The 72,089-nt window shown below is 46.1% G+C and overlaps 2 protein-coding genes across 2 annotated transcripts; both read right to left on the reverse strand.

Moving 5' to 3' along the window:
• Positions 1 to 15,330: 15,330 nt before the first annotated feature.
• Positions 15,331 to 16,029, reverse strand: LOC147979234 (uncharacterized). Its single transcript, XM_087515094.1, has one exon. It carries the CDS (start codon positions 16,027 to 16,029, stop codon positions 15,331 to 15,333), a length of 699 nt encoding a protein of 232 aa, XP_087371220.1.
• Positions 16,030 to 19,329: 3,300 nt separating this feature from the next.
• LOC147979235 (uncharacterized) lies at positions 19,330 to 44,860 on the reverse strand. The gene is made up of 4 exons (XM_087515095.1): positions 44,502 to 44,860; positions 43,988 to 44,352; positions 34,729 to 34,866; positions 19,330 to 19,391 (listed from the first exon to the last, which is right to left on the reverse strand). The coding sequence occupies exons 1-4, from the start codon at positions 44,858 to 44,860 to the stop codon at positions 19,330 to 19,332; spliced, it is 924 nt and encodes a 307-aa protein (XP_087371221.1).
• Positions 44,861 to 72,089: the final 27,229 nt, after the last annotated feature.

The following is a 72,089-nucleotide window of genomic DNA, read 5'->3' on the forward strand; positions in this document are numbered from 1 at the left end:
TTTCAACAAGGTTCTTGCAGGCCAAGCCCGTAACACTGAGCGCATTTACATCATCTTTGGTTTCCACCATGGTGATCTTGTAGTCGGTGCTGTTGACAAACCTATTGAAACGGTCGCAAGGCTCTGTGGCCATGCAGTAGTGGTAGATGAGGACATGATAGCGCACGCACAACTGGGCGACGACAACCTTCAGATCTATGCTGGGACGACTGGCGGTGTACTGGATGTCGATGCCGACCACCTTGTACTTGTCTCTAGCAAGCAACTTCTCAACATTGTTGATGTAATCGTCCACCACGGCCAAGTCGATGGTGTACGCCACCGAGAGATCTGTCTCCCTCGCGTGGGTCTCCACTCTATGCTCGTCGAACTCCATTGGAGCGCCGCTGGACATCCCCTCTCTATGTGTCATCGTGGGTCTGCTTGTTGTGTTGTGGGGCGTGATCGAAAGGTTGAAGAGACTAAGGTTATAATGGCCGCGGGAATTAAAGGGGAAGCCGGACGGCCAGGAATATCGGTAGGCCCTGATGGCAGTTCTAATTTGCAGCGCGTAACTCCATCGTGTCGCACGTAACTACATTGTGTGGCAGCGCGCGCGGCACAACCGCATGCATATGGGGCCCCCGACGTGATCGTGTGCATGCCCAACCGTTGGCAGAGCGCGCGCTGAGGGACGCAAGCAGAGCGCTCCGCGGTCGCCTCAACGACAATCAACCATATATATATATATATGCATATGCAGTTGAACGCATAAGGAAAAGCTGTCCACAAGCCGAGCGCGCCAACGGACGCGACAGAGTGTGCCATGGTGCCTAATGGCGGGAAGACCTTGTCGAGGGACGCGAGCAGAGGACGAAACAGTGATACGTGGCAAATAAGACGAACTGTGCGAGCGATGTCGGAGACATCAAGCACGAATCAGATTAGAGTTGCGTGTGCGATACGTGGCATACAGTTGATCCATCCAAGCTGTTTGTGATGGAATAAGCCATGTGTGCTGCGGGCAAATGCTTTCTGGTATACAACCTTAAATTTAACCAAAATAGTGTTAATGCATGTTACAAAAATTGTATAGCTGGAAACTATGTTCAAATACGACTCCAACGATATAATCTTTGGCGACATGCATTCATATTTTATTAGTTAAATACTACTTATAAACCAGGACGGGGGTATAGTAGGTAATTAAATCGCAAATGTTTTTTTATTAAACATGTCCTCTCGCACGTCTTGTCACCCCGCTACCGCAGACAGCTTACAACGCAATCTTGTGCAGCATGCGGGGGCGTTCTTTTGGCAAAACGGTGGCGCCAATGAATCGTCCGTGAGCCCATTCCCGCACAACCTCGTAGGTTCTCGAGCAAGCTTCCCGCCTAACTCGGTGAAATCCCCCAAAATCGCAATGCTTACCGGCCTGCTATAAAAACCCTCACGGCTGGCGAGTCCTGCGTCGCATTTTCCCCTTCCTGTGTAGCTTATCTCGTCTGCTTCTCCCACAATCGCCAATGGCACCAGTCCATCATCGTCGCTCAGCCACTCCGCCGTCATCAGAGGAAAGCTCCAGCTGGGAGGCTACACCATGGCGGCGGTGCAGTCCCCGGCGTAGTGTAGTGCGCGTGGCGTCCCTATTGGGTGTGCGCAGAACACCCACCACACGCTCCACCACTGCTGCCCATCGGCATCTGTTGCCGGCCACCGTTGCCGCCACACCACCGTCGAAAGACACGGCCATCTCCTGCTCCGCCGCCGTGGCCCGAAGGCGGGAGGTGGCCCTCGTGGCTGCCACCCCCATGCCGGCCATCGTGGCCATCACCCCCTCCGCCACCGCGGCCCAAAGGCGGGAGGTGGTGGTCGTGGCCGCCACCCCATCATCAGGCGCCGTGGCCGCCAGCCCACCGTCGATCGCTGGGATTATCACCTGCTCCGCCGTCGCGGCCCGAAGCCGGGAGGCGGAAGTGGAGGCCCGCACGTGCATCAGTGACCTTGCGCACTACATCGAGTTCTTGCGGGAGGAAGAGGAGCGCCTCATCGAGCATGCAAAGAGCCTTACCACAGCCGTGGCCGCAGCACACGCCGACGCAGAGGCGAGGAATCAAGAAATCTACAAGCAGTCTGGCCGCTTCGAGAGGGATTGTCTGGAGCGGCAGTGGGCGTTCGAGTTGGCGAGCGTCGATGAACGTGCAACAGCGGCAGGCACCGTATTGCATTTGTCCAATTCGTCGATAGGCTCCTCCTCCTCCTCTGCCTCTTACTGAGGGGGTGAGCGCGCTCGGCAGAGGAGTGGCTGCCGGAAGTAGCACAAAGCCCCTCCGTGGTAGTAGTAGTATTTAGGGGGTATTTTGTTCAGTTCATCTGACTATAGATGTGTGGTCGAACTGTACAATGTACTTAAAATTAGCTAGTATATATAGTTGAACTAGCTATTTCAGTACGTGGTTGGCAACAATTGGGGAGAAGTTTGCTCGGTTCAGCTATCGAGTTGAACTGTTTGTATAAATTAAGTATGTTTGCTTAATCTATGAATGAAATCTATGCTTAATTACTGAATTTTAGTTGCAAAAATTAGATAGTCCTAATGATTTCTAGCTGCATATTTTGAAAAATCGCAGTGTTACAAGGATTGACAAATGGCAATGTTACTAGATCAACCAATGTAAATCTTTCCAGTTTGACAAATTGCAACATACCCAGTAATTGTTTGTACGCGGTTGCACACGGGTCATCCAAAACAACCGTTTGCGTTGAAGGGATGCACAAATCCTGCGCTGCTCTCACTTTGCATACGGGTGTTCTATCTAAAATGTTAGCGATCAAGAGCTGCACAAATCCTGCTCGGCACATTTCCCTTGGCTTCCTGGGGAAGCTGTCGGTTTGCTTACGGGTGTTCTAACTAAAATGTTCGCGACGAGTGTTTTATATTTAAAAACCAAATTAAACTGGGGAAACCGAATTAAACCTAGGGAAGCTGACAAATTTTTTACCACGGCATGTTAATGCCGCTCCATGATAGCATGCCAAGTTTGATGAATTTCACACGAGTTTTGGATTTACTAGAATTTAAAAACCAGGTATCTCAATGTTTGCGGCCGAGTGACGGTGGCAGGGTGTTTAAAATTCATTCCCATTTCTTGCATGGGACCTAAGCATGCACCCAAGGACACATATATGATTTTCAATCAGTTTATATGCACTGGAGAATGTGCATGTAGTTCAAATTTGAATTATGCACATAAAATGCCTGGAAAACCCAGTTAATGTATAAAAATGTCGAAAAGAACCCCGAAAAATTCCAAAATTGAACACAACACTCTTGTTGTTCTATGTTGACACTCGAATTTTTTTGAAAGCAATAAGAGGCAACGGATATCGTTTCGTCCCCAAAGGTGGCACGTTCCCTACCGAAACCACCATGCTTGTTGTGAGAAGCTCTGGTTTGTGAGAAGCTTATACCCAAACCTGCCCCAAATGGGACAAAAATTTTACCACGGCATGTTGATGCCGCTCCGTGATAGCATGCCAAGTTTCATGAATTCCAGACGAGTTTTGGATTTACTAGAATTTAAAAACCAGGTATCTCAATGTTTGCGGCCGAATGACGGTGGCAGGGTGTTTGACATTCATTCCCATTTCTTGCATGGGACCTAACCATGCACCCAAGGACACATATTTGATTTTTCAACCAGTTTATATGCACTGGAGAATGTGCATGTAGTTCTAATTTGAATTATGCACATAAAATGCCTGGAAAACCCAGTTAATGTATAAAAATGTCCAAACGAACCCCGAAAAATTCCAAAATTGAACACAGCACTCTTGTTGTTCTATGTTGACACTCGAAATTTTTTTGAAAGCAATAAGAGGCAACGTATATCATTTCATCCCAAAGGTGGCACGCTCCCTACTGAAACCATCATGCTTGTTGTGAGAAGCTTATACCCAAACCTGCCCCAGATGGGACAAAAATTTCACCATGGCATGTTGATGCCGCTCCAGGATAGCATGCCAAGTTTCATGAATTTCAGACGAGTTTTGGATTGACTAGAATTTAAAAATGAGGCATCTCAATGTTTTGCCGGCAATCAACGATGCCCTGGTGTTTGAAATTCATTCCCATTTCTTGCATGGGACCTAAGCATGCACCCAAGGACACATATTTGATTTTTCAACCAATTTATATGCACTGGAGCATGTGCATGTAGTTCAAATTTGAATTATGCAGATAAATGCATTGAAAACTCACTTAACGCATAAAAATGTCCAAACGAACCCCTAAAAATCACCAAAAAAAACACAACACTCATGTTGTTCTATGTTGACACGAGAAATTTTTTGAAAGCAATAATAGGCAATGTATATCGTTTCGTCCCCAAAGGTGAGGCGTTCCCTACCGAAACCATCATTCTTGTTGTGAGAAGCTCTAGTTTGTGAGAAACATATACCCAAACCTGCCCCAAATAGGACAAAAAAATTACCACGGCATGTTGATGCCTCTCCATCATAGCATGCCAAGTTTCATGAATTTCATACGAGTTTTGGATTTACTAGAATTTAAAAACCAGGCATCTCAATGTTTAGCCGGCAATCAACGGTGCCCTGGTGTTTGAAATCCATTCCCATTTCTTGCATGGGACCTAAGCATGCACCCAAGGCCACCTATTTGATTTTTCAACCAATTTATATGCACTAGAGCATGTGCATGTAGTTAAAATTTGAATTATGCACATAAATGCATTGAAAACTCACTTAATGCATAAAAATGTCCAAATGAACCCTGAATAATTCCAATTCTTTTATGATCACTGCAGATAAAAGGTCTAGCAATTCAAACACCGTCCATGGCTGTTGTGACCCCATTATGTAATTCAAATCAATACAAAAAATCAAGTAGATCCCACATAGTTTATTATAACCAACTATGTGAGATGCAGCACAAAATATCTTCGGACCGTGTCTGAATAAGGGACTGTGTCTGATGACACTTTGTGCACCAGTTTTTTGGCGGAAGTGATTCCAAATTTTTGGATTCCATGGAAATATCTACCCCCCCCTCCCCCATACCAAAAGCCACATTTCCCCTGTTTCCGCCTTCCTTTCCAAGTTAAAACCTTCACTCCTTGCTTGCAGCGTCGCCGCCTCCTCGCTGGCGACCCTCCTTCACGCTGCTCGGCCTCGCCTATCCAGGAAAGTAATCCACACCCGACCCCCATCCTCCTCCTCCTTCCACATCCCACATGCCCCGACCGTCGGCGCGAGCGCGACACCTTCCACCCAAATCACCGACCCCTCCACCAAATAAGCGCCAGTCTAAGCCATGTTGCACGCAGTATAGCCAGGACCTCAAGGAGCATTTGGTAGCATAGAAGCAAATCACGGCCGCATGCGCGATGAGGTCACGATGGCTGCCATTCGTGCCGACCCCCAGATCTTGAAGGAGCACCTTGCCATTTGCTAGCTACGCCGGTTAAGCATGCTCGGTTTACCATTTACGTGTGTTGCTCCTGCCTTTCCTGCACAAATTCTAGTGAATTATGCTATCTAATTTACCATGCAATCTGTTGCTCTAGTGTATATGTTCTATATGTCATATAGTGTGGTGCTCACTTATTAACTATTTTTTTAATTAGTTGTCATCTTCAGTTAACTGTTTGGTTCAATTCTGCAAATGTGATGCTCAATTCTTCAGGCTACAATTTTGTATTGTCTTCCATGTGAGAAATAAATCGAATTTATCTTTACAAAATACATGAGAAACAAATATAATTGCTATATTTCCAAGTTTTCAAGCATGCTTGGTTTGGTTATACATTGTGCAATGTGGTGCTCAGTTAACTTTTGGTTCATTTGTGTTGTGGTGTTTAGTTAACTGTTTGGTTCAATTCTGCAATGCGATTGTCAATAGTTGTGGGTCCATTCTGTTATTGTATACCATGTGCGGAATAAATTGAATTTGGCTATAGTAAATACATGAGAAACGAATACAGTTGCTACAATTGGCTGTAGTTAACTGTTTGGTTAACTGTCTGATCTTCTATTAGGAGTATGTTAAATTGTGCAATGTGGTGCTCAATTAATGTTGGTTCATTTGTTGTGGTGTTTAGTTAATTGCTTGGTTCAATTCTGCAATGCAATGTCCAATTGTCGTGGGTAGAATTTTGTATTGTTGTGCATGTGAGGAATAAATCAAATTTGGATGCACTTAATACATGAGAAACATATACAAGTGCTATATTTCCTAGTTCTTAATCATGCTTGGTTTGGATAAATGTGTTTTCCGTGTGGCTTGAATTAATCTGATGAATCTGCAATGTGTTTATTTTTCTTCAAGATATTTTACTGATAGCATGCGAACCCTTACTTAACCTGATGACTAACTACCTTATATGTGTTGCAGGGAAACAATGGGAAGCACTGAGGTTTACAATCGAGGTTAGCACTTGCATGGTCCGTTGTCTAATAGCACATTATTGTGCAATTGCAGGAACCATTCTAATATTTAGGTTTTTAACAATTTGGTCTTGCACATGTAGGTCCTGCTGTCAGAGGTTTTGACCCACTGTTCGACCCTTTCTGCATATGGGGAAATGAATTGTCCATGAATATCAGTCAAGTCAAGAAACTCAGAAAGAAATTAGCGACAAAAAACAACAAGATCTTTGTCTGCATAATGAAGAAGACATCAGTTCACTACAGGATGGTACTAACTATTATACCTTGCCTTTTTTATTCCTTTGCCCCATTTCCAATATAGAGAAGATATTTATGCACATCCTTGTTTTCAAGCCTTTCCAAAGCAGTTCACTAATGATTACCTCTCAAACCACTTTTATGGTCAGGAGGCGAGGAAGGTATTCATACAACACCCACGGTTCAATATTGAAGTGTTCTTGAAGAGGACGGAGGATGGACGGTCAATCATCCACAGGCACTGGCCTAAAGTTACAAAGACCTTCAACATCAATGAAGGATCAATATTCGCCTTCTGCTTCAGCAGTTTTCCAGATGAGATACATCTGTCTATGTACCGTCTATGATGCTAATTTTGAAAGGTTATAGATGTTGCATGTGAAACTTGGTCCTGGTGTAATTGTGTAATGGGGTAGCTGAGTGCTAAAGCTATATGATGTTGTACTCTGATGTATTTCAATTATGAAAATGAAATATATTGTGTGCTTAATATGAAATGTCAATTAGATTAATAAATGGATTATGAATAATCGGATAATTAGCCTGCTAATGGCGAATTAGCCTGCTAATTGGGTTTTTCTATTGCAAACGGTTGTTGAAAAAATACTATGGGCGATGACCTCAGGCAACGCACACAGTTTCTAGGAATAAACCGTGTTGGATCAATGAACAATCACACAAGACTTTGTCTTGAAAACTGTTTGCGTTAGGCCACCTTGCACAAACATTTACCACATAAAAACTATGTGTGATAGACAGCCTTTGCTACATAGTTTCTTCTACGGACCGTGTGTGATACATTCAATAACGCAAACGATTTAACGGGAAAATTTGTGAGCGATCTACCTGTGAACGAAAACGTTTTCCTTGGAGCGATTGTGTGGGATGTACATATGAAAGGAAACGTTTGGCGGCGACTGACTGTGTGCGATGTACTTGCGACCGGAAACAATTTCGCCGTATAATTGTATTTTTTTAGCTCTACTGTACGTATTTCCATATTTGAACTCTCACCGATCGCACATGACCTCATTTTGCCGAGCGTGTGTGCCAGGAGGGCATATCCCCGATGGCTTCTGGGTCGTGTGGGAAGGACCCCCCTATCGCCCACACTCACTTGGCGATGGTTCCAAATGTCGTCGCGGAAAGGGGTTAAAAACCGTTTGTTTAGCAGCTCGCTATACTAGTGTTCACTAAAAGAACTGTTCTCCTCCATCTTGCAGCTATAGAACTTGTTGGAGACTTCATATCTCTCAACTCAGGTATTTGCTTGAAATATTAACTTCAACTCCTGGAACATCTCATATGCTCCATGGCGTTCAAAACGTATTTGAAGTCCCGATTCTAAGCCATAAAGCATGGCACACTGAACTTTTGAGTAGTCATCAGATCAAGCTTGGCACACGTTAAGAACTCAACATCTACTCCTGCAGCAGGCCTTTCACCTAGTAGTGCATCAAGGACATAATTCTTCTATGCAGCAACAAGGAGAATCCTCAAGTTACGGACCCAGTCCGTGTAGTTGCTACCATCATCTTTCAACTTCGCTTTCTCTAGGAACGCATTAAAATTCAGGGGAACGGTAGCACGTGCCATTGATCTAGAACAGAGATATGCTAATAATATCATACCTAAGTTGAATTAATCTAATTACTTAAGAACTCCCACTTAGATAGACATCCCTCAAGTCATCTAAATGACACGTGATCCAAATCAACTAAACCATGTCCGATCATCACGTGAGATGGAGTAGTCATCAATGGTGAACATCTCTATGTTGGTCATATCTACTAGATGATTCATGTTTGACCTTTCGGTCTCTAGTGTTCCGAGGCCATGTATGTATATGTTAGGCTCGTCAAGTTTAACCCGAGTATTCCGCATGTGCAAAACTGTCTTGCACCCGTTGTATGTGAACATAGAGTCTATCACACCCAATCATCACGTGGTTTCTCAACACGACGAACTGTCACAACGGTGCATACTCAGGGAGAACACTTATACCTTGAAATTTAGTTAAGGGATCATCTTATAATGCTACTGCCGTACTAAGCAAAATAAGATGCATGAAAGATAAACATCACATGCAATCAAAATATGTGACATGATATGGCCATCATCATCTTGTGCTTTTGATCTCCATCTCCAAAGCATCGTCATGATCTCCATCGTCACTGGCTCGACACCTTGATCTCCATCGTAGCGTCCTGGTCGTCTCGCCAACTATTGCTTCTACAACTATCGCTAACGCATACTGATAAAGTAAAGCAATTACATGGCGTGTGCATTTCATACAATAAATAGACAACCATAAGGCTCCCGTCGGTTGTCAGATATCTTACAAAACATGATCATCTCATACAACTAACATTTATCACATCATGTCTTGACCATATCACATCATAACATGCCCTGCAAAAACAAGTTAGATGTCCTCTACTTTGTTGTTGCAAGTTTTACGTGGCTGCTACAGGATTCTAGCAAGAACCGTTCTTACCTACGCATCCAAACCACAATGGTGTTTTGTCAAGTTTGTTGTTTTAAACTTCTTCAAGGACCGGCCGCAGTCAAATTTGATTCAACTAAAGTAGGAGAAACAGACACCCGCCAGCCACCTTTATGCAAAACAAGTTGCATGTCTGTCGGTGGAACCGGTCTCATGTGCGTGGACATGTAAGGTTAGTCCGGGCCGCTTCATCCCACAATACCGCTGAATCAAAGTAAGACGTTGGTGGTAAGAAGTATGACTATCACCGCCCACAACTCTTTGTGTTCTACTCATGCATATCATCTACGCATAGACCTGGCTCGGATGCCACAGTTGGGAAACATTGCATGGAAAAACAAAAAAATTGCTACGCACATGGAATGATCTATCCATGGAGATGCATAGCAATGAGGAGGAGAGTGTGTCTATTTACCCTCGTAGACCAAAAGCGGGAGCGTTTGACAACGCGGTTGATGTAGTCAAACATCTTCTAGCTCCGACCGATCAAGCACCGAACGTACAGCACCTCCGAGTTCTGCACACATTCAGCTTGGTGACGTCCCTCGTCTTCTTGATCCAGCAAGACTTCGAGAAAGTAGATGAGTTCTGTCAGCACGATGGCCTGGTGATGGTGATGGTGAAGTGATCCGCGCAGGGCTTCGCCTAAGCACCGCGAGAATATGACCGAGGGTGTAAACTGTGGAGGGGGCGTCGCACACGGCTAACAATTGATGTTGTGTGTTCTAGGTGAAAAAAATATGCCCTAGAGGCAATAATAAAGTTGTTATTTATATTTCCTTATATCATGATAAATGTTTATTATTCATGATATAATTGTATTAACCGGAAACTTAGTACAGGTATGAATACATAGACAAACAGAATGTCACTAGTATGCCTCTACTTGACTAGCTCGTTCAATCAATGATGGATATGTTTCCTAACAATAGACATGAGTTGTCATTTTATTAACGAGATCACATCATTAGAGAATGATGTGATTGACTTGACCCATCTGTTAGCTTAGCCCGATGATCGTTTAGTTTGTTGTTATTGCTTTCTCCATAACTTATACATGTTCCTATGACTATGAGATCGTGCAACTCCCGAATACCGGAGGAACACTTTGTGTGCTACCAAACGTCACAGCGTAACTGGGTGATTATAAAGGTGCTCTACAGGTGTCTCTGACGGTGTTTGTTGAGTTGGCATAGATCGAGATTAGGATTTGTCACTCCGATTGTCAGAGAGGTATCTCTGGGCCCTCTCGATAATGCACATCAATATAAGCCTTGCAAGCAATGTAACTAATGAGTTAATTACGGGATGATACATTACGGAATGAGTAAAGAGACTTGCCCGTAACGAGATTGAACTAGGTATTGAGATACCGACGATCGAATCTCGGGCAAGTAACATACTGATGACAAAGGGAACAATGTATATCGTTATATGGTTTGACCGATAAAGATCTTGGTAGAATATGTGGGAGCCAATATGAACATCCAGGTTCCGCTATTGGTTATTGATCGGAGACGTGTCTCGGTCATGTCTACATAGTTCTCGAACCCGTAGGGTCCACACGCTTAACGTTCGGTGATGATCGGTATTATGAGTTTATGTGTTTTGATGTACCAAAGGTAGTTCAGAGTCCCAGATATGATCACGGACATGACGAGGAGTCTCAAAATGGTCAAGACATAAAGATCGATATATTGGATGACTATGTTTGGACATCAGAAAGGTTGTGAGAGAGTTCGGGCATATACCGGAGTACCGGGGGGTTACCGAAACCCCCCGGGGAGTATATGGGCCCTAATGGGCTTTAGTGGAGAGAGAGAGGCAGCCAGGGCAGGCTGCACGCCCCCTCCCCCTATGGTCCTAATTGGACTAGGAAGGGGGGCAGTGCTCCCCTTTACTTCCTCCCTCTCTCCCCCTTCCTTCTCTCCTAGTACAACTAGGGAAAGGGAGGGGAATCCTACTCCCGGTGGGAGTAGGACTCCTCGAGGGCGCGCCATAGAGGGTCATCCCTCCCCCCTCCTCCACTCCTTTATATACGGGGGAGGGGGCACCCCATAGACACACAAGTTGATCATTGATCTCTTATCCATGTGCGGTGCCCCCCTCCACCATAATCCACCTCGGTCATATCGTCGTAGTGCTTAGGCGAAGCTCTGCGCTGGTAGCTTCATCATCACCGTCATCACGTCGTCGTGCTGACGAAGCTCTTCCCCGACACTCAACTGGATCGAAAGTTCGTGGGACGTCACCGAGCCGAACGTGTGCATATCGTGGAGGTGTCGTACTTTCGGTACTAGGATCGGTCGGATCGTGAAGACGTACAACTACATCAACCGCGTTGTCATAACGCTTCCTCTTACGGTCTACGAGGGTACGTGGACAACACTCTTCCCCTCTCGTTGATATGCATCACCATGATAGATCTTGCGTGTGTGTAGGAATTTTTTTTGAAATTACTATGTTTCCCAACACTAGGCGCTCCCCTCCCCACATATATATAGGTGGGAAGGGAGGAGAGGCATCCAGGGGGCACCCCAAGTAGGATTTGAATCCTACTTGGGGTTTCCCCAACTAGCGCCCTATTTCCTTTTTCCACCGGAGAAGAAAGGAAGGGGGAAGAAGAGAAGGAAGGGGGGTCGAACCCCCTCTTCTCCTTCTCCTATTCGGCCACCAGCCATAGGGGGGTGCCACCCCTTGTGGGCTGGTGTGCTCCCCTCTCATGGCCCATATGGCCCATATATTCCCTCGGGGGGTTCCAGTAACAACCCCCCGGTACTACGATAAATACCAGATACATTCCAGAACACTTCCGGTGTCCGGATACTATCGTCCGATATATCAATCTTGACCTCTCGGCCATTTTGAGAGTCCTCGTCATGTCCATGATCTCATCGGGGACTCCGAACAACATTCGGTCACCAAATCACATAACTCATATAATACAATATCGTCATCGAATGTTAAGCGTGGGGACCGTACGGGTTCGAGAACTACGTAGGCATGACCGAGACACCTCTCCGTTCAATAACTAATAGCGGAACCCAGATGCTCATATTGGCTCCTACATATTCTACGAAGGTCTTTATTGGTCGAACCGTTATGACAACATACGTTATTCCCATTGTCTATCGGTATGTTACTTGCCCGAGATTCGATCGTCAGTATCTGCATACCTAGTTCAATCTCGTTATCGGCAAGTCTCTTTACTCGTTCCGTAATACATCACCTCGTGACCAACTCCTTAGTCGTTTGCTTGCAAGCTTATGATGTGTATTACCAAGAGGGCCCAGAGATACCTCTCTGATATTCGGAGTGACAAATCCTAATCTCGATCTATGCCAACTCAACAAACACATTCGCAGATACCTGTAGAGCATCTTTATGATCACCTAGTTACGTTGTGACGTTTGATAGCACACAAGGCATTCCTTCGGTATTCGGGAGTTGCATAATCTCATAGTCGAAGGAATATGTATTTGACATGAAGAAAGCAATAGCAATAAAACTGAACGATCATTATGCTAAGCTAACAGATGGGTCTTGTCCATCACATCATTCTGCTAATGATGTGATCTCGTTATAAAATGACATCTCATGTCCATGGTTAGGAAACCTTAACCATCTTTGATCAACGAGCTAGTCAAGTTGAGGCTCACTAGGGGCATAGTGTTTGTCTATGTATTCGCGCATGTATTAAGGTTTCCGATCAGTACAATTGTAGCATGAATAACAATCATTTATCATGAATAAGGAAATATAAAATAACAACTTTATTCTTGCCTCTAGGGCATATTTCCTTCAGTATCATGTGCATGATACTAGAGTATGATACGGGACTACCTTTATGCTGCATGGCTGGTCTATGTCGCGTCCGAGATAGTTAGGCAATTGGCTCTTTGGCAGAAGGCTCGCGCGAGGGCCGTGAGGGTGGCGGAGGACACTCGTGCCAAAGCCTTGAGTGCAGTCGAGCCCAAGCGCCTCATCTACGCTTGGCTGTACATGGACCGGGTGCACGCTTCCAGTGAGGAGGAGTACCTGTTGGCGCCAGATCACCACACCGGTGAGATCGCGCTCACCCGCCGGCAAGCCGCCAATCAACACCTCGTGAGTTGCGAGGCTGAGGAAGAGGAGTTGTGTCGGCGCGCTGGGAAACAACCACGCACCAGGGCCCTCGTGGCGCGTCGTAAGCGCTCCTGCAAGTGCTGTGGCTTTTATTAGGAATAATTTAGTTTCGTAAGGCGATCTCGCAAATGATAAATTCTGAACATTCGGGAATTATTAGCGTCCTTAATTAATTATGTAAAAGGAAAAGTTTGGAAACCTTGTGTATCCATACGCATTTTGTAAGTACGTGCATATAGCACAAACTTAACTATATATCACACTACACGTCTCTCTCTATATGCTTGCAGATTGTGCTACTACTATTACTTATGTATGTGCAAATGCACGTTTTAACATTACGATGCGTTTTTGTGAAAATAGAAAAACAACACTAGTCAAGCTTGTGAAACGATTCAATGCAAAAGAAATGCAAAAATGCTCGTTTGATTGTTTACTTTTAGCTTCCCTCTCTGTGGTTATTTCTCTATCGTACTTTGTACGGAGTATCTCACTAGTCGAGAAGGCATGCAAATTCCCAAACCGCTTCGTACACCCTATATCAATTTTTTTGGCCTAACAAGTTGTGTTGTGCAATTGGAATTCCAACTTGAGTACTACTACTAGGAGTACAAGGGGCCAGTTCTTTTAGGCTTCTAGATTAGTAATCCCATAACTACTACCTCCGTCCTGGTTTATTGGTCCCCATTGTAATATGTTTCAAATGTTGACCATAAATTTAACTAATGAAATGTTTATGCATGTCACCAAAAATTATATAACTTTTGTTGACATGCACTAATATTTTATCAGTTAAATCTTTGGTCAAAATTTAGCACAAATTACAATGGTGACTAATAAACCAGGACAGAGGTAGTAGTTTAGAAGCCCAAATGAATGAGTGAGGCGCCTTATGTTACTCTCCACTATGACTAGTCTTATGGGAAAAGCTGGGGAAGAGACGACTTATTTTTTTAAGACGCCAAAAGAACTGGCCATAGGAGTAGTAGCTAGGGATCGAGTGTGCGAGATGAACTGGACAAATTAAATGCAGAGAGATGAAATGCAAAAAAGATAGAGGTGTGTGATGGTTTATTGTCCGTTTATTTTACTAGGCCACTTATTACTGGGAGTGGTGGGGTTTTGTGATATGACGGCTTTACTGCCGCACCACGAGCGGGACGGGAATCCCGTGCAGCGCCTCCTTCTACACTAGTACTACCTCTGTCGTGGCTTTTTAGCCCCCCATGTAATTTGACTGAAGATTTAACTAACAAAATGTTAGTCCATGTCAACAAAAACTATATCGTTGGATTCATATTTGAACACGGTTTTCAATGATATAATTTTTTGTGACATGCATGAGCATTTATCATACTATATATAATGTTAGTTAAATTTATGGTCGTACTATATATAGTAAGGTGCCCGTGCGTTGCACCGAACAGTGAAATGCATTGATCGAGGAGTTGTTTATTTTGACAAAGTATGTGGGGGTCATCTCATGTGTAACGAGTATCGATAGGTTTCTTCGGATATTATTTCTTCTCTAAAGCTCACAAACATCTGGGTGAATAGTAAATATAGGCTAAATAGATAAAAAAAGTTTCTTTTGCAAACAAAAGCATTCAACTGTTCAACCTGCATCCAAAACTTGTGAAGAAATAACACTTATTGTGCTTTGCAAGAAATGATCTTTAAGAATTATTTTTTGAGTATTGATTTTGTTTATTTTTTCTAGACCACCATGAATGTAAATCAGGATGACTTGGAAGGGGCAGAGGAGATGTAAGAAATGGTTCATCTTAAGTCTTTCGCCGTTCCTATAGTAAAAATTCACAACTAATCTCTTAAATGGCAAGCGAGAACTCTAATGGAGCAAAAGCATACATGGAAGATTCTAGACTAAACCATAAATGGATACACTTTTATTCAAGCATGATACTATAATAGAGCAAGATCATGCATGGAAGTTTCTATACTATATAAATAAGAAGTCTCCACATGCTTAGGCAGCGGCTTACATTGAGCGAAGACTAATGATGAACAGTTGACTTGGTAATGCATATGACTAGGTGAACCTCCTTGGAGTCCCCGTGCATCATCTTGGGGTGAAAATCATACCAGGCGTCTTCCATGTCCACATTGCCAGGAACGGAGCAGCTCGACACAGTCCCAGTCAGTGTGATGGAGGTGGCGTTGGCGCCCTCGTACTTCGAAGGGGTAGTAACAGTGAGCACGCACCCGTATAGCGGCCTTGTGTCAGCGTCAGCGGCATTGCCCCTGACGCACACTACAAAGACAGGGCGGCGGCCTACATGGGCCTTGCTAGTGCCCACGGCCAAGAGGAATACGTTGTCGTCCTCCTCCGTGACTAGCAGGCGGCGGTGATCGTCCAGTGACTCCGGCACAGCAAACGGGTAGCACATCTCGTACTTGATGTTCACCGCCGTGGGCCAGTAGTGATTGACGAACGGTGTTGTGAGGTGATCCACGAGGCTGGCCGACGATCCCTCAAATGGCGGAGTGCACTCATAGCAGTAGTAGGGCGCGTGCACGCATCTGGAACTATGCTCAGCCAGCGAGTGCTGGTCGATGTACCTCTCGCAGCCGAAACTCTTATAGACGCAGGGCACCTTGCAAGCATCGACCAGGCTGTCCATGAAATGGGAGTGGTTGTATGGGACGTTGTGCCTACCGAATGGAGCGCAGGAGGGAGTGGATGTAGGGGACATTGCACCCGCCGAATGGAGCGCAGGAGTAGCACACGAAGTAGTAGATGGTGCCCTTACTAGCACTCCCTCTGTTTCTCTACTCTCTACTTTCTCTACTTCTCTACCTTCTTTCTCTCTACTTCTCTACTCTTATAAAAAACAGAGTTGGTGATGATGGTGTGCCTGCCATCCTGCAATATAGGTCGTCCGATATATATCTGACGGATAGGAAGGAAACTGTGGCAATTTTGCAAAAAGATACCCACACCCTCTCCACATTTGCAAATAAGGCATTGCCTTGTTCATCCTTATCTCCCACAACCTCATTGTTGAGAAATTAAAAAGGAAGTCTCTGGAACAATCTAGCATGGTGGCCGCTGACGGCGTCGTCCATCCCCATGCCTCCACCCAGTCCGACCACCAGTCACCACCACGCCCCACTCGTCCTCACCTCATCTCTCATCTTTCTCGAGATATCATGTTTTTGATGAAATTCTCGAGATACCATTTTCCGATGAAATTCTTGATATATCATTAGTTTTTACACATGGGATTACTCCTGCATGGGTCAATCACAACAGGTGTTTTGTAAAAAAAATGCAACTTGATGTTCCGTGCAATGCACGGGCATCTTGCTAGTTTGCATATAATTCCAAACACCATGTTGACAAGTTCTTTTCCCATTTTACAACTATGTTAGTATCATTGTTACTGGTCAGCCAACGCAAGTTATAGCCCCGGGTGTTTTAACCTTTTTTAGTAATGATATATGGTGATTGTTCGCCACGAGCCCAATCCTGGTGAATCTCACATAACCGTCAGATTTCCATCCGATGGTGGCCTGTTTTCAAGCCATAGTATTTGACAAAACAGCCACCCTTACACACGTACTATAACTGCGCCACGGGTGTTTGCAACTGCCATGTCTCCCAGTGAACGTTTGCTGGGGATTGGAGTGAGCACCGATGGTGGTTCGTAGTCCTTCCACGGTCGGGCATTGAAGTTTGTAACTATTTTGGGATATACTACTCCGGTGCTAGTAGTAGAGCAGAGTCCTACTCCACTATATGCAAACTAGGGCATAGTAGTAGGTACTGTAGTTTATTGTACTAGTATTGTGATCACTCAAGCAAGTTGTCTGGCATCGATAGGACCCTACGCTGCTAGGATGTGTCTCGTAAGTCAAGCGGCGTGTTGTTGTAATCATGACTTGTCCACTTCCCTCAGCACATATTCGCTTCTCCATCCTCGTCCGCACATAATCGTCCAATCTTCCATCCCCACTAGGCGCCTACCCCCTCTTCCGAAACCCAAGCACTGACAATGGCAGAACCGAACAGCGTCCTCGAAAGAGTGGCTGGAATTCGCTCCTCACAGAGGTAATCAAGCTCATTGTTTCATGTGTGGACAATCTCAGTACCATGCCGCTCGCCGCGTGCTCATCGGGGTTGTATCGTTTACTCAAAGCCCTCAGGCCAGAGCTTTTTAAGCCAACTCCATGCATGCTGATGCCGCCTGATCTTCAGAAACGGCGTGTCACGCAACATAACAATCGTAGGGTGACAAGCATCAACCCCCTCGACTGTGATCCGATCCCCGTCACCCTCAACTACAATAATGGTTTGTACTGGGCCGGCATGAACACGTCTTGGATGGTGCTCGTCGATGGTCGCGGCAGTTGGATGCTCGTGGACGTCTACACCCGGTGATTGATCCCCCTTCTTTCGATTAACACTACACTGCTTTGGCACCGCAGCCCAGAATACTCGGAATCTTACAGTAGCCAACATGATACCAAGTTTGATTTTCTCAAGGTTGTAATCTGCCAAGTGCCCACAAGATCTGTGAATTATAAAGACATCAGGCTAATTGCGTTCTTGAACAGTTCTCTGGCCTATCTGACAGGTCACTGTGGTAAGTGGATAAATCTGCACATCCATCACAGGATCATACATCCTCCATGGTTCTCTGATGCCATTGAACACAAGGGCCCGCCATGGACTCCTTCTATGGCTGGACGTATTGCTGGCCTACTCCAGTCATCGCTACAAACGGCTGTTACAGCAGTATGTTACTTTCCTATGATATCATGATGGCTTGCTTATATTACTGTCAACATTTACTGAAAAATATTCATGCTCATAACATGCCATTCTTAAGATTGACTACAGTTAGAGCCCTTTTTATTTGACTCCAACTTGATATGTTGTTGTAGGCCGCCTGGTGTCCCTACCCTTCCTAATCCCAGAACCTTTCAAAGAAAAGCGGCATGGCAGTTGCAGGTGGTTCCTTTCTCGATCAGATGACGGCGAATGATTGATGATCGTTCACATGTACCGGACGTGTTGTTTCGTAGAATACAATCACAGTCACTACAAGGTCTTTGAGTAGGAACCCAGCTTCTCTCGGCCTTCAGGAATTTTTGAGTGGAGGTTGGTAAGTAGCCTTGGTACACACTCTCTGTTTTTCGGACTAAATTATTTGATTAACCAGGAGATAACCGACGGCAAGGATCATGATGGTAGCGCGATTTCGTTCATCAGGCAAAACTGTGTGTACACAATGTACCATGCATCTCTCCATGCACCATACCCAGATATGTGCCACCATGCTTTGGGTCCAAAGTAGGAGAGAGGGTCACAAGTATCAGACTTTGACCAGCTGGCTGGAGTTTCCCCCATCAGGCACCCATCTGCTTCAAGCCGTCAGCCAATCTCCACAGCTTAATAAATAGTAACGTCTAACTGAGCCAGTTAGTTAGATGCATACACTTGGTGTAGTAGGATCTTTATTTAGTTTGATGCATACAATTGTTATTTTCTGGTAGCCCTTTTGTAATGATGGCTGATGTTTGGTTTGAAAGAGAGAGTTGCGTCTTTACTCTTCTGGCCTGCTTACTGCTTCTGTTGCACCCCCAACCCTGGTTGTTACTGCTGCTATTTTCAATGTACAATCAATAGTATATTTCGTCTGTTGCTTAAACAAATGTGTTGTTAGAACGAGAAAGACAATGTTTTGGAAGACGTTCCATGGTCCGATCCTTTAGTGCCCCATACGTAGCGCATACTATTTTTGGTAAGAAACACACTTTCCACTTGTGGATAACATGCGGCCCACTGATGAAGGCCCAATAAAGGAACCCATAATTAACTGGAAGGGAGGCTCTCACATGAATCCAGCCCAGGTACATCCTCATGGTCCCCTAAACATAAATAAGTAAATAAATAAATCTAAAAGCTCATGCACCAGTTCTTTAAATTTACGATTTAAAAGTCAAAATTTAACAGGAGGATATTATTTCCTATGAGGGTGTCGTTACATTCAGTCGATATTATTCTTAGGCAAAGATAGCGACCAGTCTTTTTTCTCCCACCATTTTCTTCCTGCAATGAGTGGACCCATGCAAATCATAGTAAACGTCGTAAATAGTTCTGGTCCATTATTATTTTTTGATAAGAATTCCTAACCCAGCCCAACACATTGGCGACACCACATTATCCCAGGGCTTCTGAATGTTCTCGGCTTCACACCTCAAGAAAAAAATTGTCTAAAAAAACCTCAAGAAGAAAAAGGTGCTCCGCAACATTTTACAATAAGTTCTAGCCATATAAAATTAATCCTTATAATCCAACATAATGAGTTTTTGTGTCAGACCAGTCCAGCCACCAAAACCAAACCTGCGCTGGTGGGAGCGCCTGTTCCCGCCTTCAATGGCTGCTTGCACTGCCGTGCACGCATCGCCGCCCTATCGTTCCCTGAAATGCTGGCCAAGCCATCCCTTTACTCCCCCCCGACATTTGATACGTCTCCAGCGTATCTATAATTTTTGATTGTTCCATGTTTTTACATTATCAATCTTGGATGTTTTATAATCATTTTATATCATTTTTTGGTACTAACCTATTGACATAGTGCCAAGTGTTGTTTTTTCATGTTTTTACATCACAGAAAATCAATACCAAATGGATTCCAAATGCCGCGAAACTTTACGGAGATTTTTTATGGACCAGAAGACACATAATGGGCACTGGCTGCGCCTGGGGGTGCTCCAAGGAGAGCACAACCCACCAGGGCGAGCCAGGAGGCCCAGGCGCGCCCTGGTGGGTTGTGCCCACCTCGGGTGCCCCCCGAACCGCCTCTTTGATCCATAAATACCCTAATATTCCCAAAACCCTAGGGGAGTCGACGAAATATTGATCCAACCGCCGTAGAGTCCAGAATCACTAGACACAACCTAGACACCATCTCGGATGGGGTTCACCACCTCCATTGGTGCCTCTCCGATGATGCGTGAGTAGTTCTTTGTAGACCTTCGGGTTCGTAGTTAGTAGCTAGATGGCTTACTCTCTCTCGCTGAATTCTCAATACAATGGTCTCTTGGAGATCCATATGATGTAACTCTTTTGCAGTGTGTTTGTCGAGATCTGATGAACTTTGAGTTTATGATCAGTTATATCTTTTTATATCCATGAAAGTATTTGAGTTTCTTTGATCTCTTATATGCATGATCTCTTATAGCCTCGTATTTTTTCTTTGATATTTGGGTTTTGTTTGGCCAACTTGATCTATTTATCTTGCAATGGGAAGAGGTGCTTTGTAGTGGGTTCAATCTTACGGTGCTTGATCCCAGTGATAGAAGGGGAAATGACACGTATGTATCGTTGCTACTAAGGATAAAACGATGAGGTCTATCTCTTCATAGATAGATCTTGTCTACATCATGTCATCATTCTTATTGCATTACTCCATTTCTCCATGAACTTAATACACTAGATGCATGCTGGATAGCGGTCGATGTGTGGAGTAATAGTAGTAGATGCGGGAAGGAGTCGGTCTACTAATCTTGGACGTGATGCCTATGTAATGATCATTGCCTGGATATCGTCATGATTATTTGAAGTACTATAAATTTCCCAACAGTAATTTGGTCACCCACCGTTTGCTATTTTTCTCGAGAGAAGCCACTAGTGAAACCTTCGGCCCCTGGGTCTCTTTCTCATATATTTGCCTTTGCGGTCTACTTTTCCTTTGCATTTATTTTCAGATCTACTAAACCAAAATACCTTGCTGCAATTTATTCTTATTTATTTTATTTGGCATTCGATCTATCAATCTACTACAATTTATCTCACGTCCGTTTGCCAATTTTTGGCACCGCTACCCGAAAGGGATTGACAACCCCTTTTACACGTCGTGTTGCGAGTAGTTGTTATTTGTGTGCAGGTGTTGTTTACGTCATGTTGCTTGGTTCTCCTACTGGTTCAATAACCTTGGTTTCACATCTGAGCGAAATACCTACCGCCGCTATGCTGCATCATCCCTTCCTCTTTGGGGAAATACCGACATAGCTTCAAGCAACATCAAAAGGAATTTCTCGCGCCGTTGCCGAGGAGGATCTTCAACATATACCAGGTTCCTAATCACAAATCTCATCTCCTCACAATTTACATTATTTGCCATTTGCCTCTCATTTTCCTCTCCCCCACTTCACAAAAATTTGTCGTTTTATCCACCCCTCTTTTCCGTTTGCCGTTCTTGCCAGATCTATCCTTTGCTTGCAATCATGAGTGATTTCGGTATGGCACCAATAGATGATGGCCTAACTCCTAATATTGGACGTACGGGCAATCTGGATGTTAAAACTTTTATCTTGGGGCAAGGGAACGTTATGGGAAAAGGACGTATCCAAGAATTTTTTCAATTGTGTTGGGAATCTAAGTCTTGATGATGCTCCTATACTCAAAACTACTATATCTTATGCGGATGTTATTTCAGCACTAGTTCTAAAACTTGAAAGTAAATTATTCGTACCCATCCTACTTTGCAAAGATTGTTTTTTTAGCTTCCCGTTATAAAGAATCCTAGGGCTAAAAAGATGGCCACCCTTGTCCTTATGAAGGAATTTGATTACATAATATGGGAAGCTAGGGAAATTTTTGATATTTATGGTATTAATCATGAAAAACCTGTGATAGATGAAATTCTTTACAATACTGACTATGCTTTAAAACATTTTCTTGGGGATAATAAAATCTTTGATGAGAATCTTTAAAAGGAAGTCCCCGTTTTAGATATAATCCAACAAGTTTTCAATAATGTTAATCAACATTACTCTTGGATTGTTGCGGGGAATCAAAAAGGTTATGATGAACACCAAATTAGGAATGCTAAGGTTTCTATGGACAATATGTTTTATGTTGTGTTTACAAAACCACATGATGAAAACACCTCTAAGAAAGTTAATAAGAAGGATGACAAAACTTAGATCCTTGCTTTATGCCTAGCTAAGGGCGTAAAACTATAGCGCTTGTTGGGAGGCAAACCAATGAATAAAATTTATTTTTGCTTTTTTGCTTCCTGTTTTTGAGTGTTAGCACAATTATGATACTGTGATGATTGTGTTTTTTACATTTTAATTAGTGTTTGTGCCAAGTAAATCCTTTAGGATCTTCTTCGGTGATAGTTGTTTGATCTTGCTGAAAAAACAGAAACTTTTGTGCTCGCGAAAATAACTCTAATTTTTAAGAAGAGGGCGATAAAATACCCATTCCTTCTGCAGTAGATCAATATACAAATTGTACACGTCGTCCTAATTTTTCATAATTTTTGGAGTTATAGAAGTACTCGAAATAGTCAGATTGCTACATACTGTTCTGTTTTGACAGATTCTGTTTTCTTTGCGTTGTGTACTTGTTTTGATGGCTCTATGGTTTTCTTTGATGAGTTTTTTCCATAGAAAAAATGGACTACAATAGATACAATGCAAAAACAAAATATGAGTTGGTTTGATACATCACTTATAGTAGTGATTTATTTTCTTATACTAACGGATCTCACGAAGGTTTTGTTGAGTTTTGTGTGATTGAAGTTTTCAAGTTTTGGTTTATCTTACGATGGATGAAGGAATGAGTAAGAAGAGCCTAAGCTTGGGGATGCCCCGGCATCCCCGCTATTATCGAAAAGGGAGCAAGCAACTAAGCTTGGGGATGCCCCCGAGTGGCATCCCCTCTTTCTTCTAACGACCATCGGTATTTTACTCGAAGCTATATTTTTATTCGTCACATACTATGTGTTTTGCTTGGAGCACCTTGTATGATATGAGTCTTTGCTTGTTTTATTTTGTGTTCTGAGTCTTGATTCCTTACTGGATACACCTATTTGAGAGAGCCAAAATTATGTCATGACTTGTTAGAATTGCTCTCTATGCTTCACTTAAATCTTTTATGAGCTATGGACTTGCTCTAGTGTTTCACTTATATCTTTTTTGAGCACGTTGTGCTTTAGTATTTTTGAAGAAATGCTCTCTTGCTTCACTTATATTTATTTGGGAGTTAGAAAAAAATTCAAGAAATTCTCTCTTGCTTCACTTAAATTAATTTGAGATAAAGAACTTTTATGCTCATGATCTTCACTTATATTTGTTTGAGCTTGTCAAAAGCAACATATGAAAATTAGTTCCAAAGTTATAGATATCCAAGAAGGGTGTAATAAAAACTTTCATGAAGATCACTGGACAAAATAAACTTGATTCTTAGTAATATTTTTGAGATATGATAATGTGATATGTGAGTTATGTTGATGCGTAATTATGCTTTAGTAAGAATATTCGTGTTAAGGTTTGTGATTCCCTATGCAAGCACGAAAGTCAATAATTATGCAATGAAATTATATCCTACTTGTGGTGCATTATTCGGTGTTAATTATGCTTAATGCCTTCTTATGAGATTATTCGTTTCTTGTTTGATCGCTTCTCATTCTTTTCCTAGCCTTCACTTTGCAGTAAGTATGATCTCTACCTGTGCATCCAAAAACCTTTAAACCAGTTTTGCCACATGAGTCCACTATATCGGTATTCTTTTGTAGTTCTAAGCAAATTTGTATGTGCCATCTCTAATTTTCAAAATAAACTTCTCTTTTGTGTGTTCGTTTCGCTCGTAGAGTGGTGAGGGGTGGCTAATATTTTCCATGCTAGATGTGTTATTCTCACGATGAGTGTTCATTCAATTGTCATTGCACGAGAGTAAGACAAAGGTATTAGGGATGCCCAGTCTCGAAATGAAAAATGAATTTACTTTATGTAGTCAAATAATAAATTCCTTGGAAAGTGTTGGTATGCAAGGCACCCATGGATATGGTTAGCCATGGAAAGTGAAAGTATGGTGGAGAAAGGAATAAACTTTATTTTCTGTTTGGGAACCGCCTATGATATATCTAGCATGGAAAGTGTTGGGAACTCTAAGTCGTTTTCGTTGGTGGGATGGATACACCTCCCAAAATATTTTTATCTCTAAGTTTTTCGCTTTGAGCTCTAGCACCTCTACAAATCCCTACTTCCCTCTGCAAAAGGCCTTTCTTTTACTTTATGCAATTTTTATTTTTGAATTTGAGTCTCCATTTTCTCTTATAAAAGCACCAACTAGGAGGCAGCATGATCATACTTGAGTATTGGCTGTAGTTAATATGCGAGTGTGTTTCATGAATGTATCAATGGTTGAGCATGATGGGTTAGGGATAGCTTATTTTAGCATTGATATTTTGAAAGACATGGTTGCTTGTTGATATGCTTGAGTATTTAAGTTATCATGTCAACAATAGACTATTGCTTTGAAAAATATAATAGTCCAAATGTCCATGCTATAAAGAAAAGAAATATGATATGACATGTTAGGCAGCATTCCACATCAAAAATTCTGTTTTTATCACTTATCTACTCGAGGACGAGTAGGAGTTAATGTAACGCCCCAGATACGACTTTCCAAATTTGTATCCAACTCTTGCCGTTTCCGGTGTTAAGTTATATTTATTTCCTCGGGTTCGGGTTTTGTCTCCGTGTGTTGTTTTCGTTTTCATGCATCTCATATCATGCCATCATGTGCATTGCATTTGCATACGTGTTTGTCTCATGCATCCGAGCATTTTCCCCGTTGTCCGTTTTGCATTCCGGCGCTTCGTTCTCCTCCGGTGGTCATTTCTACCTTTCTTTCGTGTGTGGGGATTAAACATTTCCGGATTGGACCGAGACTTGTCATGCGGCCTTGGTTTACTACCGGTAGACCGCCTGTCAAGTTTCGTATCATTTGGACTTCGTTTGATACCCCAACGGTTAACCGAGGGACCGAAAAGGCCTCGTGTGTGTTGCAGCCCAACACCCCTCCAATTTGGCCCAAAACCCACCAAACTCTGCTCCATGTCCTAGAGCATTCGATCACGATCGCGTGGCCGAAAACCGCACCTCATTTGGACTCTCCTAGCTCCACTTATGCCTATATATACCCCCTCCATTTTCGGATCTCGTCTTCCCCCTCGAAACCCTAATTCTAAAAAAAACCGCACCGACGGACGTGTCCGCCCCGGCCGGACAGCGTCTGCCGCCGCAGCCCACCCACTCGCCAGCCGCCACGTGGCACGGACCACTTCGCCGCGCCGCCGAAGCCCGCCGGCCCGCGGGAGGCCCGCCCCTCGCCCCGACGGGCCAGAACCGGCACCGCCCGGCTCCCTCGTCCGACCGCCCGCGCCCGACCTCCTCTTCCCCGACGCCGGCGTCGGAGCCCGCCGCGCCGCCGCCACCTCGACGCGGTCCGGCCGCCCTGCCGCGCCACTCCACGCCGCCGCTCGCCGCCCTGAGCCGCCCAGCTCAACGCCGGAGCTCGCCGCCGCCTACACGCCGCCACTCGCCGCTCGTCGCCGGCCCGGCGACCGCTCCTCCCCGCCGGCCTCGTTGCTCTTCTCCGGCGAAGGTTCCCGACGAACCTCGATCCACGTGCAGATCCGATCCGGATCGGGATCAGATCCACCCGCGCGTCCAACCAAACGCCACCCTCAGATCTGCACCGCTCCGTCCCGGATCCCTCCGTCCCGCGTTGACTTTCGCGGAGGTATATTTTCACTAAGTCCCGGAGATTCCTGATCCAAGTTGCTATGTTTGCGGCCCCGTAACTTTGCATCCGTAGCTCCGATTTGGGCATATGATATATCAAAATATTCGACTCGACGAGTACATCATTTCATTCCATTGCATCATTTTCATTTCAGCTCATCTTGATGCCCTAAATGCTGTTAGAAGGAGACTTCGTGAGTTAATTGCCAGATCTGCTAGTTCATCTTAGACTTTTGTCATTTTTGCCATGATCATTGTGTGCATGATATGCCTATGAGTCCTTCATATGTTTTGTTAAGCATTTTGTCTTCTTTCCAGATGTGCAACCCATGCATTTTTAGGATGTGTGTGGTGACTTGTGCAAGCTTGCAAAGTGAGGCACCCGGGAAATCTGTTTTCAGGGACTTTGTTGTTTTCACTAAGTCTGGGATGTTTTAGTTCATGATGCCATATATTCAGCTTGTTTCCTAATGATCCGTGCCTCTTTTGAGGATGATCAGTAAGGGACTTTTGTTATTAATGTTATGCTCTATCCATCCATGTCTTTGTTTGCAATTATGGAGCAATCTAGCTTGAGTCAATCGAGCTCTACTTTTGCTTCGTGGTGAATCTGGGCAGATCGTCAACTCATTTGCGATTTTGCCGGCGTTGTTGTAGTTGATCCGTGAATGCTATGCCATTGTTCTTGACATGTCTAGCTTTTATTTTGTGTCTTATTAGTGGGTGTATGACTGCCTTGCCATGACTTGCACCGTGGTGAGTGCATCGAGCTCGTTTACATGCCTTCGTGAGTTATATTTCAGCATGTCTCAGTTTTCACTGTCTGAAAACTGATTGTGTTTTAGCTATGTTCGTGTGCCCGTTAATATATTTTGTGAACCCTTTTGGCCCCAGGTCACTTTGGGTCTTTTTTTAAGCTTGTTGAGTATCTCCATGCCATGTTCTTACTTGTCTTAATCAGGTCATGTATCATGTTGTTTTGCTGCTCCGAAGAGAGCATCGTGATCTGAAATTTCAGACAAGTGTTAATTTCACTAAGTCTGGAATCTGTTTTTGCATTTGCGTTTTTGCCATGCCTGTTTGAACCTCATAATGGATGAATTGGCCGTGGCTCAGTGATAGTATTTTGTTAAGCATCTTGTGTGCATCCCTGCCATGTATTTTGTTGTCATGTTTGGTGGCTGTAGCATGTTAATTTCATCGCATTTAGATGCCTACTTGATGTAAATCGCAGACCGGTGTCATATCTTAAAACGCTTGCCATTTCCAAACCGTAACTCCGATTCCAATGATCTTTATATCGTTTTCAAGCGATTTCATCCCCTCTATCCAGTGGAACACTTGGTTTTCCAAGTTGGGGCCAGGTTCATGCATTTCCTGTCATATCTTGCATTTTGCATCCCGCATCGCATCCCGCATAGCATATCTTCATTTCATCATATTGCTTGGTCTTGCACGTGGTTGATTGTATCCTTGTTGCTTGTTTGTCTTGTTTGGGTAGAGCCGGGAGAAGATTTCGCTACCGAGGAGCCCGTTGAGTTTGCTTGTGAGGATCCAGTCAACTCTGACAACTGTGCAGGCAAGATGATCATACCCTCGAAATCACTACTATCTTTGCTATGCTAGTTTGCTTGCTCTTGCTTTGCCAATGCTACGATGCCTAACTTTTGCTTGTCAGCCTCCTAATTGCCATGTCAACCTCTAACCCACCTTGTCCTAGCAAACCGTTGATTGGCTATGTTACCGCTTTGCTCAGCCCCTCTTATAGCGTTGCTAGTTGCAGGTGAAGATTGGAGGCCGTTCCTTGTTGGAACATCATTTATTTACTTGTTGGGATATCATTATATTGCTATGCTATCTTAATGCATCTATATACTTGGTAAAGGGTGGAAGGCTCGGCCTCTCGCCTAGTGTTTTGTTCCACTCTTGCCGTCCTAGTTTCCGTCATATCGGTGTTATGTTCCCGGATTTTGCGTTCCTTACGCGGTTGGGTTATAATGGGAACCCCTTGATATTTCGCCTTGATTAAAGCTTGTCCAGCAATGCCCAACCTTGGTTTTACCATTCGTCACCTAGCCTTTTCTTTCCCTTGGGTTCTGCAGACTCAAGGGTCATCTTATTTTACCCCCCCCCCCGGGCCAGTGCTCCCTCTGAGTGTTGGTCCGAACTGGGCAGCCTGCGGGGCCACCTCGGGGAAACTTGAGGGTTGGTTTTACTCATAGCTTGACCTATCTGAGTGTGCCCTGAGAAAGAGATATGTGCAGCTCCTATCGGGATTTGTCGGCACATTCGGGCGGTGTTGCTGGTCTTGTTTTAACCTGTCGAATTGTCTTGTTGTACCGGGTTACCGAGTCTGATCGGTGTGTCTCGGGTGGAGGTCTATTCCTTCTTTGACCGTGAGAGCTTGTCATGGGCTAAGTTGGGACTCCCCTGCAGGGATTGAACTTTCGAAAGCCGTGCCCACGGTTATGGGCAGATGGGAATTTGTTAATGTCCGGTTGTAGATAACTTGAATCTTAATTAATTAAAATGAATCAACTGAGTGTGTTACCATGATGGCCTCTTCTTGGCGGAGTCCGGGAAGTGGACACGGTGTTGGAGTAATGCTTGCGCAGGTTGTTCCTCTAGATTCTCGCTTGCGCCTTGCCTCCTCTTCTCGCTCTCTTTTGCGGATAAGTTAGCCACCACATATGCTAGTCGCTTGCTGCAGCTCCACTTATATTTGCCTTATCCATTCCTAAAAGCTTAAATAGTCTTGATCGCGAGGGTGCGAGATTGCTGAGTCCCTGTGGCTCACAAATACTATAATTCCAGATGCAGGTCCAGGTGATTTCGCTCCAGGTGACGAGTACGAGCTCAAGTGGGAGTTCGACGAGGACTCTCAGCGTTATTATGTTTCCTTTCCCGATGATCAGTAGTGGTGCCTAGTTGGGGTTTGATTCAGGGCCTTGTTGCATGTTGGGTTCTTTTCTATTTTGGCGCCGTAGTCGGGCCATGAGTGTCTGTCTGATGGATGTTATTTATGTACTCTGATGTGACGTGGCGAGTGTAAGCCAACTATGTTCTTCCCCTTTTATTATATATTACATGGGTTGTTGTAATGATTGCCTGACTTGCGACATTGCTTTCAATGCGGTTATGTCTCTAAGTCGTGCCTCGACACGTGGGAGCTATAGCCGCATCGAGGGCGTTACAGTTAAGCTTGGGGATGCTGATACATTTCCAACGTATCTATAATTTTTGATTGTTCCATGTTGTTATATTATCAATCTTGGATGTTTTATAATCATTTTATAGTTATTTTATATCATTTTTTTGGTACTAACCTATTGACATAGTGTCATGTGTCAATTGTTGTTTTTTCCATGTTTTTACATCGCAGAAAATCAATACCAAATGGAGTCCAAATGCTGCGAAACTTTACTGAGATTTTTTATGGACCAGAAGACACGTAATGGGCCCTGGCTGCGCCTGGGGGTGCTCCGAGGAGAGCACAACCCACTAGGGCACGCCAGGAGGCCCATGCGCGCCCTGGTGGGTTGTGCCCACCTCAGGTGCCCCCACCGGACCGCCTCTTTGGTCTATAAATACCTCAATATTCCCAAAACCCTAGGGGAGTCGGTGAAATATTGATCCAGCCGCCGAAGAGTCTAGAATCACCAGATCCAATCTAGACACCATCTCGGATGGGGTCCACCACCTTCATTGGTGTCTCTCCGATGATGCGTGAGTAGTTCTTCGTAGACCTTCAGGCCCGTAGTTAGTAGCTAGATGGCTTCCTCTCTCTCACTGAATTCTCAATACAATGGTCTCTTGGAGATCCATATGATGTAAGTCTTTTTGTGGTGTGTTTGTTCGGATCTGATGAACTTTGAGTTTATGATCAGTTATATCTTTTTATATCCATGAAAGTATTTGAGTTTCTTTGATCTCTTTTATGCATGATCTCTTATAGCCTCGTATTTATTCTCCAATATTTGGGTTTTGTTTGGCCAACTTGATATATTTATCTTGCAATGGGAAGAGGTGCTTTGTAGTGGGTTCGATCTTACGGTGCTTGATCCCAGTGACAGAAGGGGAACTGACACGTATGTATCGTTGCTACTAAGAATAAAATGATGGGGTCTATCTCTATATAGATAGATGTTGTCTACATCATGTCATCATTGTTATTGCATTACTCCGTTTCTCCATGAACTTAATACACTAGATGCATGCTGGATAGTGGTCGATGTGTGGAGTAATAGTAGTAGATGCAGGCAGGTGTCGGTCTACTAATCGGACGTGATGCCTATGTAATGATCATTGCCTGGATATCGTCATGATTATTTGAAGTTCTATCAATTGCCCAACAGTAATTTGTTCACCCACCATTTACTATTTTTCTCGAGAGAAGCCACTAGTGATACCTATGGCCCCTGGGTCTCTTTCTCATGTATTTGCCTTTGCGATCTACTTTTCCTTTGCATTTATTTTCAGATCTACTAAACCAAAAATACAAAAATACCTTGCTGCAATTTATTCTTATTTATTTCATTTGGCATTCGATCTATCAATCTACTACAATTTATCTCACGTCCGTTTGCCAATTTTTGGCACCGCTACCCAAAAAGGATTGACAACCCCTTTTACACATCGGGATGCAAGTAGTTGTTATTTGTGTGCAGGTGATGTTTATGTTGTTTTGCTTGGTTCTTCTACTGGTTCGATAACCTTGGTTTCACATCTGAGGGAAATACCTACCACCGTTGTGCTGCATCATCCCTTCCTCTTTGGGGAAATACCAACGTAGCTTCATGCGACATCAACATCTTATTCTTCTCCGGTGACGGCGGCCTACCACGCACCAGAACCAGTGAACCCTCGTACTCCCCTCCGCCTATGGCCATACTGCCGCATGTTCCCTAGCACATTTTCATTCCCGTCTGAGACCTCGCCGTCTCCCTCTGCCTTGGTGCGCTCGCAACGGCGCCGCCATCCGGCCCTGTCAACATAGTGAATTGGGAGAGGACTGTAGTTGTGAGTATGACAGTACGGACCCACCAGGTCCACTCCCGAACACAAGCAAGCGCCTCTTTTACTACTCAGATGCACCCCTCGTATTTTTACTCTAGTCCACCCTGCTAATATCTGGGACCCGCATCATTGTCAACGTATAGTCAATTAACAATAGAATTGCACAACTTTTTTTGAGGATTTGTTAATAGGAGCAGGCTATAAACTGGGTTGTGCGGTCTCTGTGGCCCGTCTAACAACAGGACCAGCCTTGCAGTTTTTTCTTTGGAAAAATAGGTAGCCCACTATTTCTTTTTGAAAAATACCCAAGCTAGGCCTATTTGTTTTCTCCGACTTACTAGGCTCCAAATCTTTCAACACGAGGAGGGCCAAAGAGTATGGATAGTAAATCTTAAAAGTAATATGAAAGGGGTTGCAAACTCCAAAAAAATATAGCAAATGGGCAATTAGTTTCTTTTTTGTTTTTCCTCTTCACTAATATGTTATGTTTCATTGGATTTTAACATGACATAGTACTACATTATTCCTAAATTGCTTTTAGTATGGCTACTAATTTTTGGATTAAGAATATTTTGTTCCCCAACAAAAATATGTGAATTTTTAAAATTTCGCATATTTTTATTTCAAATTTTTAACCCTGGCACTGACCAGAAAATGGCCAGCAATTCTAAAAATGGAAAATGGGCTGCAATAAATTCCATATGAATTAGCCAATAAGATGTAAATTATAAAAATAATAGCAAATGGGTTGTACACGCCACAGATTTCGAGGCTGATTTGTTTACGCAAGGCTTTGTTAGTAAACATACGATTCTAGCAGCAGTGACTGTTGGATGTCCATCCAACGGCCGACGTGCTTCTTCAATCTCTAATCTTCCAGCTCCATTTGCCTAAACCAGCGCTGGTGGGACTTCCTGCTTCGTCCTCTTATGGTCGGCTTTGATGCCGTGCAGGCTTCACAGGCCCACCCTACTCCCTCCACTGGCCTGGCCATCCCTCTACCCACCCGCACCTCCTGTTATTCTCCGGTGATGGAAGCCTCACGCCGCAGCCGAACGAGTCAACCTTCATACTCTCCACAGCGTGAGCATCCACTGTTGTGTCTTCGCCGGCTCCGGGTCGTTCCATTCCTAGGCCTCACCGTCGTCCACCTTGTTGGTGCTCTAGGCGTGGCGTGCTCAACATTCAACAAATGACAGCCATCGGAATAGGGATGTACATGGGGAGGCTGACAATATGGACCCCCATGGTCCATGGCCGCATGCAAGCGACAGCCTCCTTATTACGCAAAAAAATGATTCCTCCCACTGACATCTGGGGCGTTGTCACGCCCTCGATGCGGCTATATCTCCCACGTGTCGAAGCACGACTTAGAGGCATAACCGCATTGAAAGCAATGTCGCAAGTGAGGTAATCTTAACACAACCCATGTAATACATAAGGGACAGAGATACATAGTTGGCTTACAATCGCCACTTCACACAATACATGAATAAAGCATTACATCAACCAGTTACAATCAAGGTCCGACTACGGAACCAAAATGAAAGAAGACTACCCCAAATGCTACATAGATCCCCGATCGTCCCGACTGGGCTCCACTACTGATCAACTGGAAACGGAACAACACAAAGGACAAGATCTTCATCGAGCTCCTCCTTGAGCTTGGTTGCGTCACCTGCTCGGTAACATCGGCACCTGCAAACTGGTTTTGGAAGTATCTGTGAGTCACGGGGACTCAGCAATCTCACACCCTCGCGATCAAGACTATTTAAGCTTATGGGTAAGGTAAATGTATGAGGTGGAGCTGTAGCAAACGACTAGCATTTATGGTGGCTAACATACGCAAATGAGAGCGAGAAGAGAAGGCAAAGCACGAACGAGAAACTATGATCAAGAAGTGATCCTAGAACAACCTACGTCAAGCATTACTCCAACATCGTGTTCACTTCCCGGACCCCGCCGAGAAGAGACCATCACGGTAACACACGCGGTTGATGTATTTTAATTAAGGTCAACTTCAGGTTTTCTACAACCGGACATTAACAAATTCCCATCTGCCCATAACTGCGGGCACGGCTTTCAAAAGTTCAAATCCCTGCAGGGGTGTCCCAACTTAGCCCATCACAAGCTCTCGCGGTCAACGAAGGATATTCCTTCTAGCGGAAGACCCGATCAGACTCGGAATCCCGGTTACAAGACATCCTCGACAATGGTAAAACAAGTCCAGCAAGACCACCCGCTGTGCCGACAAATCCCGATAGGAGCTGCACATATCTTGTTCTCAGGGCACACCGGATAAGCTAAGCGTACGGGAGCCAACGTAACCCAAGTTGCCTGGGTTGGACCAACACTTAGAGAAGCACTAGCCCGGGGGGGTTAAAATAAGATGACCCTTGGGATGGCCGACCCAAGGGAAAGAAAAAGGCTAGGTGGAAAATGGTAAAACCAATGTTGGGCCTTGCTGGAGGAGTTTTATTCAAGGCGAACTGTCAAGGGGTTCCCATTATAACCCAACCGCGTAAGGAACGCAAACTCCGGGAACATAACACCGATATGATGGAAACTAGGGCGGCAAGAGTGGAACAAAACACCAGGCATAAGGTCGAGCCTTCCACCCTTTACCAAGTATATAGATGCATTAATTAAATAAGAGATATTGTGATATCCCAACAAGTAAACATGTTCCATCAAGCAACAACATCTCCATGTTCCAACAAGGAACAAACTTCAATCTTCACCTGCAACTAACAACGCTATAAGAGGGGCTGAGCAAAGCGGTAACATAGCCAAACAATGGTTTGCTAGGACAAGGTGGGTTAGAGGCTTGGTTCAACAATATGTGAGGCAGGATAAGCAAGTGGTAGGTATCGCAGCATAGGCATAGCAAAAGAGCGAGCAATTAGCAAGCAAAGATAGAAGTGATTTCGAGGGTATGGTCATCTTGCCTGAGATCCCGCAAGGAAGAAGAACGAGTCCATGAAGAAGACAAACGGACGTAGTCGAATGAATCCTCACAAACGCGACGTTATCGGAACCAACCCGAAGAAGCACACCGGAAAGAAGCAAACAACATAGTAAACAACCCTCACATAATCATGGCATGATGCACAAACAAATATGATGCATGTCCGGATTAAAGAGGCATGGCATGGCAAAGTGCACAAGCAATCCTACAAATTAAGTGGAGCTCAATATGCAACTCCGTTGCATATTGACGGAACACCACATCAATTATTTAGTTCACTCTCGGTTAGGTACTCAACAATATTAAATGTTGGTTAACATGGCAAGAGGTGAAGCATAACAAAACTATACCATTTAAACAATTTAAATGGGTCCGCATATAACAAACAACAAATCCGGTAAATCCCCATATGCATTAGCAATTTATTGTAACAACAATTTTAAACATCTTAAAGTTGTTAACATGATCCGGATGACATGTTCAAGTTTATGCAATTATAAGAAAAGTTGACAAGAGCATATTAAGAAGCATTCGTCATCGTGGTGGAAATGAAAAGGGGAGCCACGGCAACGATAATGAAACGGTGCCACGGCAACATTCCGGTTCCGGTAACTCGATTGAGATCCCGGTGCAAAGAAAGTGCGACGGGAGCGTGACATGCGATAGAAGGTGGGGTGCTCCCGGTTACCGGGTTCCCACAGGTTAGTGGCATGGAAACGAGTGACAAAACGGACATGGTTCGAACATGAGAATCTCAAACATCGCAAGCATTCGTTCACGGACGTCGTCTCGGGGTTATACCTTCGAAGCGTGCATTATCGGAGGGGTTCGAGTTTGATGCGGTGTAGGGGAAGTAGACGTTCCGCGACGGTAGTCGAAGTAGTTGTTCTTGTTTCGTAGTTGTTCGGGGTCACGACACGGAACTTGACGTACACGGGGTCTTCAGCGATGGTCGTGGTACATGTTTCGTAGACGTTCGGGCGGCGGTAGTGGGACACTGAGGGAGTCCTGGATTAGGGGGTGTTCGGGTAGCCGGACTATACCTTCAGCCGGACTCCTGGACTATGAAGATACAAGATTGAAGACTTCGTCCCGTGTCCAGATGGGACTTTCCTTGGCGTGGAAGGCAAGCTTGGCAATGCAGATATTCAAGATCTCCTACCATTGTAACCGACTTTATGCAACCCTAACCCTATCCGGTGTCTATATAAACTGGAGGGTTGTAGTCCGTAGACAATCAACTCCATATACAACAATCATACCATAGGCTAGCTTCTAGGGTTTTAGCCTCCTTGATCTCGTGGTAGATCTACTCTTGTACTACCCATATCATCAATATTAATCAAGCGGGACGTAGGGTTTTACCTCCATCAAGAGGGCCCGAACCTGGGTAAAACATCGTGTTCCCTGCCTCCTGTTACCATCCGTCCTAGACGCACAGTTCGGGACCCACTACCCGAGATCCGCCGGTTTTGACACCGACATTGGTGCTTTCATTGAGAGTTCCTCTGTGTCGTCACCTTTAGGCCCGATGGCTCCTTTGATCATCAACAACGATAAGGTCCAGGGTGAGACTTTTCTCCCCAGACAGATCTTCATCTTCGGCGGCTTCGCTCTGCGGGCCAATTCGCTCGGCCACCTCGAGCAGATCGAAAGCTACGCCCCTGGCCATCAAGTTAGGTTTGGAAGCTTAAACTACACGGCTGACATCCACGGAGACTTGATCTTCGACGGGTTCGAGCCACGGCCAAGCGTGCCGCACTATCTCGAGGGGCATGATCTAGCTCTGCCCCCGGACAGTGTCCTGGAGGCCGCACACGCATCGGTTCCGACCCCTAACTCGGAGCCTACTGCGCCAATCGAGGATGAGCGGTTGGACGTCACCTCGGGGGCTGCGATCCCAAAAGCGATCGAGCCGAACGCTAGCCCCGCACTCTGCACGACCCATGACTCCGAGGATCTGGACTCCTCTCCGGACTCCGAACGCCCCGCGCCCCTGCCAATCGAATCCGATTGGGCGCCGATAATGGAGTTCACCGCCGCAGACATCTTTCAGCATTCGCCTTTTGGCGACATCCTGAATTCTCTTAAGTCTCTCTCTTTATCAGGAGAGCCCTGGCCGAACTACAGTCAGCGAGGGTGGGATATGGACGATAAGGAAATTCAAAGCCCACCCACCACCCACTTTGTAGCCACTGTCGACGATCTAACCGACATGCTTGACTTCAGCTCTGAAGACATCGACGGCATGAACGACGATGTAGGAGACGAACAGGAACCAGCACCTATAGGGCGCTGGAAGGCCACCTCGTCATATGACATATATATGGTGGATACTCCAAAAGATGGAGATGGCGATGGAACAGTGGGGGATGACGCCCCCAAGAAACAGCCAAAGCGCCGGCGTCAGCGGCGCCCCTCTAAATCCCGCCAAAGCAAAAACGATGATTCCGGCACGGGAGATAATACTACCCCAGATAGCGCCGAAGAACACCCACCTCAGCAAGATTCGGCACAGGAAGATGGAGAAGCCAGCCCTTATGAGAGAGCGGCAAACCGAGAGGTCGAGGATGATAACCATACGCCTCCCTCCGAAGACGAGGCAAGCCTCGATGACGACGAATTCGTCATACCATCATACCCCGCCAAACAAGAGCGTTTTAAACGCAGGCTTTTAGCCACAGCAAGCAGCCTCAAGAAAAAGCAGCAACAGCTTAGAGCTGCCCAAGATTTGCTAGCTGACAGATGGACTGAAGTCCTTGCAGCCGAAGAGTATGAACTCGAACGCCCCTCCAAGAGTTACCCAAAGCGCAGGCCGCTACCCCGATCAGAGGAGGAAGCACCTACATCACCAGTGCATGACATGGCAGACCGGCCACCTCGCGGCCGCAACAGAGAGGCCTCTTGGCCCTCCACCCAAGCCATGCCCCGACGCCGCTCAACTAAGGCACGGGAAAATGTGCCCGACCTGCGAGACATACTGGAGGATAAGGCAAGACAAACAAGATCGATCTACGGATCACGCAGGCGCCCTACGACATGTGACAATGATCTTCACTCTGGATACAACAAATCCGGCCGGGCCGAACACAATAGACATAGCTCTTCCAAGCTGCGTCATGATATAGCCCAGTACAGAGGCGCCGCACACCCGCTATGCTTCATGAATGAAGTAATGGATCATAAAATCCCAGAGGGTTTCAAACCCGTAAACATCGAATCATACGATGGCACAACAGATCCGGCGGTATGGATCGAGGATTATCTCCTTCACATCCACATGGCACGCGGCGATGATCTACACGCCATCAAATACCTCCTGCTCAAACTTAAAGGACCGGCCCGGCATTGGCTTAACAGCTTGCCAGCAGACTCAATCGGTTCTTGGGAGGACCTGGAAGCTGCATTCCTCGACAACTTCCAGGGCACTTACGTGCGACCGCCGGATGCCGACGACTTAAGCCACATAATTCAGCAGCCAGAGGAATCAGCCAGACAATTCTGGACACGGTTCCTAACAAAGAAAAACTAGATAGTCGACTGTCCGGACGCAGAGGCCCTAGCAGCCTTCAAGCATAACATCCGCGACGAGTGGCTTGCCCGGCACCTGGGACAGGAAAAGCCGAAATCCATGGCAGCCCTCACGACACTCATGACCCACTTTTGCGCGGGAGAAGACAGCTGGCTAGCTCGCAGTAACAACTTATCAAAGAACCTTGGTAATTCGGATACCAAGGACAAAAGTGGCAGGACACGTCGGAATAAGCAAAAACGCCGCGTTAACAGCGACAGCAATGAAGACACGGCAGTCAATGCCGGATTCAAAGGCTATAAATCCGTTCAGCGGAAAAAGCCATTCAAAAAGAATACTCAGGGCCCGTCCAGTTTGGACCGAATACTCGATCGCTTGTGCCAGATACATGGCACCCCCGAAAGGCCAGCCAATCACACTAACAGGGATTGTTGGGTGTTCAAGCAGGCAGGCAAGTTAAGGGCCGAAAACAGAGACAAGGGGCTGCACAGCGACGACGAGGAGCCCAAGCCGCCGAACAACAATGGACAGAAGGGCTTTCCCCCACAAGTGCGGATGGTGAACATGATATACGCAACCCACATTCCCAAGCGGGAGCGGAAGCGTGCGCTACGGGACGTATACGCGATAGAGCCAGTCGCCCCAAAGTTCAACCCATGGTCCTCCTGCCCGATCACTTTTGATCGAAGGGACCATCCCACTAGCATCCGTCATGGCGGCTTCGCCGCATTGGTTCTCGACCCAATCATCGACGGATTTCATCTCACAAGAGTCCTCATGGACGGCGGCAGTAGCCTGAACCTGCTTTATCAGGATACAGCGCGGAAAATGGGCATAGATCCCTCAAGGATTAAGCCCACAAGAACGACCTTTAAAGGCGTTATACCAGGTGTAGAAGCCAACTGTATAGGCTCAGTAACACTTGACGTGGTCTTCGGATCCCCGGACAATTTCCGAAGCGAAGAGTTAATCTTTGATATAGTCCCGTTTCGCGGTGGCTATCACGCCCTGCTCAGACGAACCGCACTTGCAAAGTTCAATGCGGTGCCGCACTACGCATATCTCAAGCTCAAGATGCCAGGCCCTCGAGGAGTAATTACGGTCAACGGAAACACCGAACGCTCCCTCCGTACGGAGGAGCATACGGCGGCTCTCGCAGTGGAGGTACAAAGTAGCCTTCTCAGGCAATTCTCCAGTCCGGCCATTAAAAAGTCAGACACTGCCAAGCGCGCCCGGAGTAGCCCACAGCAGGACCGCCTGGCACACTCTGAGCAAGCGTAGCAATGTGGCCCCAACCCCAGCTTTCGCGACATAGCAAAACCAGTACCTCGCGTACATAACTACGCCCTTGAAATACCACGGGCACAGGGGAAGGGCCACAATAACGGCACGCCCAAAATACGGCTTAAAACGTACTAGGGGCTGCCGGATTCTTTTTTGATTTTTTCTTACTTTCAGGACTCCATACTTCGGACGACCTGTTCGGCAATTCGACTGCCGCACAAACAACGCAAGATCCAGGGAGGCAGACAAGCCATGCCGCATTATGGAACCCCCAGGTGGTCTCTATTACGAGCAGTATACCTGTTTTGAATACAATCCCGCGGCCTGCCCCTGGCTAGGACATGTTAAATAGTCCAATATCTTTACCTTATAATACCACTCGTATCGTTCTGCTCTGACGGCAGCCTTTATATAAACAATGCATAGCTTTCGTCTATTTTCTGCATTACTCTCTTTTATATATGTTCATTAATGACATGTTGCACCCGTACACTATGGTACGGCAAGTACGCCAGGGGCTTCAGTACCCTTTAATATGGTGTGAGAAGTCCGTACGCTTTCACAAGTGCGGCACCCCGAACTTATAGCACTATATGCATCGGCTCCGAATCATGATTTGGGTCAATAGTTGGGTTTGCCCGGCTCCTATGTTTTGGTGCCTTACGTTCCGCTATATCAGCTAAGGTAGCACTAGGAGAACCACTGCGATTGTGCCCCGGTTGAGCTGGGTTAAGCACCTCAGTGGAGAAAGCTAAAACTGACTGTCATGATGAGGCGAGAGACCGGTCGCTGTTCGAGAGGTTTTTCGAGTCCCTAAAGACTTATGCCGCTTCGAGCGAGGAGCCAGATTTTTCCGGCCAAGGCGTGGATAGCGCCCCGAACTCGGTCTTCCGAACTAGGGGCTTCGCCAAAATTTAAAATTATAAAGTTCTATGGCTAAGTGAGAGTGTTCAAGCATTATAGTCTGATTGCCTAGTTCGTTGTGCTGAGCGCCTCCCTCGAAGGACCCAACTATGGGAAAAAGAGCGCTCAAGTTTATCCCGAACACCCCAGCACTAGTGGCATGGGGGCAGAAGTCGACGACTGGCCATCTCTCAATTTTTTGATAAACGGCCGCATAGAAAATAATATTTTAAATACAACAAGCATTGCCTAAGCGCCTATGAACAAGTTTTCAGCGCACAGGATAAAACGAGCGAGTTTATTCAAAAATTACATCCTTGGTACATTCATCCGCCACAAGGCGGGCACCCGCAAGAACATCCTTGTAATAGTTCTCGGGCTTGCGATGCTCCTTCCCCGGCGGCGGCCCGTCCTTCACAAGCTTCTCACCGTCCAGCTTACCCCAGTGCACCTTTGCACGGGCAAGGGCCCGACGGGCACCTTCAATGAAGACGGAGCGCTTGATGACCTCGAGCCTTGGACAGGCCTCCACCAGCCGCCGCACCAACCCGAAATAGCTCCCAGGCAGGGCCTCTCTAGGCCACAGCCGAACTATGAAACCCTTCATGGCCTGTTCGGCCGCCTTGTGGAGCTCGACCAGCTGTTTCAGCTGGTCGCTCAAGGGCACAGGGTGTCCGGCCTCAGCATACTGAGACCAGAACACCTTCTCCGTCGAGCTGCCCTCTTCAGCTCGGTAGAATGCGGCAGCGTCGGATACGCTGCGGGGAAGATCTGCGAATGCCCCTGGAGAACTCCGGATTCGGGTAAGTAACAAGTAGTTTACTTTTATATTTCTGCTTTGCATAAAGAATGCCTTACCCGCTGCTATCTTCTTCATCTCCTCCAACTCTTGGAGGGCCTTTTGGGCTTCGGCCTTGGCAGACTTGGCAGTCTCAAGGGCCGCCGCGAGCTCGGACGCTTGGGTCTTTGACTCAAGCTCCAAACTCTCATGTTTCTTCATGAGAGCCTGAAGCTCTTGCCGCACCTTGCCGACCTGAGCCCCAAGTTTCTCTCGCTCGGTGCGCTCCGCGGCCGTTTTCTTTTCGGCCTCGGACAGCGCCTGCTTGAGGGTCGCCACCTCAGTCGTGGCCCCTATAATAAGCAGTGCAATCCTGTTATTTTTTGCAATCACGCCTCTCTATAGGCACTTTTTCTGTAAGGTATTTCCTACCTTCTTTTTCCTCGAGCTGCCGCTTGGCAAGGCCGAGCTCTTGCTCGGTCCGCTTGAGGTCCTGTTTCAGGACACCCACCTCCGCAGTCAGTGCGGTGGTGGATAGCAGCGAAGCCTGCACACGCATATTGACTCTTTATTGTTAGACTCCTGCGAAATTTACTAGATCCTCTATTCGGCTTTTCTTTCCGAACGCCAAACAGAGCATCAGGGGCTACTGTCTATGCGGTACTATTTTTATATATTTTTACTTACCTCGAAGCCTATTAGAAGGCTAGCGCAAGCTTCAGTCAGTCCGCTCTTGGCGGACTGAACCTTCTGGATCACCGTACTCATAATAGTACGGTGCCCCTCGTCGATGGAGACGCCGTCAAGCACCTCCAGCAGATTGTCCGGCACCTCCGGTTGGACGGAGGCCGCCGGCTCAGAAGGCTTGCTCCTCTTGGAAGGAGTTCGCCTACCGCGGTCCGGAACTGTGGAAGATTCCGGCACAGTGTCCGGCACAAAGCCGGACTTGGTGCCCTGGGGGGGCCCTATCCCCTTCACTCCTGGAGTCCGGGAGGTTGCCTTGCGGCTCCTCCGGGACCACCTCCTCCTGCCCCGGAGCTTGTCGCGATGCCACTTCGGCGTCGTCTGCAGTGCGGGGGGAGACAGCGGGCGGAACTGAGTTCACGTCCGATGAGTCCAGGGAGCCGCCCGACGATTCGTCGAATTCGGCCCGGGGCGGACTGCATAATTACATTTGACATTAGGGAAAGCTGTGCGACAAAGGAACATCATGAGTTATTCTGATATCCGAACTTACCATTTCGCCGGACGCTTGGCCCTATTTGGCCACTCCTCTTTGCCCTCTTCGGCGTTGGGGGCGTAGTCCGGCGGAGGGGTCTTCCTTTTCCTAGACCCCTCGGCCTCCCCCGTTGGGGCGGCCTTCCTCTTCTCTCCTCCCTCCGCTGGGGGGGAAAGTTTTCTTCTTCCTCCTCCTCGTTTTCGCGGGAGGAGGGCGTCTCGGACTCGTCAGATGACGAGTCTGACACCACCACGTTACGGGCACTCTTTCGAGTCCCCATGGTCTTCTTCTTCTTGGCCTTCTTTTCCGGCACCACATAAGGCGCCGGAGCCAGCAGCTTCACTAGTAGAGCTGGGGCTGGGTCTTCGGGCAACGGAGCCGGACAGTTAATCGGTCCGGATATCGCCCGCCAAGCCTGTCAAAGGTAAGGGAGTTTAGATCCCGCATAGAGTTAAACTATGAAAAAGGCTGAACACCCTGTAAAAGGTGAAAATAGCTTACCTCGCTAGCGTGACGCTGCGAGCTGTATCCGCGGTCCTCGGAAGCGGATGCGGGAGCCTCGGCACCTTTGATTAGCGCCTTCCAGACGTCTTCATACGTCGTGCCGAAGAGCCTGTTAAGGGTTCGGTGCTGTGCCGGGTCGAACTCCCACATAGTAAAGTCCCGTTGTTGACACGGGAGGATTCGGCGAACGAGCATGACCTGGACTACATTTACAAGCCTGATTGGCTTGTTTACCAGGGACTGGATGCATGTCTTCAGTCCGGTCACCTCTTTCTCGTTACCCCATGATAGGCCCGTCTCTTTCCAGGACATGAGCCGCGTGGGGGGTCTGGATCGGAACTTGGGGGCTGCGGTCCATTTCGGATCGCGTGGCTCCGTGATGTAAAACCACCCGGCCTGCCACCCCTTTAGGGTCACTACGAAGGAGCCCTCGAACCACAGGACGTTGGCAATCTTGCCCGCCATGGCGCCTCCGCACTCCGCCTGGCTGCCGCGCACCACCTTGGGCTTGACGTTGAAGGTCTTGAGCCAGAGGCCGAAATGGGGGAGGACGCGGAGGAAAGCCTCGCACATGACGATAAACGCCGAGATGTTGAGGATGAAGTTCGGGGCCAGATCGTGGAAATCCAGGCCGTAGTAGAACATGAGCCCCCGGATGAATGGGTGAAGTGGAAAACCTAGTCCGCGGAGGAAGTGGGGAAGGAATACTACCCTCTCGTGGGGCCTTGGGGTGGGGAGGAGCTGCCCCTTCTCGGGAAGCCGGTGCGCGATGTCTTTGGACAAGTATCCAGCCTTCCTAAGCTTTTTGACGTCACCCTCCATGACGGAGGAGACCTTCCACTTGCCTCCCGCTTCGGACATCGCTGGAGAAGGTCGAGGTGGGAAGTGCGGGCTTAGGCGCTGGAGCTCGAGTGCGCAGGAGATGGATAGGCAAAGGAGGAAGAAGGCGTAGGTAAAAAGGTGGATCCTTATCCCCTTATATGGGCGGATGCGGTTGTGCGTCCCCACCTGCCTAGTAAAACTTGCTTGCCTCCCAAGCGCCGTGATAAGTGGCACGGTTGGATTACCCACATCTGTATTGATGAGAATCCCGTAAAGGGGGTACACGATCTCTGCTTTGACAAGACGTGCCAAGGAAACCGCCTCGCAAAACATGCTAAGGTGGAAAAGTAAAAACGATTCGAGTGAAGGACTTGGCTGTAGTGTGATGACGCACTGCGGAATACATCAGCAGATTTGATTTGTGTTAATATTATTCTCTCTATGGCAATATGTGGAAACTTATTTTGCAGAGCCGGACACTACTCTTGGTGTATACAATCTTCTACGAAGGACTTGGAGGAGGAACCCGTCTTGCAATGCCGAAGACAATTTGCGCGCCGGACTCGTCGTCATTGAAGCCTGGTTCAGGGGCTACTGAGGGAGTCCTCGATTAGGGGGTGTTCGGGTAGCCGGACTATACCTTCAGCCGGACTCCTGGACTATGAAGATACAAGATTGAAGACTTCGTCCCGTGTCCGGATGGGACTTTCCTTGGCGTGGAAGGCAAGCTTGGCAATGCGGATATTCAAGATCTCCTACCATTGTAACCGACTTTATGTAACCCTAACCCTATCCGGTGTCTATATAAACCGGAGGGTTGTAGTCCGTAGACAATCAACTCCATATACAACAATCATACCATAGGCTAGCTTCTAGGGTTTTAGCCTCCTTGATCTCGTGGTAGATCTACTCTTGTACTACCCATATCATCAATATTAATCAAGCAGGACGTAGGGTTTTACCTCCATCAAGAGGGCCCGAACCTGGGTAAAACATCGTGTTCCCTGCCTCCTGTTACCATCCGTCCTAGACGCACAGTTCGGGACCCACTACCCGAGATCCGTCGGTTTTGACACCGACAGACACGTTTTCGTAGAGGGACTTGACAAAAAGCACGTCAACGGTAGAGGTACAGATGTTCTCGGGGTACTTGTCGGTCCGGTCTTGACGGTCTCGTTTTTGCGACGGTAGTCGTACTAGTCGGCGGTAGAGGAACTTGGTGCATCCAAGGTCGTCGGGCGTAATAGTACACATGTCATCAGAGTACTTGGTCTCTCGTGTAACTCCAAGGTTCGTTGTGTAAGCATACACGGGTCTTTGGTGAAGATAGATGTACATGCCCGTAGATGAACTTGCCGGGTCTTCGATGTCTTGGTACCTGACGTCCTTCGACCTTGAGAGAAAAGAAACCGAATAGCGACGATGCATGATGGGGAGGGTCCTGCAGCAACAGGAGGTCGAAAGGCGAATCGGCAGCAAGACGAAGTGAGGTCGGCGTCGGACTTAGCGTGGAGCATGGGAAATAGAGCATCTGGAGGCTGGAGAGGCCCTAGACTTCGGGTGCGCGATGCCACAGGGAGGATGCGAGACCTCGGCGGTGCATGGAGAGGGTCGGGGCGGCGGTGAAGGTCGTTGGGTCGAGCTGCAGCTGCTCGCGTGCTCCGGCACGAGCAGGACCAACAGCAAGGAGGAGAAAGGGAGCAGGGGCACGCGACTGCTTGGTGGCGGGGCGCTTGGTCACCAGCGAGGTGGCTGTCCGGCCGAGGATACGGGCGCGAGGTCGATGAAGGAAGGCCATGGCACCATGGGGAAGGAGGCACAGAGGCAGGGCTTGCCGGCGGTGGCGCCATGGAGAAGGTCGCCGGCAGGGGCGGCGTCGGGCGTGCAGGGCTCCTGGCATGAGGAGCAGCTCCGCTCCGGTGGCAAGGGAGCCCTGGCCTGGACGGCATCAGGAGGCGCGAGGGAATCGGGGGGGAGAGAGGTGGATCGGGAGAGGGGTTGGCGCTGCCCTCTCCCTGCGTGACGGCGCTCGGGAGGGACAAGACGAACGAGGGGAGAGTGAGGAGGAGCGATGGTGCGGGCTAGGGTTAGGATGGTTAGGTGGGCTTTGGCCTTGGACCGGCCCAGTAGGGAGGGAGGGGCTGCTCCTAGAGAGGCCGGCGGCTGGGCCTTAGGCCGAATTGGTGGGAAGGAAAAGGCCAGAGGCCTGGTCTGCTGTCTCTCCCTCATATTTCTCTTTATTTACCAAAACAGCAAATAACAAAGAAAGAAAAAGAGAGAAAAAAAGGTCGGAGAAGGAATTTGGGCACGGGGATAATTTCCCTGGACTCACAAAAATGTGCACGGTCAAAGAAAAGTAGGAGTGGACATGATTGCAAGAATTAAATTCAAAGTCATTTGAATTTAATTGAAAAGGTTTGAACAAGGGCTAGGAATTAGAAATGTCCAAAAATGTTGAGAATTAAGGTGGAGCTCCGGAACATGATGAAAGGATATATGGCAAAGTTAGAGGCCAAGAGTTTGTGATAACAAAGGCATTGAGATTTATTTTGCAAGTGTGTTCCGGTTAATTCCAACAAATGAAATATTTAATATAGCTCCCTAATATCGGGAGGATATGTTATAAAGAGAATCACCATGTGAATTCCCTCGATTTAAATGGATCAAAGATCCATGCCATTTATTTAGTTGAGTTGCAAAAGATTTATGAGGTGATGGCATGATGACATGATGCAATGCAAAAATAAAAGGGCAGGCACAAATGAAACACACGGCGAAACCCGGAACATATGGAAGTATACTCGCGCATCGGTCTCGGGGCGTCACAACACTCCACCACTACAAGAGGATCTCGTCCCGAGATCTAGGATGGCACCGGAGGGAAAAACGGAAGAGAAAGAGAAGAGGTAAAACTAAGTTGCTTCTTTGACAAATGAGTGAAACCAAACAACCCTGAAAAGGTTAAACCATTTCGCAAAAAGAATACAACGGAGATGAACGAAGTAGAAAACACTCTATTAGGAAAAGGAAACAAGGAAGAACAAATTCGAACCGCACTCCGGTTGGAAAGATGTGCAAGGCTTGATAAAATGAAAGAACTTGAACAGAGGACACAAGACTCCGGTTAAAAGGATAAGCACGAAAAGAACATGATCTTTGCCAAATGAGACGATGGGTTGAAAAGAGCAACATCACAAAGCCTCCAGAAGAAATGTAAGAATGGACCCAAAAGAACAGAGAAGAAGGCAACAAGTTTGCCTGAAATGAATTTGAGAGAGCATCTTTAAAAAGAAAGATTGAACGGAGTTGTTGGGAAATCAACAACGAAAAGAATAAACTTGATATGGTATTGTGGAGTACATCTCAAATTAAGAGATGACAACCTACCACTCACGGGAAAAGAATTGTATTGATATGAACAAGGAGACGAGAAAGTATTTCACCGGGAGGATAAAGAAGAACTTGGGTCCTTTATAAGCACCATAGATAGCAACAATCCTTAGGGAAAGCTTTAGGCGAAATATAACCCAAGGTAACTCCAATGACGAGATTGATGGATTTAAAATATCTCATTCTTAACAATATGTGAATCATGAAGTATGAACTCAAATTATCAAGAATGACTTAATACCACCTCCAATGATACATAAGAAAGAATTGTACTCCGGATTGCAAGATGAAGAATGCTTGAGCTCCTCTGAAAAGAATCTTGATGAACACTTCGAGAAGGAATTAAATTCTTGATGAACCATCATGTAGACCCTTGATGAAGAACTCCGGTAACAAAAAGATAACGAAAAGAAAGAGAAGTTGAGAATATAAGGTGAAGCCTTGTGATGATTTAGATGGAGCTTCGCGACGATATAATGCAAAAAAAACTTGGAACTCCGGAAAAGAAAAGATGAAACAACTGAAATCAAGAATTTTGATGAACCTCCAGAATAAGGAATTAAATCACTTGGATGAGACAATAATAAGAATTACATTATGATTATCCTTCACCAATTTAAATTGATGACAATCAACGGATTTGGCATATTACTTATTCTTGTAGAGAGGATTAAGATAGATATTGCATAAATTTGAGAAGGTCTTCGACGAACCACCGGTAGGATATAAGAACGAATGAATCGATACAATAACAAAGGAAGAGAAATCTTGAACGAGCCACCGGTAAGAATGGAAAATGAAAGTAGCAAAGGCACAGATCACCGTGTAGAATTTGAAAAAAACGAATGAAGATGCTTGAGGGAATTTAGATACCAGAGGACGAATAGATCACGGTCTTAATGGAGAATAATTGAATGATGCACCGGTAAGATTTGGAGAATGATAGCTGAAAGCTGAGAATGAGTAAATCTGAATTGATGGACTCCAGATAGGTAAGAGGAATTCTCACAATCAAAACAATTATGAGAGGATGGCCTCGAACTAGAACCACGAATCTTGAAGAGAATGGAGCAAGATTAAAGAGAAACTCTTCTTCGGTCTTCAAATGTTGAGAATGACGAGGAGAAACACCACCATGAATTATTGAGGCACACCGGAATGAAGTATAGAAAGGTTGAGCCAACAATGAAAATAATTTGAAAGATCTTGGAGAAAGACATTTGACTGATGATAAATCATTCTTACGTCAAACTTTAGAAAAGAATTTGAGAAGCTCCGGAAAAATAAGAAGAGTCAGGTAAGATCCTGGGAAAAGACCTGTGGGTTAGGGCCCACTTGAGAGAAACACCGTTGAAATGATTTAAAAGAGAGGTTGCACCGGTTGAATTAAATGGCTTGAATGAGATACCAATCTCGAAAGAGCTTGAACGAATGCAGAGTGGAAACACGAATCTTCGAGATATCTTGAGCACTCCGGAACAATAGAATAGCGAGCGTGGAATGATTATGAGGTGCACCGGCATGAGAGGGTATTTGAAACGAGGAAAAGGATATGATCCACAAAGCTTGAATTGGTCCCACCGGAGAAGAAAGAGAATGAATAATGATGAACTTGAGGTTCCGTTAGGATCTTCATGAGAATCACCGGATAAGAATATTGACGGAAAAGAATGGAGAGACTTCACATGAATAAAATGGATACTTGATTCAGAAATCTGAGTCCTTGAAGGAAAAGGGTGGGTGGGCGGGAAAAACAAAGGCAACTTGGAGACAGATGAAACAAACACCGTTGAGAAGAACTGATAATTGATCTTGCGAATATTGAAGTGATCGGATCCACTTGAAGAGAGACACACCGGTTGAAAAGGATTGGCATGACAATCTCGATTAATATGAAGGGGTTTGGTATTCACATAGGAATATGAGAACACCGTTTAGGAAAGGTATGGAATCAACACTCGACATTGAAGCAACTCGAATACCACAACTCAAAACAAAACAAGGATTGGCTTGCAAAATAAGCCAAAACAAACATATGATAGAGATTTCGTCCGAAGTTTTCGTGGTGGGGCCTACACGGGCTCGATCGTACAGCACCATCATGTACAAGGCAGTGCACATGACATACAAAGCGTCCCCGAGTCGGCATAGCCAAGGACTCTTTAAGACACAACGAGACCACTGTAAAACCAACCATGGATAGGCGGACCACTAGACGTCGAACCCCAATTTCATATCATACATCTGTCGGAAAGATATCCTAAGAGCTACTTGAATTTCCACTTATAAACTCCCAAAATTTTCCCAGTTATGCAATCAGGTGTTGGGGATACAGGGGAAGCATAATATCTCACCCAAACTAACAAATCCTACATCTAGCTGTATCCATCCTTCAACACATAACCAAGAAACCTTCGGAAATCGTCTACCTCAACCTTCGAAAAGCATCCGTTATACAAGTTATGGCAATACTCCCGAACTCCCGCCCCAGTACTGGGTGGCGTCGAGGTTATCTCACCAACAACTGCCTAAAAGAGATTTTCGATGTCGGCGAAACTAAACTTAGGTATTCCAGAACTGCAACGATAAAATTGTGACGACAACACCTCGGAGCTCAACTCCCCAGGACACTGCCACAACCCCTAAATGACAGGAGGCACCAAGAACAATGTTCTCGTCACAAATCCATCGGAACGATTCCAAGATACCCGCGTGATCCTAAATTTTTTATAGTGAAATTTGAGAAGAGAAGAGTCAAAACTCTACGTCAGGATGCCTCACCAGAGCGACGAAGGGACTGAGGAGTAACAAGAATTCCTAACTCTCCGATATATATAATCCTAAAGGACTCAAAACATTTTTTCTAGACTCAACAGCGCCAGCTATTCGATCAAGCAGGGGGCTCCTAAGGTCGGGGAAGGCTCTGATTACCAACTTGTCACGCCCTCGATGCGGCTATATCTCCCACGTGTCGAAGCACGACTTAGAGGCATAACCGCATTGAAAGCAATGTCGCAAGTGAGGTAATCTTCACACAACCCATGTAATACATAAGGGACAGAGATACATAGTTGGCTTACAATCGCCACTTCACACAATACATGAATAAAGCATTACATCAACCAGTTACAATCAAGGTCCGACTACGGAACCAAAATGAAAGAAGACTACCCCAAATGCTACACAGATCCCCGATCGTCCCGACCGGGCTCCACTACTGATCAACTAGAAACGGAACAACACAAAGGACAAGATCTTCATCGAGCTCCTCCTTAAGCTTGGTTGCGTCACCTGCTCGGTAACATCGGCACCTGCAAACTGGTTTTGGAAGTATCTGTGAGTCACGGGGACTCAGCAATCTCACACCCTCGCGATCAAGACTATTTAAGCTTATGGGTAAGATAAATGTATGAGGTGGAGCTGCAGCAAGCGACTAGCATTTATGGTGGCTAACATACGCAAATGAGAGCGAGAAGAGAAGGCAAAGCACGAACGAGAAACTATGATCAAGAAGTGATCCTAGAACAATCTACGTCAAGCATTACTCCAACACCGTGTTCACTTCCCGGACCCCGCCGAGAAGAGACCATCACGGTAACACATGTGGTTGATGTATTTTAATTAAGGTCAACTTCAGGTTTTCTACAACTGGACATTAACAAATTCCCATCTGCCCATAACCGCGGGCACGACTTTCGAAAGTTCAAATCCCTGCAGGGGTGTCCCAACTTAGCCCATCACAAGCTCTCACGGTCAACGAAGGATATTCCTTCTAGCGGGAAGACCCGATCAGACTCGGAATCCCGGTTACAAGACATCCTCGACAATGGTAAAACAAGTCCAGCAAGACCACCCGCTGTGCCGACAAATCCCGATAGGAGCTACACAGATCTCGTTCTCAGGGCACACCGGATAAGCTAATCGTACGGGAGCCAACGTAACCCAAGTTGCCAAGGGATGGCCCCGCACGGTGCTCTGGGTTGGACCAACACTTAGAGAAGCACTGGCCCGGGGGGGTTAAAATAAGATGACCCTTTGGCTGGCCGGCCCAAGGGAAAGAAAAAGGCAAGGTGGCAAATGGTAAAACCAATGTTGGGCCTTGCTGGAGGAGTTTTATTCAAGGCGAACTGTCAAGGGGTTCCCATTATAAACCAACCGCGTAAGGAACGCAAAGTCCGGGAACATAACACCGATATGATGGAAACTAGGGCGGCAAGAGTGGAACAAAACACCAGGCATAAGGCCGAGCCTTCCACCCTTTACCAAGTATATAGATGCATTAATTAAATAAGAGATATTGTGATATCCCAACAAAATATCCATGTTCCAACATAGAACAAGCTTCATCTTCACCTGCAACTAACAACGCTATAAGAGGGGCTGAGCAAAGCGGTAACATAGCCAAACAACGGTTTGCTAGGACAAGGTGGGTTAGAGGCTTGGTTCAACAATATGGAAGGCAGGATAAGCAAGTGGTAGGTATCGCAGCATAGGCATAGCAAAAGAGCGAGCAACTAGCAAGCAAAGATAGAAGTGATTTCGAGGGTATGGTCATCTTGCCTGAGATCCCGCAAGGAAGAAGAACGAGTCCATGAAGAAGACAAACGGACGTAGTCAAACGAATCCTCACAAACGCGACGTTATCGGAACCAACCCGAAGAAGCACACCGGAAATAAGCAAACAACATAGTAAACAAGCCTCACATAATCATGGCATGATGCACAAACAAGTATGATGCATGTCCGGATTAAAGAGGCATGGCATGGAAAAGTGCACAAGCAATCCTACAAACTAAGTGGAGCTCAATATGCAACTCCGTTGCATATTGACGGAACACAACATCAATTATTTAGTTCACTCTCGGTTAGGTACTCAACAATATTAAATGTTGGTTAACATGGCAAGAGGTGAAGCATAACAAAACTATACCATTTAAACAATTTAAATGGGGCCGGATATACAAAACAACAAATCCGGTAAATCCCCATATGCATTAGCAATTTATTGTAACAACAATTTTAAACATCTTAAAGTTGTTAACATGATGCGGATGACATGTTCAAGTTTATGCAATTATAAGAAAAGTTGACAAGAGCATATTAAGAAGCATTCGTCATCGTGGCGGAAATGAAAAGGGGAGCCACGGCAACGATAACGAAACGGTGCCACGACAACGTTCCGGTTCCGGTAACTCGATTGAGATCCCGGTGCAAAGAAAGTGCGACGGGAGCATGACATGCGATAGAAGGTGGGGTGCTCCCGGTTACCGGGTTCCCACAGGTTAGTGGCATGGAAACGAGTGACAAAATGGACATGGTTCGAACATGAGCATCTCAAACATCGCAAGCATTCGTTCACGGACGTCGTCTCGGGGTTATACCTTCGAAGCATGCATTATCGGAGGGGTTCGAGTTTGATGCGGTGTAGGGGAATTAGACGTTCCGCAAGGTAGTCGAAGTAGTTGTTCTCATTTCGTAGTTGTTCGGGGTCACGACACGGAACTTGACGTACACGGGGTCTTCAGCAATGGTCGTGGTACATGTTTCGTAAACGTTCAGGCGGCGGTAGTGGGACACGTTTTCGTAGAGGGACTTGACGAAAAGCACGTCGACGGTAGAGGTACAGACGTTCTCGGGGTACTTGTCGGTCCGGTCTTGACGGTCTCGTTTTTGCGACGGTAGTCGTACTAGTCGGCGGTAGTGGAACTTGGTGCATCCAAGGTCGTCGGGCGTAATGGTACACATGTCATCAGAGTACTTGGTCTCTCGTGTAACTCCAAGGTTCGTTGTGTAAGCATACACAGTCTTTGGTGAAGATAGATGTACATGCCCGTAGATGAACTTGCTGGGTCTTCGACGTCTTGGTACCTGACGTCCTTCGACCTTGAGAGAAAAGAAACCGAATAGCGACGGTGCACGATGGGGAGGGTCCTGCAGCAACAGGAGGTCGAAAGGCGAATCGGCAGCAAGACGAAGTGAGGTCGGCGTTGGACTTGGCATGGAGCATGGGAAACAGAGCATTTGGAGGCTGGAGAGGCCCTGGACTTCGAGTGCGCGATGCCACAGGGAGGAGGCGAGACCTCGGCGGCGCATGGAGAGGGTCGGGGCGGCGGTGAAGGTTGCTAGGTCGAGCTGCAGCTGCTCGCGTGCTCCGGCGCGGGCAGGACCAACAGCAAGGAGGAGAAAAGGGAGCAGCGGCGCGCGACTGCTTGGTGGCGGGGCGCTTGGTCACCGGCGAGGTGGCCGTCCGGCCGAGGATACGGGCGAGAGGTCTATGAAGGAAGGCCATGGCACCATGGGGAAGGAGGCGCAGAGGCAGGGCTTGCCGGCGGTGGCGCCATGGAGAAGGTCGCCGGCAGGGGCGGCATCGGGCGCGCAGGGCTCCTGGCATGAGGAGCAGCTCCGCTCCGGTGGCAAGGGAGCCCTAGCCTGGACGGCATCAGGAGGCGCGAGGGTATCGGGGGGGAGAGAGGTGGATCGGGAGAGGGGTTGGCGCTGCCCTCTCCCTGCGTGACGGCGCTCGGGAGGGACAAGACGAACGAGGGGAGAGTGAGGAGGAGCGATGGTGCGGGCTAGGGTTAGGATGGTTAGGTGGGCTTTGGCCTTGGACCGGCCCAGTAGGGAGGGAGGGGCTGCTCCTAGAGAGGCCGGCGGCTGGGCCTTAGGCCGAATTGGTGGGAAGGAAAAGGCCAGAGGCCTAGTCTGCTGTCTCTCCCTCATATTTCTCTTTATTTACCAAAACAGCAAATAACAAAGAAAGAAAAAGAGAGAAAAAAAGGTCGGAGAAGGAATTTGGGCACGGGGATAATTTCCCTGGACTCACAAAAATGTGCACGGTCAAAGAAAAGTAGGAGTGGACATGATTGCAAGAATTAAATTCAAAGTCATTTGAATTTAATTGACAAGGTTTGAACAAGGGCTAGGAATTAGAAATGTCCAAAAATGTTGAGAATTAAGGTGGAGCTCCGGAACATGATGAAAGGATATATGGCAAAGTTAGAGGCCAAGAGTTTGTGATAACAAAGGCATTGAGATTTATTTTGCAAGTGTGTTCCGGTTAATTCCAACAAATGAAATATTTAATATAGCTCCCTAATATCGGGAGGATATGTTATAAAGAGAATCACCATGTGAATTCCCTCGATTTAAATGGATCAAAGATCCATGCCATTTATTTAGTTGAGTTGTAAAAGATTTATGAGATGATGGCATGATGACATGATGCAATGCAAAAATAAAAGGGCAGGCACAAATGAAACACACGGCGAAACCCGGAACATATGGAAGTATACTCGTGCATAGGTCTCGGGGCGTCACAGGCGTACCGGTTCAGAGGCTGACCCGTGGGCCTACTAAGTTGACGCGTACGTAGGGCTTTGTCAACTTAGTCAACAAATGATTCTAGCAGTAGTGACTGTTGGATTTTAATCGAACGGACCTGCTGCTTCTTCAATCGATGCTCTTCTTGCACCAGCCGCCCAAACCAGCGCCAGCGAGACCACCTGCTCCTGCCTCCAGTGGCCGACTATGCTGCCGCGCAGGCCTCTCCGCCCCACCCTACTCCCACCGCTGGCTCACCATCCCTCTACTCACACACAACCCGTGTTATTCTAAGGCGATGGCAGCCTCACACCGCAGCCGAACCAGTCAACCCTCGTAGTCCTCTCCGTGTGGGCATCCATTGCCGCGTCTTCTCGGGCTCCGCGTTGTCCCCTTCCTAGGCCTCACCGTCGTCCACCACCTTGGTGCTCTCGGCGCGGCGTGGTCAACGTGGTCAAGAAACGACTTCCATTGGAAGAGGACTGTACGTGGAGAGGCTGACAGCTGGGTCCACGACTGCAGGAAGGAAGTGCCTCCTTATTATGCGTAAAATAATTATTCCTCCATCTGACAGCAGGGACCCACCGGAAGGGACTCTGTATTTTGCGAAAAAAATGTTTCCCCCATGACAGTTGGGACCTACCAGCTACATCTTCGCATGGAAGGAAGTGCATCCATATTACGGGCAAAAAATTGATTCTCCCCCTGACCGCTGGGACCCACCATCAATAACTTCGCACGCAAGGAAGTGCCTCCTTATCCTCCCTGATAGTTGGGACCCATCTGGTCAAAGCGTACGTAGCATTGTCATTCTAGTCACGAACGTGTACGTACATACTGGTCGATCGGTCCCCATGCAACAATGAACCGTGGCCGAGCAAGCAGTGACACGTGTAGTAGTAGAGCCTCCGACGTAGCAGCTCAGGTGGTCCATTCAAAACCGTGTACACATACGTTTAGCCAGATGCCAAAAAATATGGTCACATACGTACATACGGGCGGGGTCTCGAACGCTTACTCACGCATTTGTACGACCAGGGCTCGTGTACATGGAGAGGCAACGGACGACAACGATATTGTCCTATTCATCGGCAGCTAACCGGCTGGTTCGGAACAGAGGAAATAGCATCTTGTTCATCGGGAGCGAAGCCACTAGGTCGGAAAGCGTCATGTTCATCGGGAGCCAAGCCACTGGGTCGGAACGCGTCCTGTTCATCAGGAGCCAACTGGCTTGGACGGAACAGCCGGAACGGGGTCTGGCGTACCGTAGAATGGAGGAAAACGACCTTTCGTTCGATCGTGTACAGTCGAAACAAGGTCATGTTCATCGGGAAGGGTCTGGCGTATCCCAGAACAGAGGAAACGGCCATATGTTCGAGTGCCTACGGTCGAAATGGGGTGCTGTCGATCGGGAGGGGTGTGGCGTACCGCAAAACGGAGGAAACAGACTTGTGTTGGAGTGCCTATGGTCAAAACGGGGTCCTCTTCATCGGGAGGGGTGTGGCGTACCGCAAAATGGGACTCCACGAGCTACTGTTCATCCACCATCTACTGTCTCGCTCCAGCCTCCACCTGCTACTGTTCATCCATCGTCGACTTCCTCCAGACTCCACTTGCTACTATTCATCCACCGTCGACTTCCTTCAGCCTCCACCAGCTACTATTCATCCATGGGGTCATGTTCATCCAGCCTCCACCGGCTACTATTCAACCAGCCCTCCATGGGGTCCTATTCATCAACCCTCCACCGGCTACTATTCATGGAGCCTCCGCGGGGTCCTGTTCATCCACCCTCCACCGGCCTCCTCGATCGGGGTCCTGTTCATCCAGCGGCAACGACCTACTACTACCACGGGGTCCTGTTCATCCAACCCCCAACAATGGTGTTCATCAAGAGGCAGCAGATTCGATCGGCTTCAGTTAGCAGCAGTAGCGAAGGAATCCCTCAATCGGGTTCAGTTAACAACCAGGGATCGATCGATCGCTCGGGTTCAGTAACGCGTAGCCAGTGCAATCGCTCGGGTTCAGTAAGCGAACGCCTCGCTCGGGTTTAGTTAGAGCCCAACGCCTCGCACCCACGCGCATACGTGTACGAGATAAACGCGTAATACCTCCATGCATCGCTCGACCCTGACCACCCACCGTAACCGGGAACTCCCTGATATTTTCCTCGCCCTCGCTTCTACCATGATTTTTTCCGACGTGGACGGCCCAAAGAATGTCATGCAGCTACGTCTCCGGCCCGCCCAGGACGAAAAGCCCATTTTCTGTCATGATTTTTTGTCATAGAAGTAGGAGCCCACCACATCTATGATGATACCGGGTTTTGTCACAATTATCGTCATAGAAGTGTAATAAGCATGACAAAAAAAATTCGTTCGGTCCAAAATGTCGCGGATCTGTCTTTTTTGTAGTGATCTCTTGTTGTGTGCATTGGAGGGACGGTAGAAGAAATTTTTGCTCACGCCGTCCATTCTCAAACCTGGTAAATTTAGTATCAGAGGGAGCTAATCTCATCGGACAGAAATGACTTGGCCGTGAAGGAGGACCGCATCACCTGGGAGCTTGTCGGGATGGGTCGAGCATACGCCCTCATTCAAGGTGGGGATGAAGTGATGAATAAGGGGGTGAGATCCGACACCGTCATCACCACACATGGCCTGGATATGCTCCATGATTTCACGGCCTATGGGATCGAATCTGAACCCGGCCGGCAACAACGACCAAAACATTTCCAGCTTCAAAAAAGCCATACTGGACAACACTCCTCATCAGTACATCCATTGATACAATATTCGAAGTCAGTTATTGCATCTAACAACGTCGACATGAAAGCAGATCTGAGTGAGTGGAATACTTACAAAATCAGCTGCGATAGTAGCCTCATTCATTGCATCCATAAGCACCATGTTGCCTCGCCTTGGGTCCATCCACATACAAGATAATGGGGAAGAGTGAGAGTGAGAGGAATACGGTACGGGGGTGGGGGGTTTTCTATGTGGGGATGAAAGTGAGTGGAGGTGCTGGCATTTCAGGGGCACCTCTTGTTATGTTAGGGCCTGTTTGGTTCCAATAAGTCACCTGACTTATAAGTCAGGTGACTTAAAACCAGTGACTTATAAGTCATGTCTGTTTGGTTGTCACCTGACTTATAAGTCACCTGAGCACATCTTCCCACCTTATTTTTTATGTAAAGGTGATGGGACCCATGCAAAAGGGGGTGACTTATAAGTTTTAAGTTGGGGTGATGCAACTTATGACTTATAAGTTGAGGTGACTTATAAGTTAGGTCTGTTTGTCAAAATAAGTCACCTTTTGCAATTTTCGACTTATAAATTGGTAACTTATTTGGAACCAAACAGGGCCTTAGACCTCGGAAAAAGGCGTGATATTTGTTTATAAGGGACTGACGAGTCGGCGTTTCCAAAAATAATTCGGACCATCCATGACCTGGACACGCAAAATCTAAAGGCGAGTACGGGAGGTATATTAATGTCTTTTCCCTACCTCCAGCCCACATTTCCCCACTGTCCATGGCATCCTCCTCTCAGTTGATTCCTGCCATATCCGTATGGCACGTCCGCGAAAGCCATCAGGTACACTTGCCTCAGCCAGCACCTTCTTTAACCCCTCCCACATCATCTGACGGATCTCATTGCACCGCAGAAACTACATCCCCTCCCATAGACATCTTGGCAGCCCCTACTCCAAGGAGACCCAGGACAAAAATGAGGTACCGTTGCGTCAAGTATTGCCTATCCGTGCACAAAGCAGCATCGGTTCTTGCTTCCATGAGGGACCAGGTGATGCTAGAGGTAGAGATGATCCAGGCGCAAGACGATCAGCTGGGACGTCTGGCCGATGAGGTTAGGCGCTTGTCAGCATGCATCGTCGAGCTCCGCCGGCACGTGCCGGAGGCGGAACGCGACACCAGGTGGAGGGTTTGGAACTATGCTGCGCGTGTCCAAGAGGCTGCACGCATAGCCAAGGAGGCCGAGTTCAATGCTAAGCACCGTATATCGGCATGTACTCCCGGTGTCCAGGAAATCAGCGGCCCCAACGTGGATGCGGTAATGCCGGCTGCAATGAAGACGTACACGCGTCGAATGCATGGATGAGCTCGTCCAGCACTCCTTTTATTAATCACAAGATACCTTTTCTATTAGTGCTACTTGTCCAACCTCAACACTGTAGTCCTAGTAAACTTTTGGCTGTAATTCAATTCTTTTCTGCACGTACTTCTCGTCTGCATGTTTCTTCACTTCTGAACCACTAATTTGCAATCGTAAAGACACCAAATGTTGTCTCTGCGATAAATTTGTCGTGCTGTCCAAAGTTAACTGTATTTTTTAGCTAACTAAAATTCTCCGGGTCTTCAACATAATTGAATTTATTATCCTGTCCAGCGTTAACTGAATTTTTTAGTTAGCTGAAGTATGTACGGGTGTCTAAAATAAACTGTATCCATAACTGAATTTGTTATCCTGTCCAACCTTAACTAAATTTCTCGGAGTGTTGTAACATAACTAAATTTATTATGCTGTCCAACGTTGAATGAATTTGTCACTTAAGTACAGTATGTGCGGGTGTCTAAAACAAACTCTATCCTTAACTGAATTTCTGATCATGTCCAATCTTAACTGAATTTCTCCAGGTTTTGTAACATAAGTGAATTTATTATGCTCTCCAACGTTGACTGAATTTGTCAGTTACCTGAAGTATGTACGGATGTCTAAAATAAACTCTATCCTTAATTGAATTCGTTATCCTGTCCAACCTTAACTGAATTTCTGCAAGTGTTGTAACGTAACTGAATTTATTATCCTCTCTAACATTGACTGAACTGTTCAAACTTAACTGAATTTGTTATCTTGCCCAATGTTAACTGAACCACACATTTTCCAGTATTCTGAATTTGTAACCTTACTGAATTTCTTTTGTAAAGTAAACTGATTTTTTGAGTTTACTGGAATTTTTCTGGGAGTTCAAATTGGGGTGGATTGTTGCAATTTACTAATTTGTACCGATGTCCATGTTAACTCAATTTCAGGGAGTTCAAACTTAACTGGCCTTTTGAGTTAACTAAAATATGACTGGGAGTTCAAATTTAAGGTAATCATTGCATTTTACGTAAATCAGAACATCCAGGCCTTTTTGAGCCTTGTAGGTTGCACCTATCAGCCTGACTTCGCAGGCAACACGTGCCTGTACCGATGGTGTATGTATCGCCAAACAGGTAGGCGTGACATGCAGGCCGCTCGGTTTGTGCTGTACCGATGGTGTATGTTGCGCCAAACAGGTAGGCATGAATTTGCAGGCAACACACGTTGTACCGATGGTGTATGCAGCGCCAAACAGGTAGGCACTGATAGATGCCGATGGGATAGGACGGTGCTATACCGCCTACACAACTAGCATGTGTGATGGGCAAAGTTGAACATCAGATTTGACAGACAAGCCAACTCATTAGACAGTTCCTTCATGAAATATTTCCGTCTGTGCAATATTGTCACGGCTTCTTTCTAAATAAGCATGTGTGGAGGAACAGGTTGTGCTATGGAAAATGATTAGCAGGTAGTATGAAAATAGATGTAGGCTTAAACATTTGAACATACAGGTAAACTCTAAAATAGATTTAGGAGCAGGCTCATGATACAAACAAATGGTAAGGTAGCAGGCCAACATAGTTCATGATAAAACCAAAAGGTAAGGTAACAGACCAACATAGTTCTAAAGACCACTGAATCAGTGTAGGTGGTGAACGCAAAAGACCATGCACTACTGCAGGATGCTGCTAACGCGGCACTACGATCAGAGACTCTTCGACGAAACTATGTGCGATGCAATAATCGCAAATGTTGGTGTAAAAAACTATCAAAAAAATCAAACATGGTTCAGATTTTAGTTGTGTGTGCGATTCAGGGCATATGGTTCAGTTCAATTAACCGTTTTTGATGAGGAAGAACAAAAGAAACGGGCAGCTAGATGAAGGTGTGTGCGATGTACAACATACGGTTCACTCAGACGAACTGTTTATGATTAGGCAACATAAAAGAAACGGTCAGCCAGATCAAGGTGAGTTCGATGTACAACATACAGTTCACTCGGATGAACTGTTTGTGATTAGGCAACACAAAAGAAACGGTCAGCCAGATCAAGGTGTGTGCGATGTACGACATGCGGTTCACCCGGATGAACTATTTGCGTTGAGACCAAAGAACAGAAACGATTCAATATAACAAATACCATAAATATTGCAAGGTTCAAATTCAAAGATTACAATGCACAAATTCAAACATTGCAAGCTGCGTCATTTCTGAAAAAGGATCAACCGCTGACAAGTCATGTATGGGTTTGACACAATAACTTCCAATTGTTTTGCCATATGCTCTTCCAATATGAAGTTTGGCATTTTGGAGGCACTTCCATTCCACAGTACCAGCTGGCTCTCATAATCATACCATTGATCTTTCCTAATTAAATGTGTGTTCAACCTCAGTACCCTCAACACCTTTGCTCTGGCAAGAAAGAATGTGGCGAGTGTAATCTTCGGTGGGGTCCCTTGGTAGGAGTTCAAAGTAATATTTGAGAGATGAAGATCCAGGCATTCGATGTGATTGTCGTTATAAATATCATCCACCTCCGGGCCTAATATGCACTTCAAAAGAAGAGAACATGTTAGTGCCTACTTGCAAATTTGAACACTGCTACATGCCCATTTGGTTTGCAGGATTTGTAAAATGCACCAATGTGCCATCTTCAATCTGGCATGATTAACATGGGCATTTGATTACAATCTAGAAACATGTAGCCTTCTTCACAAGCGGTTGGATTGGATGAAAAAATCCCTAAGAAAACTAGTACAGATGAATTCAAAGGAGAAATGCTTATGGACGACTGTAACCATATGAATGAAGCAACCAATATGGGGTGGTGGTGTATGTCCTAAAATCCTCCAAAATTCCTTCAGAAATCGTAGTACATTGTCATTGTAAACTTGGGAAAAGGTGCAAAAAATTGAATTCCCTTATGGTTAACATTTAACAGGAAAGGAACATCACCTCGATATACAGCTTCTTCAGGCATGAAAAGCATCTCAGGCAACTGACAACTTGGTCCAGGTTGGGGCCGACAGATTCTAGTGCCAAGACCTTCACTGACGGCTTTGAGGACTCAGAGCGGCGTCGAGGATGCGGGCGGACAGAGAGGAATTGTGTGTGTGGCGAGGATGGGGGTGCGGACGCTTGGCAGCGCCATTAATATAGACCAGTGGGAGCGAGGCGGGCAGCGGTCCAAGGCTGTCTCACTTCCCGATGAGAACGACTGCTTAATCTCTAGTATGAATGAAATCTATGCTTAATTACTGAATTTTAGTTGCAAAAAATAGATAGCGCTATTGATTTTTAGCTGCATATTTTGACAAATCACAGTGTCTCTTGGCTTAGGACCTAAGTCTGGCTTTAATTTGCATACCGTAATCTGAACCGTTTGCGTTGAAGAGATGCACAGATCATGCGTTAAACAACTTGTACGATTCCCGGTGAGCCTGCGCACCGGACTGCGCTCGCACGCCTCCCGTTCAATCAAGCAGTTGTCCACACGGCACCTCCTATAGCCATTAAAACCAAGACACGTGGCATCACATGAATGGTTAACCGAACAAACACGGTTTGAATTATACAAATGTTTGAGATATTAAAGTGGCAGATATTTTTTCAAAATGCCTTTGTTGGTTGTCATTATTCGAGTGCGCCTTCTCTTAAAATGGACACGGAAAATACCACGGCATGTCGGGTGCCCTTCCATAATAGCATGCCAAGTTTCATGAATTTCAGACGAGTTTTAGATTTACTAGAATTTAAAAACAAAGTATATCAACATTTTGCCGGCAATCAACGGTGCCCTGGTGTTTGAAGTTCGTTCCCATTTATTGCATGCACCCAAGGACACAGATTTGATTGTTCAACCAATTTATATGCACTGGAGCATGTGCATGTAGTTCAAATTTGAATTATGCACATAAACGCATTGAAAACTCAGTTAATGCATAAAAATGTCCAAACGAACCCTGAAAAATCATAAAAATTGACACAACACTCCTGTTGTTCTATGTTGACATGAGAAAAAAATTGAAAGCAATAAGAGGCAATGGATATCGTTTCGTCCCCAAAGGTGGGGCGTTCCCTACCGAAACCATCATGCTTGTTGTGAGAAGCTCTGATTTGTGAGAAGCATATATCCAAACCTGCCCCAAATGGGACAAAAAATTTACCACCACATGTTGATGCCGCTCCATGATAGCATGCCCAGTTTCATGAATTTCAGACGAGTTTTGGATTTACTAGAATTTAAAAACCGGGCATCTCAATGTTTTGCCGGCAATCAACGGTGCCCTGGTGTTCGAAATTCATTCCCATTTCTTGCATGGGACCTAAGCATGCACCTAAGGACACAAATTTGATTTTTGAACCAATTTATATGCATGGGAGCATGTGCATGTATTTGAAATTTGAATTATGCACATAAATGCATTGAAAACTCAGTTAATGCATAAAAATGTCCAAACGAACCCCGAAAAATCACAAAAAATAACACAACACTCCTGTTGTTCTATGTTGACACGAGAATTTTTTTTGAAAGCAATAAGAGGCAATGGATGTTGTTTCATCCCCAAAGGTGGGGCGTTCCCTACCGAAACCATCATGCTTGTTGTGAGAAGCTCTGGTTTATGAGAAGCATATACCCAAACCTGCGCCAAATGGGACAAAAAAATTACCACGACATGTTGATGCTGCTCCATGATAGCATGCCAAGTTTTATGAATTTCAAACGAATTTTGGATTTACTAGAATTTAAAAACCAGGCATATCAATGTTTTGCCGGCAATCAACGGTGCCCTGGTGTTTGAAATTCATTCCCATTTCTTGCATGGGACCTAAGCATATACCCAAGGACAAAGATTTGATTTTTCATCCAATTTATATGGACTGGAGCATGTGCATGTAGTTCAAATTTGAATTATGCACATAAATGCATTGAAAACTCACTTAATGCATAAAAATGTCCAAAGGAACCATGAATAATTCCAATTCTTTTATGATCATTGCAGATAAAAGGTCAAGCAATTCAAACACCGTCCATGGCCGCTGTGACCCCATTATGTAACTCAAATCAAGACGAAAAATCAAGTTGATCCCACACAGTTTATTATAACCAACCGTGTGAGATGCAGCACAAAATATCTTGGAGCACCGTCGGAGTATAGTACGCATACAGCTTATGCGAGAAGGTGTGACGGCTACAGTCCACAGCCCGCTCTGAATAAGGGACTGTGTTTGATGACACTTCGCGCGCCAGTTTTTTCGCTGAAGCGATTCCAAATTTTCGACTTCCGCGGAAATATCTACCTCCCCGCCCCCTCCCCCTTACCAAAAGCCACATTTCCCCTATTTCCGCCTTCCTTTCCAAGTTGAAACCTTCGCTCCTTGCTTGCAGCGCCACCGCCTCCTCGCCGGCAACCTCCTTCATGCTGCTCGGCCTCGCCTATCTAGGCAGGTAATCCACACTCGACCCCCATCCTCCTCCTTCCACATCCCACATGCCCCGACCACCAGCATGAGCGTGACACCTTCCACCCAAATCACCGACCCCTCCACCAAATATGCACCGGCCTAAGTCATGGTGCACGTAGTATAGCCAGGATCTCAAGGAGCATTTGGCAGCGGAGAACCAAATCGCGGTCGCACGCACGGATGAGGTCGCGATGGCTGCCATTCATGCCGACCCCTAGATCTTGGAGGAGCACCTCTCCGTCGAGGCCACCGTTGACGCCTCGCGCGCCGACATCGCGACACGGTTGGCTGCTTTAAATGACAGTTCGTGGCGTTTTCTCGAGGCCACCGTCGGTGCCTTCGAGAAGACTACAAGGTGTTTTCTCAGTGTGCACGTGCTTACCTCATCTCGAGAGAGAGCAGGTTGGTGCCTGGAGCAGCTCAGGCAACTCACCACTACAACGAGGGCACCCACGATGCGGAGGCCTCGCCCTCTTCCATGTCCAAGGAGCCAATCGTCATCGATATCTCCGATAATGAGGAGTAGCTTGTCTTATTAGCTCACTATAAGGACCCATATTCAATTTGCTAGCTACTGCCTTTCCTTAACAAATTCTAGTGAATTGTGCTATCTACTTTTACCATGCAATCTTCTGCTATAGTGTATATGTTCTATATGTCGTGCAATGTGGTCTTCAATTAACTGCTTGGTTCAATTCTGCAAATGTGATGTTCAATTCTTCAGGGTGCAATATTTCCAAGTTTCTAAGCATGCTTGGTTTGGTTAACTATCTGATCTTCTATTAGGAGTATGTTATATTGTTCAATTAGTGTTTAGTTAACTGCTTAGTTCATTCGTTGTGGCTTGGTTCACTTGTTGTGGTATTTAGCTAACTGCTTGGTTCAATTATGCAATGCGATGTTCAATTGTTGTGGCTGCATTCTGTTATTGTATACCATGTGAGGAATAAATCAAATTTGGCTGTACTAAATACATGAGAAACAAATACAATTGCTATATTTTCCAAGCTGTTAAGCATGCTTGGTTTGGTTAACTGTCTGATCTTTTATTAGAAGTATGTTATATTGTGCAATGTGGTGCTCAGTTAACATTTGGTTCATTTGTTGTGGTGTTTAGTTAACTGCTTGGTTCAATTCTGCAACGCGATGTTCAATTGTTGTCGCTGCATTCTGTTATTGTATACCACGTGAGGAATAAATCGAATTTGGATGTACTAAATACATGAGAAACAAATACAATTGCTATATTTCCAAGTTGTTAAGCATGCTTGGTTTGGTTAACTGTCTGATCTTCTATTAGGAGTATGTTATATTGTGCAATGTGGTGCTCAGTTAACATTTGGTTCATTTGTTGTGGCGTTTAGTTAACTGTTTGGTTCAATTCTGCAATGCGATGTTCAATTGTTGTGGCTGCATTCTGTTATTGTATACCATGTGAGGAATAAATCAAATTTGGCTGCACTTAATACATGAGAAACATATACAAGTGCTATATTTCCTAGTTCTTAATCATGCTTGGTTTGGATAAATAGGTTTTCCATGTGGCTTGAATTAATTTGATGAATCTGCAATGTGCTTATTTTTCATCAACATATTTTACTGATAGCATGCGAATCCTTACTTAACCTGATGACTAACTACCTTATTTGTGTTGAAGGGAAACAATGAGAAGCACTAAGGTTTACAAGATGGTACTAACTATTATACCTTGCCTTTTTTATTCTTTTGCCCCGTTTCCAATATAGAGAAGATATTTATGTGCATCCTTGTTTTCAGGGTTCACTGATGATTACCTCTCAAACCACCTCTGTGGTCAGGAGGCGAGGAAAGTTTTCGTACAAGACCCACGGTTCAATATTGAAGTGTTCCTGAAGAGGTCAAAGGATGGACGGTCAATCATCCACAGTTACTGGCCTAAAGTTGGAAAGACCTTCAACATGAATGAAGGCTCAATATTCGCCTTCCGCTTCAGCAGTTTTCCAGATGAGATGCATCTCTCTATGTACCATCTATGATGCTAATTTCAAAAGGTTCTAGATGTTGCATGTGAAACTTGCTGCTGGTGCAGTTGTGTAATGGGGTAGCTGAGTGCTGAAGCTATATCATATTGTACTCCAATGTATTTCAATTATGAAATCATGCTTCCTTAATATGGAAATGGAATATATTATGTGCTTAATATGAATGTCAATTAGATTAGTAAATGGATTATTAATAATAGGGCAATTAGCCAGCTAATTGGCCAATTAGCTTGCTAATTGGGGTTTCTTATTGCAAACGGTTAATGAGAAAACACCATGGGCGATGACCTCAGGAAACGCGCACAGTTTCTAGGAATAAACCATGTTGGATCAATGAACAATCACACACGACATTCTCTTCAAAACTGTTTGCGTTACGCCACCTGGCGCAAACGGTTTCCTTGTAGTGACTGTGTGGGATGTATATACGAACAGAAATGTTTAGTGGTGACTGACTATGTGGGATGTACTTACGATCGAAAATGATTTCACATGTATAATTGTATTTTTTGAGCACTACTATACATATTTCTGTATTTGAGTGCTCCCCGGTCGCACACGACCTCATTGTGCCGAGCGTGTATGCCAGGAGGGCATATCCCCAACAGTTTCTGGGTCGTGTGGGAAGGACCCCCCTATCGCCCACACTCACTTGGCGATGGTTCCAAATGCCATCGCGGAAAGGGGTTAAAAACTGTTTGTTTAGGACCGACGCGTACCAGTGATGCTATCACTAAGTACATTAAACTTCACTTCATCATGTACGAGGCGGGATAGTGAAACGTTTGTGGTCACGACACTTGATATTCTTCTGCACCAAGTCCACTTCGCTGTAGATTTTGACATCCAGCTTGTTCGCATCAACCACGGTGAAGGTGATGATGTCCCCATTCCTGAGATCATGGTGATCTGCAAACTTCCGCCAACCAGCTTCGACATCATTGAAGACCAGTTTCTCCTCATAGCGGCTCAAATGTATGTTCCGGTGGCAATGAGGGCTTCTGCACAACTGTATGCACCGAGGGACTATGCCCCTGAAGATTTTCTCGACTCCTTTCGGCAGCATGAACAGCTGAAGATTCTGATCTAAATCTATCTGAACCGTAAAACGGCTAGTAGTATGAACATCAGGAACATGCCCAGTTTTCAAGGGGCGGCACCTATCCCTGTAATCACTCCTGCGTGCCCTGAGAATATCCACAACCACCGTCTTGTCTAAAAACAGGTTCTTCAGCAGCTTATTGTGAGGTCGTTTTGGGAGTTCTGGTGAGCAGGACGAGCTAAAGCAGAACACTGAAGCACTACAGCAGGAGCAGTAGGAGAACATGCAAGTCCATGGAGACATGCATCTTGCAAGGAGGAAATTACGCTATGAATGTAGGTTCAAGCGACAAATGAGCTGCATCTATACTTAACGCAGTGCGAGTTACTTAGGGCCTGTTTGGGACTGCTCCGCTTCACAAAAATTGGTTTCGCTCCACTAAATTCACTCTAGAGCAGTTTCATCTAGAAGTTGTAGTACTACAAAAGAGAATGTTTAGCTGCCATCTAGCTCCAGCTTCAAGAATGAGAAATTTGGTGGAAAGGATCTATTTGATTGGTTGAGGGGGAAGAAATGAAGGGGTATCCACTTACTAGTGGCAGTGGTGGGTAATTTCCACCAAACTCCAGCTTCTAGAGTTTTTTGGAGCACCCCCTAAAGAGCTTCATAAAAAAACTGGGAGTTGTACCCCAGATTCTAGTTTTTTGCGGAGCGGCATATCGTGGAGCTACCCCGTTTGGCTTGTGTTTTCTGGAGCGAAGCTGAATTTTAAGGAGCAGAGCAGTCCCAAATAGACTCTTACACCGGCGGGCGCATCGACACTTGCTTGCTTCGTACAACCAGACAAAACATCTCTCTGTCTTTTCTTCTCATGTTCTGCTAGTAGCAAGGATCCCTGTAGAGTCATCTCTGCCAACGTTGAGACGCGCGGTGCTGCCAACGCATGGTTCGGTTCTTCCATTTCCATTTTAACCTCCTACATTCATTTAGCAGTCCGCAAGAATAGGGGACTAGTTAGAGTACAAGCCATACAACATAGTACATTATGATCAAATCTTTAGGTAGTGACTTGCTATTAGAAAACCCACATTACAATATCGTAATCGTGCATTTTTGTGGTTACGGTAGTTCCTTATTAGGGATAGGCATCATTTCATATAGTACATCAGAAAAGTGCAATGGCCAAGAATTAGGCGGTTCTATGTGCTTGGGGTGAATCTAAAAGTTCTTTTCTAAAGGTAAGAAGATCTGTATCAAATGTTGATGAGGATTAAGCGTAGCTTCTAAAATTAATCTATTGTGACCAATTCCATGCGGTTTGAAAGGAATAACTGCATAAGAAACCTTGCATGCAAATCATCCTAGATTGGAACGGCCACCTTAAATCTATCTATTTGAATACAGGCAACAACGGGAGATTTGACAAAACCTAGCATGCAAATCAGTTGTAGCAAGAATGACGGGGCGGATTACTTACAGTATGGGGCACATTGGTGTTGCTGGACTGAACATCTCGCTGCCGACTGCCGCCAGCTATCTCCGCCGCCAATCTCTCACTCCATGTGTACTGCCCATCCCAGAAGCTTCGGATAGAACTCCCCCAATCTTCTTCTTCTTTGATCTTGGCCGAGTCCATGGCCCACGGGAGGGGGGTGGGTGTGGGAGCGGCGGAGAGGAGGAGAGTGATGATGAGAAAGGGGTTTCGGAGGAGTGGAGAGTGGAGAGCGCAACCGCATAAATAATGAGAGAAGGGCAGTGTGGCCCACATAGTCAGGACTATGGAGAATTGGACCGTCCAACATTTCCAAAGCGCCTATTAAAACGACAAATTAAGAGGCGTGTATCGGGAACACGCAGGCTCTGCATGCTGAAAAAGTTGGCCCTGGTCATCCGGCTTTTATTTTACTTTCCTTGTAGCACCTGGCGCATGGGCGTGACAGGACACCTGCCCGGACAAACCAGCAGATAAGGTATAAGTGTGACATGCCAGCTGATTAGACGGCTCATAGTGACCGACCGGTCCAATATTACTGCACACCTCCTAAAATGCCAACCGAGTAGGCGCGTGTAATAGCCCCAAAATTGGGTTATCAATTTTTGTGTTGTTATTCCTTCCTGGCAATCATTTTTCAAATATTCTCCTAAGTTTGCTGGATGACTCTGACAATTCTTGTCATTTTCAACCTTTCAAAACCTTGCTCATGTCTTTGTTACTGGGCAAGACCTCATCTGCATCATCTCAAATCCATCAAACCCTAATTCCAATTTTTGGAATTTGAATATTTCCTTTGTGCTTGCAAAGGAGCCATCATTTTCCTTGATCTATTGATCATCCCATCTGTTCTCAAAGACCCTCCTACCTTTCCAAAATCTTGGATATCCAAAAATAGTGCTAAGTCCTATGCAATATTTTTCATTTGAGATTTATTCCTTTTCTTGTCTATCTAAGGAATAACATTCAAAGGCATAGCTAGTCATCTCCTAAATTCATGAAAATTTGTGGAGATGATATTTATGTCTAATCCTATCTCTGGCAAAAATATTGGCCATAATTAAATAAGGGAAACTGCCTTTTCATATGTTAAGCCAATATGGCATTTCTGCCATTTTCCAAAGGAGCTACCATTTTTATAGCAAGGAAAATTCCCTAATAATCTATGGAGCTTGTACTTGCTATCTCTTCACCATTTCCATCCAAAACCATGCTTCAAAGATCATAATTTGAGCACATGGCCCAATGCAAGTTTCTGCCATGTCTGAAATTTTTGCAAAGGAAGTGCTTTAACCCTTGATATATTGGAGCTGAAATTTTTCAGGGTGATTAACATTGTTAAATGACCTCTAGATACCAAAAATCAGCTCAATCCATCTATCCAATATTCCTTGGTAATTTTCTGAAGTTTCTGTTCAGATTGCTTCTCTGTGAGGGAAGTACCCTCATAGATGATCAAAATGAGATGAAACTTTTCCATCAGTCTCTAATGACGATATCATCACCCTCCTCCAAAATTCAGCTCATTCCATCGAACTATGTGAGCACAGGAGCAATTCTTGGTTTCTGTTTAAATTTTCAGTTTGTGAAGCAAGTATATTATATCTTTCTCCATTATGGCTGAAACTTTTCCCAAGTCTTCTCCTACTCATATAACCTATCTCCACAAGATGTTGGCTCATTTCATATAGCCATTTTCCCTGAGGATTTTTCTGAAGTTTCTGGGCAGAAATAATAGATGTGAAGGAAGTACCATTTTGGAAGCTCCAGATGGTATGAAATTTTTACAACATCATTATATGCCCAAATCATCAAGATTTGCCAAGTTTTAGCCCAATCCAATGCACCTAGTGAGTGTTTTTTTTATGAATTAGCTTCTGGGCCAGATTTGGCAGTTGAGCAGCAACTATGTTAAATAGTTGTCTAAATCACCTCAAACTTAGCAGGATCGTAGTCCTTACTAACCCGAACCTCCCAAACATCAAGTTTAACTTTTAACCTCTCTGGTTTTATCTCCAGAATGTGGTCAAGCTTGCTACAGCCAACTTGTGAAGCTTAGTTTACTTAGCTCCCTTTGTCTTTGCTCGTTTCTTTACCGTAGTAATACTCTACTTTGGATGGATTACGCTGTAGACATGGTTTGGCATGGAGTAGAATGACATAGTGTGCGTTGTCCATGGTGACCACGAGAGCAGCCAGCCAAAACGGTGGTCTACGAATGTAGTCGAAGGCAGCGCTGCTCCGGCCGGCTCTGGCCTCCCCATTAATGCCCTATAGTTCCCCCTCGACGTCCTCTTCCTGCTGGACTCCTCTCCCCCATCGTTTTCTTCCCCGACGAGCTGGAACCGACGCCGCACAGTGAGCGCGCGTGTGCACCATCGCCTTCCTCATCTGTCTTCTTCCTCCCTGAGCCTCCTTGGCGTTGCGTTGCTCCGTGAGCCTCTGCTGCTCGGCTGCATCCTCCTCGTCGCCTTCCCGCCGCTTCCCATGAACCTTGGCAGTGCCTGCCGACACTACATCCGTCGCCGACGCATGGACACGTCGCCAGCCGCGTGCCACCTCCTCCCCTCCTTCCCGAGCTCTCCGTGCGGCTATAAGTATCCCTCCTGAGCTCCCTCACAGTCCACAACCCTCCCCAACCACTCACAACTCCTCCCCGAAGCCTCAGAGCTCCCCATCCCCTCCAATGGCCGAGCCATCGCCGCCATACCCTCGACCATTTCCGGTCCATGGCCCCCCTGCCACTCCTCGGCGTCCATACCCTCCTCTGGACCCTATGGAGCCGATGCCACCCTCAACTACGGTGAGGGAGCCCAGCCTGTGTGCCTTCCCGCCGAAGCTCTCTGGCCGCCGCGGACCTCTACAGTCCCGGCGCTGCAGGCCGCCCCGAGCCCCTCCAAGGCTACCTACGGGCGCGGCGTGGAGTGGCAAAGATCCTGTGCGCGTCGCCCGGCCCTCCCGTACCGCCAGTCGCCAGCTCCCGCGAGAGCCGTGGCGCTCCTCTACCTCTGTGTCGCGATGGAGAAGAAGAACCAGGTGGTGGAGAGAGGAGAGGCCGTGGGCCCCGCCTGTCATTGTCTCAGTGCTAACGTGGCGGGACCGTTGACTAGATTAAGTGGAGACGCCTTCCGCGTAGTACGCTTGCCCCTGGGGAAGGCGTATTCTGCCGCGGCCTCGCACTAGAAGGCGCTTTCCCTTCGTGAAAGCGTATTCTGGAAAGTGCGTTTTCATCTCAGCCCCACCGGTCGAAGTGGTTGTTTTGCGAACGTTCACTGTTTCAGCCTCTTTTCTGCCTAAAAAGTGAAAGGCCACAACTTTTCAACCGTGGCTCCGATTTACGTGATTCCAGTGCTCACTTTCTCTGTTCAACGAGATCTTTCCCCTAGTACCATTTTCATAATGTTTTCACACAGTGAAAATGACCACTTTGCCCTTGCTCGTAAACAGCCCCCTCCAAGAGAGAATTGTTTCCGGCAAAATCTTTCCGTGATCGTTTCACACTTCTTCCCGGAGTATTTGTCGACCCCCAGGCAAGCAGCCAACCTCTTATCATGAGCCCCGAACTTGCATGTTGACTTTGCTTGCACATTGTGTGTGTAGTCGCAGTCGCTTCTTATCATCTTCATCTGCAGTTATTCTGTTATGTGTTATGTTTATCATGCATGCTTGTGTTTTCATGATATCTTTTTCCATGCTAATTAGGATGTTGTTATTTATAATGCCATGTCACTACTCTACTTTATTTCCATGTCATTAATATAAATGTTATGATGATTGTAGTACATCATTGCTATGCTAGTAACTGGTATTGCCATGTTCTTTATGCTATGATTGTTCACTCGAGTAGCTTGGTATTTTGTTCATGCATTGTTATGTTCATGCTCATTGTTGCATCCATGTTAATCATGCTTGCATATTGATGATGATGGAGAAGATAATAACATGACTTAATAAAAACAAATCTCCTCCGTCATCGATGGGATCAAGACATAGTGCCACCAAATCGAACTTCTTCAGTGCAGCCACATTTGCCTTTATGGGAAGGCCTTAATGCGATCTATTGTCATGCCTCTCGCTGGTGCCTCCAACGAGGGAAGGTTATGGGCGCACGCTACCCTGATCAGGTAGGCGGACATAAGCCTTGTGTGCTCGGGTTTGTTTTTGAGCTCATGTCCCCGTTTGGGACCGTTTATGTTTTGCCACGACGGTGGATGTTGGTGCCTTTGGTAGGCATGGGTCCACCCAGGATTTAGCCCAATGAGGAGTGAGTCGGAGTAGCCGAGAGAGTGTCATGGCCGAGAGAATGCCGTTGGTCCACCCGAATGGGATGACGAGGCCATG

Source organism: Triticum urartu, chromosome 3A, assembly GCF_056163025.1.
Source record: "Triticum urartu cultivar PI428250 chromosome 3A, HENAU_Tu73, whole genome shotgun sequence".
Taxonomy (NCBI): domain Eukaryota; kingdom Viridiplantae; phylum Streptophyta; class Magnoliopsida; order Poales; family Poaceae; genus Triticum; species Triticum urartu.

Bases quoted from the DNA above. Each gene is read 5' to 3' on its own strand.
- LOC147979234 (XM_087515094.1), bottom strand. From the start codon at position 16,029: ATGTCCCCTACATCCACTCCCTCCTGCGCTCCATTCGGTAGGCACAAC.
- LOC147979235 (XM_087515095.1), bottom strand. From the start codon at position 44,860: ATGCCGTCCAGGCCAGGGCTCCCTTGCCACCGGAGCGGAGCTGCTCCT. The intron at 34,867-43,987 runs GTGTCAAAACCG...GGACTCCCTCAG, and splicing joins CTACGAAAACGTGTCTGTCG to TGTCCCACTACCGCCGCCCG. The intron at 19,392-34,728 runs GTCTACTTCCCC...CACTCATTGCAG, and splicing joins TTCGACTACCGTCGCGGAAC to GAAGAAAATGGTGGGAGAAA.